At 47.4% G+C, this 72089-nt stretch overlaps 1 protein-coding gene across 1 annotated transcript; it reads left to right on the forward strand.

The window, feature by feature from the left end:
* Window positions 1-3700: 3700 nt before the first annotated feature.
* On the forward strand, window positions 3701-27087 carry LOC116942716 (uncharacterized). Its single transcript, XM_032954996.2, has 5 exons — window positions 3701-3963; window positions 6070-6571; window positions 11193-11261; window positions 11902-12018; window positions 13588-27087. Exons 2-5 carry the CDS (start codon window positions 6082-6084, stop codon window positions 14367-14369), a joined length of 1458 nt encoding a protein of 485 aa, XP_032810887.2. The 5' UTR covers window positions 3701-3963; window positions 6070-6081; the 3' UTR covers window positions 14370-27087.
* The last annotated feature ends 45002 nt before the right edge of the window (window positions 27088-72089 follow it).

Below are 72089 nucleotides of genomic sequence, written 5' to 3' on the forward strand. Positions count from 1 at the left end.
GCACCTCCATCTGGCGTTGCAGAATATTTACGCTGTGGATGGAATGCATCGATAAGTCTAACCCGACTTTTAGTATTGCATGTTTTTTTTGGCATGGTCGATGTGATGAGCATCATTGGAGAGACTTAGGCTGCCGGGCGTGGTGCTGGCCACCCACCCCCTCATGCGCCGTCCCGGCCTTCATAGGTGCTCGCTCACAGCACTTGCCCTAACAACCTGTTAAAATCTATACGGAGGATATTTGTCTTTGCGTGCAATTGTAAGTAAAAAAAAAAATCACATCTGTGCGCCACCATCGTGTTGTTTACCCACGCAAGTTTTAAACGTACAGGTGAAAAAAATGAGAATCAAAATGTTTATTTAGACTGGAGGAAGCTAATGAGCTGTCTTTTGCATAGATGCCCAGTATGGGCGCGTCAGCAAGTTTCAACAGCTAACAATGCAAAAAAAAGCCGACAAGTAAGCCAGCATCAGGACTCCAGGTGTTTTATTTTCTAAGCAGTATTTGTTACAGTACGGTATTCCATGCAAATGTACAATATTTCGTCATGTGAGTTTAACAATGCTTCCGTTTTTTGCTCAACCAGAACACACTTTATAACACTGACCATATGTATGTACAATTAAATATTGAGTTCCGAGATACCAACAAATAGAACGAGGCTCTGGAACGTAACCCGTTCGTGAGTCGAGGATTGGCCATACAGTATTTATTTCAAGGCTGAGTCGACCTAGCGGAGGGCGCAGGAGCCGTTCAAATATTACTTACCACTGACGTGAAGCCGTGGCTGGGAATTGAACTCAGATGACCAGGTTTATAGTGCATTGCACTAACCCCTTTTAAAATTGATCCTCGCACACAAATGTATTTGTCTTATACAGGCGTACAATACACGAATCCTGTGCCGTATTGACAAATGAAAATCATAAGAGAAGTTGGATAGAGAGATCTGCTTGCATGAAGACTTTGCACAGTGACATGACAAGGCATGTTTTTTTTTAACTGGGTCTCATAAATAAATGAATCAACGCAGATTTGAAGTTTTCGTGACTGCAGCGATCCATACTCTTTGGTTCTTTCGGTAAAGTCGCGTAGGTAGAAAATAAAATAAATTAAATCACGACGTTTCGGGCGCAACACAAGCGTCCGTCATCAGCAATATTGTTTCTTGCTGTGGTTGTCCCACCTGATGACGGACGCTTGTGGTGCGCCCGAAACGTCGTGATTTAATTTATTTTATACCTACGTGACTTTACCGAAAGAACCGAAGAGTATGAATAAACGTAATTGGGAGAACATATGAACCATCTAACCTGCTTGGAAGTGTCCACCTGGTTTCCAACCTGTACAAACAACGTCGCGTGATTGTTGATGGCTGTTCACCGACTTATATTCTTGGTTCTTTCAGTAAAGTCACGTAGAAGGGAAACAATAAAATAATAAAAAGTATTTAAAAAAATTAATTATCACGACGTTTCGACTGCAACACGAGCAATCATCATCAGGTGTGAAAACCACAGCAAGAAAATTTGAAAAAAAGTGGCAGTTTTTTAAACGTTAGCACCACGGAGAGCGTTTTGGCAGTTATTCAGGTGCCAAATTGCTCTCCGTGGTGCTAACGTTTAAAAAAAAACCGCCACTTTTTTCAAATTTTCTTGCTGTGGTTTTCACACCTGATGATGATTGCTTGTGTTGCAGTCGAACCGTCGTGAGAATTTTATTGTTTTATATTTTTATTATTTTGTTTCCCTTCTACGTGACTTTACCGAAAGAACCAAGAATATTGTGGGGAATAATCGCCATTTTCTGTACTTTTGAGGGATTCGCAATTAGGAAATGACGCTTATTACCCAGGAAAAATAATAATAAATTTGTTATACAGTTTTGTTTTAAAGCTTTCGTGACTGCAGTAATTCATATTCTTAGTTCTTTCAGTAAAGTCACGTTGAAGGGAAACAATAAAATAATAAAATATATATAAAACAATAAACATTCTCACGTTTCGTCACCTGATGACGACCGTTTGTGTTATGGTCGAAACGTCGTGAGAATTTTTATTGTTTTATATATATTTTGTTTCCCTTCAACGTGACTTTACCGAAAGAACTAAGATTATTTGTTATACAGTGTTATTAATGGAGTGGATTATTAAGTTTGCTTTTGTGTCGTGGTAATGGGAAATAATAATAGCCATTTTTTGTACTTTTGAGGCATAAGCAATGAGGAAATAACACTTACTACCCAGGAACAATTTATTTTGTTACAAACTATTATTAACACCGCAACCCCCCTCCCACCCTTCCCATAAAGTACCGTGCACGAACCATTTAATCATTTTCGCCCTGGATTTACAAAATGTGTATAAATGTAACACTTAATAACGTGATTAAAATTACACAAATGACTTAATAAGGAGTTTAATGATTGCGATAAATAAAGATTACCCACTGCGCTTCCGAAGATTACTGAAGATGGCAACGCCCAGCCCGTGACACTGGGCGCCGTTATCATGCGATGACGTCATCACATTGACATCTTAATTGGTTAACCTGTCAAATAGATATATATTTTTTTACGTTTAAACTCAACCATTTAACATTCTTCTTCATTTTGAAATGTTAAATCTTACTATGTCCCTCAAAGATGAATTGCTTAAGGGGCCATCCATAAATGACGTCACGCGATTTTTGACCCCTCCCCCTAGTTACACGGCGTCACAATAAGTCAGACCCCCCCTCAAATATGACGTCACAAAGCTCTGCCCCCCCCCAAAAAAAACATGCTTCAAATCGCTTTAAACTATTGTTATTGTAGTGCGTATTTAATGTGGCGCTGCACTCTGATGTTGTAGGAGAAAACGTTGATTAAAAATTATATTTAATTAAGTAGAACGTGTTGTCTATATTTATTTAAAGTTGCGAATTTTGATGTGACGTCACATTTCTCAAACACCCCCCTTCGTCACACATCGTCACAAATGTCTGCCCCCCCCCTGCCAGGTGCGTGACGTCATTTATGGACAGCCCCTAACTGCGAATTCGCGCTGTGGGGAGGGGGGAGGGTTACGCCTGTAAAGACAAAAATATCGATTTAGCGAGCTAAGAGCAGATAGCTAGAGGAAATAGAGATAGAGAATAATAATATTTATTTTTAAAAATATTAATTCGCGTTATGTGTTTCCGACAACTTGAGCCGATATTTCAGGCAACCCCCCCCCCCACCCCCTTTAGTTTATCACGAATGTGGGGTCCCCTTGAACCACTATGGAGGGGGAATGAGGGGGCGTACGCGTGGGACGCCAGTATTGCACCACCGGTTGGCTACGTACGGCACGAAAGAAGTTCAACATTCACGCAGAGACAACAAATAGCGGTTTAGCGAGATGAGAGCATACAGCGTCAGAAAAGCCATGTTACAGAGAATTTGTTTTTGTTATATTCATTAGCGTTACGTGTTTATTAAGATGACAATGGTTGCTGAGTTTTATGAACGTGGAGTCCCCTTGGGCCACTTGGGACCCCTTTGCTTCGACCCTGGAATTCACGGTGCGGGGCCCGCTTCTCTCATCCACGGTGCGGGGCCCCCCCCGCGCCCCTCATCCACGGTGCGGGGCCGCGCCCCTCATCCATGGTCCTGGGCCCGCGCCCCTCATCCACGGTGCGGGGCCACCCCCGCGCCCCTCATCCACGGTGCGGCCCCCTCCCGCGCCCCTCATCCACGGTCCTGGGCCCCTCCCGCGCCCCTCATCCACGGTCCTGGGCCCCCCCTCCCCGCGCTTCGCGGTTGTCGGTCGCGGCGCCTTCGTCACTCCGAGGGAGTCCGCGAGAGGGGAAATCCGGAGGTTGAAACGAAGACACGCAAGGGGCCCAGCCGTATCGCGTCTCGCAAACAACTCCGCAGCCTCCGCCGCCGCCGCCGCCTCCTCCTCCTCCTGCTGCTACTGCTGCCCGGGGCCTAGCGACGTGAGTGGGAGACGCGGGGCCAAGGGGGACGACGTCGCTCGCGACGTGACACCGCCGCTGTCCATGAACAACAATTCCCTGTTGCAAACACGCTTCAGGGTGTCGGTGAAACCGTAGATAAGCTGGGCCTCGCCTCCACCCCACTGCTGGATGGTGGGGTTCGGGGCGGTCACATCCCCCCACGTCGTGCAAATCGCGTAGTGGGTTGTTCGACCGTACTTCAAACCAGCGCGTGTTGGCGAAGGCGGGTGGAGTGTCGCTCCTAGCAGTGCGGTGTTTTCTGTTGCCGTCCGTGTTATCTCTGCAGCAGTGTGCTACTACAGCACCGATTGACACCCTCCACACTCAGAATCAACGTGCGCCTTAAGAGTGTTCGGCTGCTGTTAATGTCCACATGATGGGCCGCTTCATTGAGCTATCGTCTGTTGGCCAGGAGCGATGTGTGTATAGCTCAGTGGGCCCTACCTGGTCAAATATATATATTTTTTTAAAAAAACTCCATAGTTTAATCGTTTTATAGTGTGTGCGGTGGTTGCCCTTCCAAACCACTAGCCAGGCTTCACCCACTGCTTAGCTTTCCGAGATCGAGTCTCGGCTATTGTGAAATGCAAGCGTGTCGATCGGCCTGCACAACACAAATCCGATTCGATTCAAATTCCCAGTGCTTCTGCGCCGCGCCTTGAGGTGATGTGGCCACATTTGGACGCCACCAAGTCCAGCATATGCATACGGTTGTATTTAATCGTCATCTGCTAGGATCATTCCATTGCTAAATGAAAGCCTACCCAAGCCACTGCCACCCCCTCCGAGATCCAGCGATGTAATAATAATAATGCATCGATCAATCTTGATTTGAAGCTTTCGTGACCGCAGGAATCCATACTCTTTGCTTCTTTCGGTGAGGTCACGGAGGTAGAAAAATAAAATAAATGGCGACGTTTCGGGCGCAACACCTAAGCGTCCTGTCATCAGGTGGGAAAGCGTGGGTCTGCTGCTGAGGCAGACGGTTTTAAAAGGTTTAGAAATGGGTGTAGCCCAAAGGGTCATAAAGAAGTGGGCGGGGCTAGTTATGCTAATGTGAGAAATTAGCATGTGACTGTAAGATAGGAGGAGAGCGGCCTCCTAAACGAGGGCACGGAAGTGGCTATGGTTAATGTGAGAGATCAGCATGGTAATGTAAGAACGAATCCATCTATCACCTGCGCGTGATACATGGATTATATTATCTTTTAGGCGCGCTTCTGCGGCCGTCTGGGAATGCTGTTCCGATATTCGGAAGTCACTGGAGCCCTGCACTTTCAAGTCCAGATGGGAAACGGATTACTTCAGAACGGCTTTTCAGTGTTTCGTTCGTTGTCCTTCCCCCGCACCTCCGATTAGCACAGTTGGCAACGTACGGTGGGGAAAAAAGTTCGACATTTAATGGCACCGTCTCCTGCGTGGACGCTCTTTCGGGCCCATTCCATTCCCTTAGCTGCCACCGTGTTATTATTCTTGACCACCAGCCATCAGCTGTTCCAGCGATGTTTCCTGCCAAAGCCCATTTGGTTTTCTTCACAGTGTCAATTATGTATTTAACCTGCGTGTTGTCGAATACATTTTGTTTTCTCCTCGTGCATCTCTCCTTGCAGTGTATACTTTTTAATTTTCGGTCCATTTTCTTTTTTACGTTTCTGATCCAAACAGCAGGTAATCCGCATAATTTAAAACAAATATTTTTCTTTACGTTTTTAAGAGAATGTTTTGTCTTCTAAAAGCACTCCAATATTCCATAGATTTCATTATTTTGACTCTGATACAAGTTCAATAGCTGTACTAGTTACACGCACCAATATGTGTTATTATTGTTTCGCTCTGACAGATATTTCCCAGTTGTTGAGTTAACTTGTGCAGCATTCTCTATTAAGTTTTGCTTATATTTCCTGCAGTACATTGACAGACGTTATAATCGCTGTTGTCAGCAATCTAAGATGGATAATATTACTATTAATATTGATACCTCATCTTTGTATCTTATATAACTGTGAATAACTTTGGCGACAGCATCTCACATAAGGCATGCTTATATCCAACTTCAGTTGTATGATGTAAACCATCTCTCTGCAGCTGAATCGTAGCATGGCGTGCGTGGTGGCCACCCCAGCGCTGGAGCTGAGCGGGGACTTCCCAGCGTGGCTGGAAGCGCAGGGCGTGAACGCGGAGGTGGCCCGGGCCATGGACTCCGAGCTGGGCATCCGGGACTACGGGGTCCTGCGCGCCTGCGTCGGGGACGGCCTCGTGCGGGCCGAGCTGCTGGCCGCGGCGCGCGACCGCCTGCCCTTCGGCTTCTACGCCGTGCTGCGGCAGGTGGTGAAGGCCCTGCGGGGCGCCGAGCCTCACGACGCTGGGACGTCGCGCTGGGATGACGCCACCACCTCCCCTGGCGACGTGACGCTGGGAGGCCTGGTGGACGTGCTGCTCGCACTGTTCAGCGGCTTGAGCCGGGAGCTGCTGCTGTCCGTTCAGAGGTTGGGAGGTGGCGGTGGTGGTGGTAATGATGATGGTGATGGTGGCGATGGTGATGATGGTTCTGACAGCGGTGGTTGGGATGGTGAAGATTGTGGGGATGGTAAGTACTGTAGTGATGTCGTAAGTGGTGGTTGTATGGTAGTATAAGCTGCATTGTTGATTATGCTGGTTTTGAGAGCAGTGTTGGTGGCAATAGTACTGGTGTAATAGGAGGCAATTATGGGAAAACAACGGATGTAGTTTTAATTTCTATAAAACTCACCACACTCATCATTAACACTTGCTTACAACAGAAACATATATAAAGTAGGCTGACGTGGTAAATTGCTCATTTTGACTGCCATTCCATTGTTGTTAGCCTCAATCACTGGCCATCGTTTCTTCAGCTCGCAAACCTGTCTAGTCCAAATCTGAACTTTTCTTAACAGTTCATATGTTTTAATGCGTATGTATTTAAACTGCTGGAATATATGGATCATAAAAATATATATTGACAAAGAAAATGGTATAAAAGCTGAAAAGTGTACAAAGAAGCATAGAGTGGTAAATGTGTGGGGTTGCTCTAAGAGACAGAAAGAGGAATACATGGATCACAGAAAAAAATTAAATTAGAGACAGGATATTGACTCTTTGGTACTTTCGGTAAAGTCACATAGAAAGAAAATAAATTAAATAATAGAGTAACGACGTTTCAATTGCAACACAAGCAACCGTCATCAGGTCTAACTAAATATGAGAGCGAGACAAAACACAGACACGAAGACACACAGACAGACACACAAGCAGAGAGAAACAACATAGACACAGAGACCCAATGCCTCAGGCATTGTGTGTCTATGTTGTGTGTCTCTCTCTGTCTCTGTGTGTCTGTGTTGTCTCTCTCTGCTTGTGTGTCTCCGTGTCTGTGTTTTGTATCTCTCTCAAATTTAGTTCTACCTGATGACGGTTGCTTGTGTTGCAATCGAAACGTCGTATTCTATTATTTTATTTATTTTATTTCTATGTATGCCATCACCAGGGTCCCAAACATACAAATTACTTAATTTGGACCCCTTGGCACTATTCTCCCTCTGCTGAGAGGCTATACAGGAAGTCCCCAGGTATAAGAATAGGTTTTACCCTTTTCTGACAATAAAAACAGGTGTTATGATTTTAGATTTGAAGCTTTCATGACTGCAAGGATTCATACTCTGGTTTTTTCGGTAAAGTCACGTAGGTAAAAAAAAATATTTTATTGATTGTTTTCATTTATTTTATTGATTTTTTTACCTACGTGACTTTACCAAAAAAAACAGAGTACGTGTTAAGATGTTAAAACACCAAACTGAAACCTTTTGCAAGGAATCATGTCTGCATTAACCACAGATACTTGTGGTGAACATGAAAACAAAAAACATGCTCTGACAGTATATGCATTGTCTTTGAAACTTATTCGTCCACACCAGAGACAGCTTTCTTTAGAGTCGAGTCTCAAACAGTGTTAGACCAGAGGACCCCAAAAGGCGAACAGCACAAAGAGAATGCCACTATCACGACATTGAGAGCTCAGGGTGAGCAGCGACATCATGGGACCTCCCTTGCCAGTATCAGGTCACAGAAGACCTGACTCAGGGAAATCCGTTTTTACGGAAATGTTCCCATAAATCGTGTAAAAAAAAAATATGCGGAAATGTTTGCGTTAGTTGCCTAAGCGCAAATAGTGCATCGCGGAGAAGTTGCGGATGAATACTGCGGAGCGAGGCGTAAGCCCCGACTTACGCCTCGCTCCACAAAAACGGCACCAAGCCGGAGCTTCACGAGGATTAAGGGAAATTGATTTTTTAGTAGTGTTACATAATTCTTTCCTTTTGTAGAATTGCGTAATTCTTTGTTTTCTATACTTAGAACTCTTTTTTTGTCCTACTTGTTTCTATTGATAGTTTTCTTCATTTTAAGTTAATTTCATGACTTACTGTATTTACTGTGTCTATGTGTGCGTGTGTAGGGAATGCAGAGGTGTAGGGAATTCCAACAATACCTACATCTCTGCTTTATTGACCTGGTCAAGGCCTATGATACCATCAACAGGCCAGGGCTGTGGGCAGTTATTCGTGCTTGCGGAGTTTCTGTCTCTGCTCACAATCATTAAGGGCTTTCATGATGGTGGGCAGGCCCGGGTAAAGCTACGTGGCCAGGAGTCGGAGCCATTCCCTGTTCACCTTGGGGTGCGACAGCGATGTCCTCTGGCTCCCATATTATTGAACATCATCTTTGGCCACGTAGTTCGAGCTTTCCATGGCTGTACTGGAGGAATTTCCATCTGGTACAGATACAGTGGGAGGATGATCGATGCCCTGGTGCAGTCAAGGGATGACTGCCTATTGGTCAACCATTGGTGATGGAGCAGTAGTTGAGAGAGTGGAGATTTTCCCATACCTGGGCAGTGTGCTTATGACTAGTGCCGGTTTGACAGCAGAGGTCTCACTCTGAATCAGTTTGGCAGCAATATATTTTCATAGGCTGCATAATGCTGTGTGGAAGCTACCTGGTCTGTCGCTCCGCAGGAGCTTCAGGTCTTCTCGGCCGCAGTCATGCCCTCCTTTCTCTATGCTTGTGAAACGTTGACCCCTGTAATGGAACATCTGCGCCGGTTAGAAACATTAAGGCTGGCCTGCCTACAATCCATCCTGGGTTTAATTAAGCTGGATTGTGTGAGGAGCTCACAAATCCTTGAAAGATCTGGACACATTCCCATGAGAGCTCTGGCAGACTAGGCTGCATTGGATAGATCTCCCGCATGCCCAGCCACCGCATGTCCAAGCAGCTTCTGTTTGGCCGCATAGAGGGGGCTAAACAGGCACGACATGGGCTGGAGAAGAGATGGACTGATGCGGTACGAGAGGATGTGGAGCACTTGCCGATGACTGGTACCAGTGGTGTCAACATTGGCCTCTATGGAGGAGGCTCGTGAAGGATGCTTCTGGGCAGTCACCCTCCAGCAACAACAGAGGGCAGAGGAGCGATGCCCAAGACAACGAGCGGAGCGCCCGGCGGCTAAAATACAGCAAGTTGGCACAGTAGGGGGTATAGCTGGTTCATCTACCAGTTATCTCAGTCATCCCATGGCACCTGGGTCTGTCCCGTGACCTCCTGTCAGAGAGCCTTCGACACTTCACGTTGCCTCAGTGCAACTGGCCTGGCACAGGCGACATGGTGACATCACCATCACTGAGTGGCGAATAGCGGGTATTGGTGTGTGTAATATGTGTGTGTAGACGAGCCTACTCCACCTTCATGTGCGCGTGTATGTGAAGTCTAGGCCTAGCCGAATGCACGGTAGACATTCGGAAGTGACTGCTTTCTGTTAACAATTAATATTAAAATAAACAATTGGATACAGTATGTTCCCTTAGTTTAATAATGGGTAGTGTTAGGGTAGATATTCGATTAAATGAAATAATCATTGGAAGTGAAGAGTGTACGTACAGCTATACGATACAGGTAGTGATAGAAAATGGACGACAGTGCGATACAGTACTGTGAGAACTTGGTAGGGGAGGCACAACTATTTCCGGCTTTGGGATTTTATCTTGATTTTGGGGGGGAATTGATCAGTTTCCGACATACATAACATTCGGGTTATGGATCGTTGTCGGGAATCTAACCTTTCCGTAACTCGGGGACTGCCTATACTTATCTGTGAAACATGTCGCCTTTGTGATAGCTTTGTGCTGTAAGAATAATGCGAATGTGACATATTGCAGGGCATATAGGAAGGTGATACCACCTAGTGTGGCTATGAAAGGACTTCAGAAGTAATTCTGTAATATCATCTCACACAGATATTCTCTGCACAGGGTGCTACTAAAACTAAGTTTTTTTTATATGACCAGGTAAGGCCACTGAGCGACCTGGCCACAAATTATAGCTCAAAAAAGTGGCTTATGTAGTAATTTATGTCAGCCAAGTACTCTAAACGCACGTTGTTTATAAATGTGGAGGAAAAAAACGGAGGAACCCGGGTAAAAAATCCAGACGACCACGGGAAGAGAACATCCAAACTCCAAAAATACAGGCGTGAGGCTCAGGATAGAACCCACGACCTCCGGTATACCAGGCAAAGTAGTTAACATCTCACTACTGTGGCACCCCGAAACAGATGTGCTGCTTACCATGGTGAGGGTCCCTCGTGTTTAATTGCATGACTTGATGCTAATGGCACAATTTTTACCTGATTGGTATAAAAAAGCCAAAGAATATGAAACGTGAGTAAAAGTTGTATGTAGTTAAGCAAATTAACCATTGACTCATACCTACTATAATCACCCAGTTTCATTTATTTGGAATAACCCTGTGAGCCATTCGGCTCTTGAATAATTAGTGGCTGACGTCACCCCACATGGGGGGCCGAGGCGCCTCCTCCCCCCTCCTCGGCGTCAACTCACAACCCTCACTACAAAGGCAGAACCCTCGCGTCACGCGATCTCCGTAACGCTGTTGAGACATCAAACTAAAAAGGACATCGTGATGAACAAGGGATTATAACCTTAAAATGAAAAAGGTCCGCGTCACCGCGCCCTTACAAACTGCACACGAATTGATGCAATGAATTTATCACGTCGCGGTCTGCTTTTCGCTTGCAAGTTTCAGATTTACTGCAATACACCCTGTCCTCGGACGGGCAAAAGGCTCATAAATAAGAGGTTTATGTTTTTTGTCATCTCTTCGTGTTTGTTGTACAGGTCAGGCTGAAGAGGATCTGGTCGAGGCCTGGGATGAGATCAAAACTGAACATAAGGACTCGGATGAAGGTAAGTGTTCATTTTATAAATTCACTTTGTTATATTAGTCTACAGTTGACTGTAATACATACATACATACATGATATTATATCGCACTGCACTGCAAAAGTAGTAAATGTATACAAATTATTTACAGCCCTTTATCAATCCACTTAGCTTGTTTGCCCGTCCAAGGACGAGTGTATCTTGCAGTAAATCTGAAATATTAAATAGAAAAATTGTTCAACTCATTATTATTAATGAGGGGGGCTGGTCGACGTGCAGTGACGTCACGCACGTTACACACAGACATTCTTGGCTCATTATATTAAGTATTTGCTGGGTGAAGGCCTCCCCATGTCATGCCGGCCATGCTGGTTATTTGTCCATATTTCACCACGCTGGCTAGTGCGGGTTGGTGAAGGGGACACCCAGGATGGGATCAGATAACACTCATCACACGACCCTACCGCCCCCTAACGCCCTAAACGAACCTAGGGCGCCTCAACGCTCTTCTTTCTTCGCGCCTTTTTAAAATTTCCGCTCCATCACCAATCAATGAGACTCACTTTGGAACCTTGACCCTGACTATAATCCTGAGCCTGGGCTCAGCGTTCAACTTCTCGGCGCTCCCAGTTGAGCTCACGGCCGCATTCGTTTCTGCCCCTAGGAGTGACCGAAGTGTCGGAGCAGCACGGAGCGAGACCCGGCTTCTCTGGGGCCCAGCTGAAAGGGGTGACGATGACGACCACAATGATGGACGTTCCTGACGATGAGCAGCTCACTTGTGAGTGTGGCTGATGGTTTTTTATTGTTATCTTTTCGCCATGATTGTATCCAGGTTGTGCTATAGACGTCATCTCATGAGATAGATGAATCTGTATGGTTCCCTCGCAGAACAGCAGTACATACCCTTCTTGTCAGAGAACGGCACACAAAACTAGATACCAGCATTTTTTTATATTTGGTTCAGGTACACTCGCAACATTTTGGACAGAAATACTGGTATATTTTTTATTATTTTCCTCCATTCATCAAGGTAATAGAAATTATAATTATGCTGATGGCAGAACCTTTAAATACAAAGTAGCGCATGAAAAATAGGCTCAGTGCTTAATGTGATTGAGAATTTAGTAAAACTCTTATCCGGGACGAAATGGGGGGCGAACTTCACAAATCCTGTCCGTAACCTAACCAGTAACCACCGGGAACTATTCACTAGAAGGGCACCCCAACTTCCAAAGTACAGCTGCACTCTTGTCACAAAGCTACCTCTGCAATCGCAATAGAGACAGCACTTTAGTCGTAGTAGAGGGCAGCACTTTCCCACAAAGGGTAATGTTCGTCACATGACAGTAAAACCGATATGTTTCATTCTTAGAGATGGAATTTGGTAATACCGCAGTTTTTATAGTGCAAGGCTTTCACGAAGGTGTTGTATTTTATTAGACCATGTGCAATAGTTTTGCAGTAGGAGGCGATAGTGCTATGTGTTTCTCAAGTATTGGGTTTTTTAATTTTTATTTGAAAACATTTGAACCATAACGCCAGTGCACTTGATGACTTGCCATTTTTAAATCGCGTCACGAAATATTTTTGCGTCCACTGCAGTATTACAAAATCCGGCCTGTATTTTACAGTTAATACACTAGCAGTATTAACCAGCGCGGCCGGCCAGATTTTAATCGTGAAGCTCAACAAGTGGCAAATATGCTACCCCTGCGCAATTTCTCCGCCTAAATGCATTGTTATTGGATTTCATGTGACACTTTGCAGTTAAACTCCACACCGTGATCAACCCCATGCGATAATGTTGTTTTTTACCTCTGTTGAGCTTGCATTTGCTGTTTTCTTATTGTTCTGCCAACATATTGCCCTCATTGTATTTCCTGTTAAAGCACACAGCTTTCACTTCCACTTATTATTGATAATACAACGCCCCCTTAAGTCCAGACTTGAGTGGTCTGAGAGCCATTTGGTTGTGAATCTGATTGCTGAGGTGTTGATGTGCTGGATTGTCAGTTATGGGGTTTGTTTAACCATATCCTCACCACGCTAATCAATGGGGTTGGTGAAAGGGGGGTGGGTTGGGGGCAGGACCACTCAGATATCACTTGCCACTGATTTTAACTATGGCTGGAAATCCAGGTGTGTTAACCATTCACTACTCCACACGATCTTCTCTGAGACCTAGTTTAAATATCGGTCACCTTTCAGACTCAGCTGCCAGAGATTGGATTCTAGGATCATTGTCATCGTTAGGCTCATCTCTTGGTGAAACTTTCTCTCAGTTATCAGCCATGTCAAACGTGCCCATCAAGACAGTCAAAATCCCTTCTGTGCTTTGCATCATCAGCTGAGAACGCGGAAGGAGAAGAAGGAAGCGGCGGAGACGACCTGGAGCTGAGCGTCAACGACAGAGAAAACCTTAACCTCCCAGACGACCATTACAACGATGACGACAACAATTACAACAACGACGCTTACAACAATGACGACACTTACATCAACGACAACACTTACAACAATGAACATTTCAACGACGAAGACAATTACATCGACAAAAACACAGCCACCGCCGAAACGAGCAACTCGCAACCCACTCTGTGCAGCGGTGGCCGCGATGGTGATGGGTCCAGCGACAGTCCGTCGCAGTCCCAGGCTCCCGAGAAATCTACGGCAATCGCGCCGGCTTCAGCTGAGAAGGCGCGTCCACACCAGTGCCTGCACTGCGACAGCCGCTTCTTCAAGACTGACGACCTGAAGCGGCACATGCGCACGCACACGGGCGAGCGACCCTACTGCTGCGAGGTGTGCGGGCGCGCCTTTTCACAGCTGTGCAACCTCAAGAAGCACTGGATCACGCACACCGGCGAGCGGCAGTACCGTTGTGCGCTGTGCGGCCGCGCCTTCAAGCACTTCTCGGGGCTGCGGCTGCACGAGCGTACGCATACGGGCGAGCGGCCGTACGGCTGCGACGTCTGCGGCCGCGCCTTTGCACACTACTCCAACATGAAGGCACACCGCCGCACGCACACGGGCGAGAAGCCCTACACGTGCGATGTGTGCGGCCGCGCGTTCTCGCAGGTCGGAAACATGAAAATGCACCTGCGCATGCACCACGGCGGGCAGGTGTGACCTGAGCTCACGGGGAGTCGAGTCGCCGGTACCGCAAAGGGAGATTTGCGTTTTGGTATCAGCACGTGTCTTGAAATACTTAGTATTCTCCAGCTGCTAAAGAGATAGCGCAGGTGTGAGGAGTCTTTGCCGCATTGAGGGTTGCATAGATCTTTCGAATACAATTTGGAGGGAGTTGCCAGCGCTGAGACGCCATTGGGAAAGGAGGAAGGGAATTTTGATTTTCGGGATCTGTGTGTGTCGAGACACTTGGTTGGGATGAGCTGCCGTGGAGATGTAGTACAAGGGTGGGGAAGCTGTTCCTTACTCGGGGCCAAATAGGACCTGCAAATACCTTCACAGGTGGGCCACACACGATCACACACGCCTCGGTCACGTTTGGCTCTTCAGGAGGCCAGTTGTAGTTACAGAAGCGACTTGAGTGCATTTGAAATTATATCGAGTGTTTATGGGGGCCCAGGGCTGTTTTAGTTTTGTGGGGTGGCCATCTTTGTATATTCAATTCCTTCCCTTTACTGTTTTATTACCACCCCTGCCCAATGTTAAGCACTCTCTTGTTATTTATCTTGGTTTCTTCAGTTCTAGTGTTTAACTGTTATATATGCATTGCTAAGCTCAATCAAAAGTTAATTAAAGCAAACAAAACTACATGTTTGCTCAGAGATGGCACAAATGGGCACAGTGTTGCTATGGTTTTATTTTGCAATTCACTACAGTATTTATCATAGTGCTTCAGTATATTGTGTTTCTACCATTATAAAGCAGTACAGGTGGTCCCCGTTATGTCGTCTCGATATACGTTGTGTCGCACTCACGTCGCTGACTTTTTGAGGAACCCAACGTAAAATTTCCCCGCACACACAGTCGTTACGGCTTTTCCGACTCATTTCACCCGAGTCGAAAACACTGTACAACTCGTATTTCGCGCATGCGCTGCCACCTTTCTCAGTCCCATCTTGTTCTCCAACTAATGTAGCGAGTGCTCCTTGTAATCGGCGTGGACTTTATTGCAAAACATCGTCGCAAACCTTCAACAATGAGTAGCACGCGTAGTGCTAGTGACAGTGCAGGTGACGGTGCAGGTTGTGAGCATAAAGAGAAAGCGCAGTAGTATTACGCTCGATGTTAAAATGGAAGTGATAACGTGTCGTAGGAAATGTCAACGGTGCGATTGATATTGGGCGCCATTTGAATCTTCCTCCCAACGAGTGTATGTACGATAGTAAAGAATTCTGATGAAATAGAAAGTAAAGCTAAGCATGTTTTTAAAACATTCGGAGGTTAAAATTACACGGCAAAGAAGTGCTATCGTGGGAAAAAATGACACGATTGCTGGCCTTGTGGATCGAGGATCTGCACAACGAGAATACGCCGATCAGCTTAGCCCTCGTTCAGGCGAAGGCCCTAAGCTTGTATGAGGACTTGAGAAAGCGGTTGGGAGAGGAAAAGGCAACGAAAAAGAAACCATTCAAGGCCGCCCGTGGATGGTTTTGCAGATTTCAGGCACGATATCGTTCAAGAACGAAAAAATACGGGGAGTCAGCCAGTGCCAAAGCAGATGCTGCTGTGCTGATACGTTTCCAGAAAAAAGGTGGTTATGAAAAAAGGTGGTTATGATCGTAGATAGGTGTTTAATCCTCTCCCAACACAACTCATCCACTCAAGGTAACAAAAACTATAGGTTAAGGTAAAATCTTGTTACAATACTGCTTAATATTGTGCTTTATGCAACAAAATGTGTTTCTGTTTAATTATTTGCTTTACAATGTCAAATACGTTTTCTATATATATAAAAAAAGGATTCGTTACAAATATGTGTACGTTGTACCGTACAGGTTATTCTGTACATGTCAAGTACGTATTTTGGTTGCTAGGTATGAAACAATATTTGCCTAAGTTACGGTCCCTATCTCTACCTTATTCCATTGTTTCTTATTGGAGAAATTGCCCTGCTTTGCATCACATGGTCAATGTTTACGCTCTTACGGTCCCTATCCCCCCCCGCCCCCCCATTAACATGTATTTCTATGGGGGGGGGGGGGGGGGGGAAGTTCACTATATGATTTCGTTAGCGGTCGCAACTTTCTGGTCCCTAACCCCGACGTGCATTGGGGACACCCTATATATTTAGAAATCCCCTGCTTTCATTGGTTCAACCCCAACAGGCACCCTGGTTATTGCTGGTGGAGTATTAACCATATACACTGTGCGCTGTGTGTTTCACAGCATATGTTAAGAGATCCTGTGACGTTCAAAAGGAGTAGGCAATATGTGCCGGCAATTTGCCATACATTTGGAAATATTACTTGCAGATTACGAAATTGGAAAATAAACACGGCAACATCGCCCCCTACTTCCAGGCTAATTCCCAATTTGCAGGTCGGTGCTACTTAACACCTTGTGCCACACAGAGACAGCTGCTACTGGGTGGTGCCCTTGGCTAAACTATCAGGGCACTTAAATGGTTGCGATAAGATATGATTTAAGGTGCTTTGAATTGCTGAGACATTTCAGTGCCCTGTAAGTGCAAATCCGTATGCTTACAATTCCATTTAAGATGCAATAATTGTGTTTTGTCTTTTTTTAAATTCTTTTTGTCCGAAGTCACAATGCCAAGCGGCCAGCAACAAACAGCACTATCAATGTTAAATATACGTCAACGATTTTTTTCATTGAACAAGGCTATAAGAGCTTGGGAAAAGAGATGGGGGAGGGGTTTGGAAGAGAATTCCAGAGTGGAGCAGTGCAAGGAAAGAAACAGAAGTGTTGTTACCTGATACTTAAACACTACAGATAAGATGAACATTCTAGCATCACTGCACCACAGGTACGTAGGTGCGGGAAGTTCAAGTTCACAGGAAAAGTCACCATAGTAGTGATAAGGAGGTGACTGATCGCTGGTGAGCGAATCGGTGAGTTCTGGATCATCAATAAACCTGTTTGCTTTCCTCGAAATTCTGTAACAATTGCATTGAGGTAGGGACTGGGTACTTCACCCCACGTGATGGTATTCTAAGTGAGGTCGAATACGAGTTTGTGTTGTAGTAATTGTTTAGAGTTAAGGATTTGGTGAAGAAGAGAAAATCACACCTCTGGTCTTTCATCCATGTAATTTTCTGTGACTCACCTAAAGGAAATATGCATACAGTAATTTGAAAATAATCAATCCTAACATGCACATTTTGATGTTCCTGATAAGCTGCATATTGGGCGTTTTACGTGTGACATCGATTATTGACGTTTAAATGTGTCAATTACCGTATTTAGTAATTATTATTGAAGAAGGAACTGTGTCATAATTACTTATTTAATCTTCATTATTGATGCAACAATCAATATGGCTTGAGCCTCCAGCTGAGAGATGCCACTTGCTGGCATCTAGGGTTCCCGACAGGAGGCCTTCCAGCAGTGGGTGTTGACCATGGCTCATAATGATGGTTCCCTGAAACACATTCCTGCGGAGGGAGCTGGTAGGAACGTTGGGTTGCTCGGGCAATGGCCAGGGTTCAACGGCGGCGTGGTGTATTCTGCATAAATGCCCGACTGTGAGGGCGGGCACAAGCCGGCGTGAGTAGGTTAAACGTTGAGTTTTATAAGGGCACCACGGGGTGACCAGCCCCTCCCCACCCAGCCCCACCCCCCACCCAGCCCCACCCTCCCCACCCAGCCCCTCCCTCCCCACCCACCCCTCTCCACCCAGCCCCACCCCTCCCATTTTTGGATGCACGACGGACGGACACAATAATTCCCTGTGGGCTGGTGTTATCAGGAGGTTCCTACCAGTATTATACTCCTACAACAGTTACGCCAAGCACATGAGCTAATTTTCAGGAGCCTCACTGAGCGCCCAGGTGAACACAATTCCGGTTATCTTTAATAATTGAATAAAGAATCGCACACAATTACAATGTCGTCATCGTCATTACCCATGGTCAAATCCACTGCTGGATGAAGGCGCCTCCCCATGCCGCCATCTCGCGATCCTGCGATGTCACCGAGCACCTGCAAACAAGCTGATTCCATTGCTCATTAGTGGATGTTCTCTTGGATAGTTCAATTCCTTGGCTTCCACTCCATTATAATACTTGCCCGTTGACTGGTATTTATTATAGCCTACTTTTCTTCACAGGTTGAATGATGTCATAACCTGGGTATGTTCTCTACATCGTGTTTTCCTCTTTCTGTCTCAAGGAGATTCCAAGCATCTCTCCATGCTTTGTACAATTTTCAAGTTTTCTATACCTTGTTAGTGACCATGGTGTCTCCCAACCATTTGTCATAGCAGGCAGTATTAGCTGTTTACGCATATGTTTTAATGAGTGCGAACTTTAAGCACATTGCTATGTTACTTTGCATAATCAAGTTCATCTTGACAAAATCACGTGAACCATGGGCTTTATTATTACGCGTGTTAACTCAGAAGATCCTGAGTCTCGTAAATATTTTTTGCAGGTTTGTTTTCCAAAGTTTTCACAGGCGCGGTTGGTGATTGCTACCTATATTACAATTGAGTAATCTGTGGGTAATTTTTCGAATTTGCACCGTGACGCCAGCACACTTGCCAATGATCTCCCGAGATCTTTAACGTTCAATGTGAAGCAGAAGGAGCGTAGTATTTATGGTTAATACCGCAGTATTAATGATGGCGGCCGTTGGAATCGAACCGTGAACCTCTGCATCAAGCGGCGAACATGCTACCGCTATGCGAAGCTGAAAATGTATGTACGTATGTTGAACTTATGAAGGCTGAGCAATTTACTTCTACAAATCTCATAGGACATTTATTTTAGTTATTTGAAAAAAACTGCTTCGTTTATTCCTCACTCCTATTCTTAGAGCTACATGATGTACATTATGACACGCATAGCATGTTTCCTGCACTGCTGAAATTTACATTACATTTTTTTTAATGAAGGTGCGGTCACGTGGCGCCTGGGGCCCATGACAGCGCGTTTGGTAATATGTGCCGCCAAACGACGAGTGCGCAGTTTTTTTTCTTTTGCTATAAAACTGAAAGTCGTTTCGTCTGAAATGATTCCGACCAGGAAACTTTTTTCTCGTGTTTTGTACGACAGTTATCGTGCGGTCGTTCTGTGTAACGTTGCAGTTAAGTGGTGAGGCTCTAGTTGGGTGATTTTTTTCCAACCTGTGGTCTGCAGGGACACCGGTGGTCAGCAATAATGTGGGAAGTGCTCCGGCGGATCCGTTACGGGTACGATTTTGTTCACGAAGTGCCATGCGTTTTTTTTTTCTACATTGTTGTTCGCGAACATTTTTTTTTAGGTTTGACTTTTGTCTGCGGGTACACAAATGTTGGGAAGCACCGCTCTGTGTAATCCTCACCCTATTAAGTTTTGATTAATAATTGCGAAGTATTTACGAACATTACCGCGCTCGTTGCTTAACGAAAATGTGGCATTTTACCCTCTTGAAAGCACATTTTACTTGCATGGTGTCAATGTTGGAGAGCAAATCGCTCAACCTTATCTGGAGCGCTGATCTCTAGTTTGAAGGTAAATGTAACAGTGCATCCCTGCAATTGCTTGCCCGTGCCACCACTGATGGAAAGATCTCCAACTAGGGGAAGCTCGTGGAGAGCCCCACTAAGCTGGTATTTGGCTTACTCTTCCACATTGGCTCACGCTTTCCCCGCACGACACGTGACCTGCCGATCGACCAACTGGTGTACCCATTTATACTCATTCATCCACTCACCCCACACACGCACCCGCCCATTCGCCCACGTATTCAACCACACAAACATTCGTGGATTTTAGAATATTGTACCGTTGTTTTAACGGCAGGTCTCTGGATTGCAAGTCCAATGTGCTAACCATCATGACATCGCAGCAGCGTGCCATGTGTTGAAATGTAAACAGTACTGTACTCTGATGGGTGAATTGCTACATGGTTCTTGCCCATGCAGACTACTGTCACGCTGGCTCTGAGAGCAGGGTCTTGAGATCCGAAACGAATTCTCTCGATTCACAGTCGCTGACACCACCGGCCATTGTGTCGTGAGCTGCTCGATTATTACGGTTTCCGCCTCTGAGGTACAAAAAAATATGATCAGAAGAGTGGAGAACTATGCATGGTAAATACAGTGTCCTCTGTGGTGTATTTTTAGGAATCTTGACAAAAGCCGGGACGGAGCCGTGGTGGCGAGAAGCAGGAGGTCGTGGGTTCGATCGCGACTCTGACGCCTGTATATTTGAAGTTTGCGGTGGCCCTCTGCCCGTGGTCGCATGGATTTTTCTCCGGGTCCTCCGGGTTTTCCCTCCATATTTAGAAACATGCATTGAAGTGTACTTGGCTGCTATAAATTATTTCCGCGTGATAAGTCACTGCGTCGAACTATCGCGTGTTGCCGTGTCGCTTATGAAAAAGAGCTGTGTAGCTCAGTGGGCCATACCTGGTCAAATGAACATAGTTTACAGGTTAGTTTTAGAAAAAAAACTCCCGCATTGTTTCAACTGCCGCGCCTGGAGAGGTGAAACCGGCGACCTCTGGATTGCAAGTCGGCTGTTCCAACCGTTACACCACGACAGTGTCACTTATGTAATTACTATAATAAATTAAAAGCTCATCAGGGCCAGCGTTTTCCCAGTGGTGGCGCTAGACATAATCAAATTAAGCAAAAGCACACGGCCATAAATAGCTCAAGGCGCCCCGCATTCATATATCCTGCATAGGGATGCACCAAATATCAGCTCGGATTCAGGTCCTTCTAAACAGTACAAAAAGAAGCCCATTAATATCTCATTCTCGTCATTTCACCACATCTTACATTTCTCTCCGATCTGCATCGCTATTTTACATCTCAACTCGCCACGTCTATGTCTTGGTGGGTACATTGCCTAGCGGCAGCGCTTGTTGCAGATATTCACGGTTGGAATCTAATGGCTGCCCTGCTTAGTGCTGCAGGTGCATTCACCGTAAAGATACGCTCCATCCACTTCACGGTGGACATCAAAGATCCGCTGGCGTCATTCGCAAGAGTAGGCCAATGTAAGGTTCCACATTTGAAAATTACCCGTAAATGTTTCGATTTAAAGCTTTCGTGACTACAGGGATTCATCTTCTTGGTTCATTCGGTAAAGTCACGTAGAAGGGAAATAAAATAAAACATAAAATAAAATTCTCACGACGTTTCGGCCACAACGCAAGCAGCCGTCCTCAGGTGAAGAAACAGAGCTGTCGGAAAGACAGCGCTCCAATGAACACTGCTAAGCTTGGCAGCATATTTTAAGCTGGGTGGGAGCAGAAGAGAGCCTTAACAAAGGAGTTTACATATCAACAGAGGAATTTAGCATATTGATGACGAATGCAAATATGGGGTTAGTGACTCCTAGCGGAATGTGTAGGCAGTGGGGGGTCTCAAAGTCATATTATGCTAGTGTATTATGTAGGATTAGCAGTAATAAAGGGAGGGAAATTTTAATAATAAAGAACTGCAGCAGCCAAACCACCGCGTATCAAGCTAGTGTATGATGTGGAAAACAGAAAAGGAGTTTCTAAAGAACTACAAATACCCTACTACCATACAATAAACCGATGGAAAAAACACTAAATATAAATTACATCAATATAATCAATGTACTCAATATACTCTCCAATAAGCTGAGCTATTAACATAAAGTAACTGGGTATACACTACACTATATAATGACGGCCATATAGTAAACTGATAAAAAACTAAAATATTAAGTGACTTTACCGAATAGAACCAAAGAGTATGGATCCTTGCAGTCACGAAAGCTTCAAATCTAGAATCAATATTATCAATAAACTCGATATACTCTCCAGTCAGCTGAACTACTAACAATAAGTCACTTTACATTACAATTCTATGTAATGTGTAGTGGTTCTATTTTATTATTTCCCTTCTACGTGACTTTACCGAAAGAACCAAGAAGATGCATCCGTAAATTATTAAATAGCAATTATACATAGCAGTTATGGTCCCCTATTGGGAGACTGAATCCCCAGTTCACTCTTGCAAATGACTCAAACTGGTCATTTCCTACCTGGTTTGCCAAAATAAAGTTGAACTCTTGTCTGTACCCCTTTTGTCATCTCACTCTCAGAGCTGAAATGAAGATCGCCAAACACAGGGTACCGATGGGCTGAGAGTGCAGTGGAGTGGGGGAGGGCAGTGCCCCCCCCCCCCCCCCCCAATATTCACAACACCCAGGCCAGGGGACCGGAAACCTGCGGCTCTTTAAGAACGGCTTCACGACGTTATGAATTAAGGACCGTATCGCATTCGCGTGTATTGTGGCTCTTTAAATAGTTTTTTTATATTTTTACCGATTTTTTTTAATTGCTTTTTTATATTTTGGTCTCCGACTTGACCCCGGCGATGCCCCCACGGTTGATCTCATCGACACCTCTCGTCATCTCACGTGGCGTTTATAATTCACAGTGGTGGTGGTGGGGTGGGGGCAATTAGTTTCTACTTAGGATCCCCCAGCGGACCAGTACCACCATGCGCTTCGTATTACTGTGAATACTGGTAATACACAGGTTACATCAGTTTTCATGCCGGTAGCTTTTACACACGAAGGCACTTGGCGAGCCGTATTCCTGTACACAATAGGGCCAAGCAGTGTGAGCGAGCTCCTATTAAGTATTATACTTAAGTACTGTACTCCGGCTGGGAATGGCGTTCATGTATGAAGGCGGTGATGTTGTGGCCAGCATCTCACATCCAGCACCGTCCTGCTTCTCGTTACGGCTGAGTTCACGTCGATGATTTAAAGCTTTCGTGACTGCAAGGATCCATACTCTTTGGTTCTATTGGGTAAAGTCACGTAGGTAAAAAAATAAAATAACAATTCACTAATTCAATAATAATTCACTCCAGCGCTGTCCTCCAGACAGTCTCGTCCCTTCACCTGATGAAGGCCGCTTGTGCTGTGGCCGAAAACGTCGTGATTTTTGTTATTTTATTTTTTTTACCTACGTGACTTTACCCAATAGAACCAAAGAGTATTCACGTCGATGAGTTCCAGACCCGGTTCATACATTGTCCGTCGACTGCTACAGTACAATCGCCCATTAAGCCATGTGTTTTTACATTATGAGACCTCCTTTGCCAGTAACAAGATATAGGAATAGGTTTTACCCTTTTAACTGGCACAAAAACTGACACCTTTATTCAAGGCATCATGTTTGCAATAACCACAACACAAGCAGTCAAAATGCAAACAAAAAGACAACTCTGATAATAATATTGGCACTGTCCTTGAATTTGATTGGTCCACACCCGAGACGGCTTTTCTTAGAGCCTAGTCTCCACTGGTGTTGGACCAGAAGATGCCAAAAGGCGTACAACTCAAAAACAGCGCACTATCAGAGTATTGAGGGCTCGGGGTGAGCATTTACATTGAGACCTCCTTTGCCAGTAACAAGATATAGGAATAGGTTTTACCCTTTTAACGAGCCCTCAATACTCAGTGACGATCATCTTGAACCAGGTCCTGGGCCTCCCCTAGGTCGGCTCGGCCTCCAATGAGTACCTGGTGCGGTGTGGTAGTAAACGTCGCCACTGGGGAGACAGAGGCGGTAGGGCGTGGTTCTGGCCACCCACCGCCTCGTGTGCGTTGCTGGCCTTCATAGGCGGTGTTCGCTAACAGCACTTGCACCTACGGTCTGTTACAGGCTATACGGGGGATCTTTGTCTTTGGAGCGGGTAGTGCAATGGTCAATGCGCTGTGCTACTAACCTGGCGACAAGAGTTAATTCCCCGCTCACGATCGGCACCGGTGACGATTATGCGAATGGGATCTGGCCCTCCACTAGGTCGACTCGGCCTCAAATGAGTACCTGGTGCGGTGTGTAGTAAACATCGCCACTGGGGAGACAAAGGCGGCCGGGCGTGGCGCTGGCCACTCACCCCCTCGTGTGCCCTTGCGACCTTCATAGGGTGCTCACCGACAGAACTTTCCCTAACAGTCTGTTAAAGACTGTACAGGGTGGGGGGGGGGGGGTCTTTGTTGTTAGTGATGGTGGTGATTTGTGGTGGTGGTGGTAGAGGTGGTACTAGTGCTAGTGGTGATAGTTAATGGTTGGTGGTGGTGCTGTGAACACGAACATCACCCTAGATTTAAAGTTTTCGTGACTGCAGGGATCCATAATACTCTTTGGTTCTTTCGGTAAAGTCACGTAGGTAGAAAATAAAATAAAACGAAATCACGACGTTCCGGGCGCAACACAAGCGTCCGTCATCAGGTGGGACAACCACAGCAAGAAACAATATTGCTGAAGTGGGCCCACTTCAGCAATTGTCCCACCTGATGACGGACGAAACGTGATTTAATTTATTTTATACCTACGTGACTTTACCGAAAGAACCAAAGAGTACGGACATCACCATAAGAGATACAAAGGCGGCCGGCCGTGTGCGTTACCGAACACGCCACCACCAATATCGCTCACACCACACGCGTGGCTACTCAATAAAAGACAACGATCCCCTCGTGCAGTTTGTTAGGGCAAGTGCTGTGAACCAATGGCCTGAACAGCGCACCAAGGGGTCGGTGGCCAGCACCACGCCCGGCCGCCTTTGTCTCCCTCGTGGTGATATTTACACGCCACGCTAGTTACTAATTTTGAGGCTGCGTCGACCGAGGGGAGGCCCATGACCGGTTCAGATAATCGTCAGTGGTGACCGTGAGCGGGAATCGAACTCGGGTCACCACCACTATCACCAACACAACTATCTCTAAACAAATATCGCCACGAGGGAGACAAAGGCGGCCGGGCGTGGTGCTGGCCACCCACCCCTTGGCGTGACGTTCGGGCATTGGTTCACAGCACTTGCCCTAACAAACTACACGAGGGATCGTTGTCTTTGATTTAGTATCCACACGTGTGATGTGAGCGATATTGGTGGTGGCGTGTTTGGTAACGCACACGGCCGGCCGCCTTTGTATCTCTTATGGTGATGTCCGTGTTCACAGCACCATCACCAACTACTCACTACGACCACCAGCACTACCACCCCCAATACCACCACCACTACTACATTAAATCGATCACCGATAATTTTTGCTGTGCCGGGATCTTTTTCTTCATCTGGTTACTGGTCGATACTAAACGATGTTGGTAACACTTGTTGCAATACTCATTTACACCAATTTGGATTTCATGAACACGTCTGAGCTTATGTAACTTCATACGTAATGGAATTGAAAAGCCACGGCACTCGCCATCATTGTCAGCCGCGGTCAATTCACCGATGGCTGAAGGCCTCCCCCATTCTGCCATCTCTCACGCTCCTGCTATATCATAAATCCACCTCGCACCTGCGCATCAGCCGATTTCATCGCTCCATCCATTCGGTGGACGAAAGATTAAGCTTGCTAAAGATGTGAATGCCGGATTGTACGGTGGTGTATAAAGCACGCGCGGTTTTTTTGTTGTTGTTGGTAAACGTGCATTTGATGCGCTGTACGAAATGTTCGTTTGAACAGGTGGCAACATGCGCTGTGTGGAAGGATTCCTATAAAACGCGTGCCACATTCCATTAATTGGAATGTGGCACGCATTTGATGAACCACCCGTGCGAGAATGAGCGTTACACCCAGACCCAGGACTTGAACAAAAGATCCCATTCGGCAGCTGACTTAGTGACCTTGGGACAGCCATTATGAACCTGGTGAGAGACAGACACCCAAAACCAGTGCTAGAAGTTAGCAGTTACTACCGGCTGAGCAACTGGGCAGAGCCATTATGATTCTCCCAAGAGAATGAGAGAGAGAGTGAGTGAGAGACACCCCGACACGGGGCTTGAACTCAGGCTTTCAGAGGTGCCGGTCATTTGCCCTGACCCAGCCATTATGAATCTCCTGAGAGAGACAGAGAGAGAGAGAGAGTGATAGACACACCCCAGAACCCAGGGCTTGAACTGGGGTTCTCAAGAGGTGCCAGCTAATTGCTCTCGCGCGGCCATTATGAACCCCTTAGGAGCTGCGTCGCCGGCTTTGCAGTTGATTAAGCGTGCCGTGGATGAGACCCCGCAGCCCTTCAATGTCTCTCTGACGATTGTTTGCCACCATATGGCCCCGTGGTAATGAAGCACGGGTGAACTTTGAAAAGCAAACAGCAACACAGATTGATAAATGTTCATTAAACACAAACATCTGCTGCCTGCCAAGAGGAATGCAGGATTCGTTGCAGGGAATACATCACAGGCTGCGTGACCCCACGGGATGGTAATTTTCCGTGCATTTTTCTTTTTTATTTATTTGAGCAAATTAATGTTTTTGGCAGCCCCCAGAATTAATTGACAGCAAGCCGAAATTGCGTCCCTCCCCCTTATCTTATACGATGTTATGTTGAAATGCGTTGTATGAAAACATGAGAATGAGTTTCAGATTTTAAAAAACATGTTATTTCAGACTGTTAAGGTCAATTTCTGATTTATTTTTGTTCTCCGATTTTTTTGGATATACTCAAATCTATTATATTGTTTAACTGTTTCATGCGTGTTCATGCCAACAAAATTGACATCGCCTCATGCCAAAAAGATGCCAAGTGGCAGGAAAAGCACGGATTTGATGTCATGTTAGTGATGTCACTTACTGTGACGTCATATTTTCGGATCATTCCAAAATGAAATATATGTTGTTTTCGGATAATCATCAGTTTCATATTTTGGCTACATTTTTTCCAAAAAATTTCGGATTAATAAACAAAAAACATCGTAAATTCAGCCCTAGTGTGTGTTTTTGTTTTTGCGCATTTCTATATTGAAACCAGGGGTCGGTAACCTGCGGCTCCAGAGCCTGACCATGGAAGTCCAGTTCACCATGGAAGTCCAATTCACCACGGAAGTCCAGCTCACCACGGAAGTCCAGTTCACCACGGAAGTACAGCTCACCATGGAAGTCCAGTTCACCATGGAAGTCCAGTTCACCACGGAAGTCCAGTTCACCACGGAAGTCCAGTTCACCATGGATGTCCAGTTCACCATGGAAGTCCAGTTCACCATCGATGTCCAGTTCACCATGGAAGTCCAGTTCACCACGGAAGTCCAGTTCACCACGGAAGTCCAGTTCACCACGGAAGTCCAGTTCACCACGGAAGTCCAGTTCACCACGGAAGTCCAGTTCACCACGGAAGTCCAGTTCACCATGGATGTCCAGTTCACCATGGAAGTCCAGTTCACCATGGATGTCCAGTTCACCATGGAAGTCCAGTTCACCACGGAAGTCCAGTTCACCACGGAAGTTCAGTTCACCACGGAAGTTCAGTTCACCATGGAAGTCCAGTTCACCATGGATGTCCAGTTCACCATGGAAGTCCATTTCACCACGGAAGTCCAGTTCACCACGGAAGTTCAGTTCACCATGGAAGTCCAGTTCACCACGGAAGTCCAGTTCACCACGGAAGTCCAGTTCACCATGGAAGTCCAGTTCACCACGGAAGTCCAGTTCACCATGGAAGTCCAGTTCACCATGGAAGTTCAGTTCACCATGGAAGTCCAGTTCACCACGGAAGTCCAGTTCACCATGGAAGTCCAGTTCACCATGGAAGTCCAATTCACCACAGAAGTCCAGTTCACCACGGAAAGTCCAGCTCACCACGGAAGTCCAGTTCACCACGGAAGTCCAGTTCACCACGGAAAGTCCAGTTCACCACGGAAGTCCAGTTCACCACGGAAGTTCAGTTCACCACGGAAGTTCAGTTCACCATGGAAGTCCAGTTCACCATGGATGTCCAGTTCACCATGGAAGTCCATTTCACCACGGAAGTCCAGTTCACCACGGAAGTTCAGTTCACCATGGAAGTCCAGTTCACCACGGAAGTCCAGTTCACCACGGAAGTCCAGTTCACCATGGAAGTCCAGTTCACCACGGAAGTCCAGTTCACCATGGAAGTCCAGTTCACCATGGAAGTTCAGTTCACCATGGAAGTCCAGTTCACCACGGAAGTCCAGTTCACCATGGAAGTCCAGTTCACCATGGAAGTCCAATTCACCACAGAAGTCCAGTTCACCACGGAAAGTCCAGCTCACCACGGAAGTCCAGTTCACCACGGAAGTCCAGTTCACCACGGAAAGTCCAGTTCACCACGGAAGTCCAGTTCACCACGGAAGTCCAGTTCACCACGGAAGTCCAGTTCACCATGGAAGTCCAGTTCACCACGGAAGTCCAGTTCACCACGGAAGTCCAGTTCACCACGGAAGTCCAGTTCACCATGGATGTCCAGTTCACCATGGAAGTCCAGTTCACCACGGAAGTCCAGTTCACCACGGAAGTCCAGTTCACCACGGAAGTCCAGTTCACCACGGAAGTCCAGTTCACCATGGGCAGGGGTCAGCAGCCTGCGGCTCCGGAACCGCTTGCGGCTCATTAAGGACTCTTTTACGATGTTATTTTACTAAGGACCGTCTCGTATTCACATGCATTGCAGCTCTTCAAATATTGTGTGTTTTTTTGTGTTTGTTACCGAATTCGAAAATAATGGCTCTTCTTGTTGTTGTTGTTTCGGTTACCGACCCTTGATTTCGACCAATGATTGAAGGTCTATTGTTATCACAGTTTACTTTCTCAAGAATTTCCACAATGCCGATAGGCCGATTTGCAGTTGCAATTATCGGTGTGTGGCACGACGACACGAGAGTACACCATGCGCGAATTGTCCTAGATAATAATTGTACCCTATTTTCCCTCTAATCCCATGAACAGTTATGGGACAAAATGACCACGAGATGGATCTGGCGTCAAGGCCTGTTTTCCGCCCGATTGTGATCAAAACTATGAATAATTACAGATCGCAAAGAGAGGCCCAGGGTAAGAAGGAGTACTTCTGAGGACAACTGAACATTCAAGCAGCAGAGGGAGCTCTCCCTATTCGATGTAAAACTCGAGCATTGTGACAACGTCATCGTACAGTATAACCTGACTGTTTCCCGCTCTGGAGGAATGCCCTCGGTGGGCCGAGGCGTTAATTTGACGACTACGAAAAGCACACGCGGGCAATCATCATCGTTCGTGTCGATGTTTTTGAGAGAATGATGACTGAACAAATAAGCGGACAACAGTCAATGCATGGTATCTCCTTCACATATATCTGTCCCTTGACATAAAAAAAAACAATTTAAAAAAAAACATGCATTTCCTGTCAACCGCAAGGCGTTCTGGAAGTGCTGCTTTATTTAATGTACATATACAGCACTGTATGTTTGTGAGGCGGAGTGGTGCAGTGGTCTCACAGCAAGAAGGGCCTGGATTTTCATCCCGGAATCGGAATCGCGTGCCTTTCTGTGTGGAGTTTGTATTCCCCCCCCGCCCCCCCCACCTATTTCGCACGCACTTCCTCCGAATTCTCCCGTTTCCTGCCATAGGCTAAAAAAAATAAGAAACGCACAATATAACTTCCATGAGCAAAACATCCAAAATCACCTGCAAATTACTCAATTGGGATTTTATACATGGCAAAATCACCCCCCCCCCACACACACACACCCCACCTCTACGACAAAAAACTTGGCAGGGCCCTCCTGAAAGAGACTCGTGAGACTGAAGCCGTCTTGGCTAAACAATCGGAATAACAATACAGCAATTACACTCGTACAGAACACTCACTTTCACCATTTCGGGGTTCCCACAAATGTTCTTGGGCCGACTCCTACCGACGCGGAACGCCGCCGCCAGAACGCTCATTCAAACCTCACCCCGTGAGCACATGACCACCCCTGTTGATAACAGCTCTGCATTGGCTTCCAATGAAATTTCGGGAACAAAAATGTTTAAGTAATGCCGCTTCCATACAGGGGGGCCTTAAACGGCCTTGGAACCGTTTTACATTCAACAACTCATAGACCTCCAACACACCGTCACGACCTCTCCCATCCACTGTTTTACATCTGCTCCATGTGCCGAGAACGACCTATAGAAGTCCCTGCCACTCGTGATTAGACAGGCGAGGTCGCTCGCCCTGTTTAGGTCTTCCCTAAAGGGCTCATCTATTTTCTTCTGGGGACCGCCCATAAATGACGTCACGCACCTGGGGGGGGGGTTTCAGACATTTGTGACGATGTGTGACAAATGGGGGAGGGGAGGGGGTTTGAGAAATGTGACGTCACGTCAAAATGCGCAACTTTAAATAAATATGGGCAACACGTTCTACTTATATTCATATTCTTGGTTCTTTCGGTAAAGTCACGTAGAAGGGAAACAATAAAATAATAAAAATATGAAACAATAAAATTCTCACGACGTTTCGACTGCAACACAAGCAATCATCAATAATCAAATAGACTTTTTGATTTAAAAAAAATTATCCTACAACATCAGAGTGCAGCGCCACATTAAATACCCACTACAATGACAATAGTTTAAAGCGATTTAAAGTATGTTTTTTTTTTTGGGGGGGGGGGGGGCAGAGCTTTGTGACGTAATATTTGAGGGGGGGGTCTGACTTTTTGTGACAATGTGTGACGAGGGAGGGGGGGGCGGTCAAAAATCGTCCATAATCGCGTGACGTCATTTATGGACGGCTCCCTGGCCGTCACTTCCCGTGTACAACCAGTGGGCACTCTGGACTTTATGCATGGCGCACTAAGATCCCTGGATGAAATGCGCCTTATCAATGTAAGTCTTAATTTCCACTCACAATCATCATCCGTTACCAAGCATAACCGTGCTTGATATCCAGCAACGCGTCACACACTCTTCTCTATTGCAACTTCGATAACGGTGCTGTTCGTCGCTGGCCGCTTGACGTTTCGGTCCTTTGGGTCTGTGCTCGGCAAAATGTAAACAAACCAAAAATCGCACACACGCGAAAATAACTCAAAAGCGAGAGTGATTTCCCTGCTGACGTAAGCAGCTCGTATGGCCAAACGCCGTCCTTTATTTGTTTCGCCAATTCCCAGGGCTCGTACTCAAGAGGGCCTTAGCGTTGGGCCGCTTGGCCCAATTCCCCGGCGGGTGTTTGTGATGTGTGCAGCTGGCACATTTGCTGTGGGGTTGTCACGCTACGTGGGCTTCACGCGCTTCCTCCCCGTGATGAATTTCCTTTCTTCGCCGCATAATTGGCCCGGTGGCATTTAGAATAATGTTGTCCCACGGAACTGAGAGACGGGTGATAGGTTTTTATTAAGCATGCGGCAATACTGCCGCTGCTGTAATGTATGCGTGTGTGTGTGTTTGTGTGTGTGTGTGTGCGCGTGGAGTTGTTTGGGGGAGCGGTGGTGGTGTAGTGGTTAGCGCGCTGCGCTATGAACCTGGCTACCGGGTTCGATCCCCGCTCACAAGCCAACACCGGTGACGATTATCTGACCCGGTACTGGGCTTCCCCTAGGTCGACTCAGCCTCAAATGAGTCACCTGGTGCGGTGTGTAAACATCGCCACTGGGGAGGCAAAGGCGGTCGTGCGTGGCGCTGGCCACCCACCCCCTCGTGTGCCGTTCCGGCCTTCATCGGTGCTCGCTTTAACAGCACTTGCCCCTACAGTCTGTTAAGGCTATACGGGGGATCTTTGCCTTCGTGGAGTTGTTTGGGGGAGCGGTGGCACGGTGGGTTAGCGCGCTGCGCAACGAACCCGGCGACCCGATCTCAATTCCCACTCACGGCGAAGAACGGCGGCGAATATTTGAATAAGCGATCTCGGGGTCTCCCCGAGGTCAATTCAACCTTAAATGTGTACTTGGTGCGGTGGGTAAACATCAGCATTGCGGAGACAAAGGTGGCCGGGTATGGTCCTGGCCATCCATCCCCTCGTGCGCCGTACATGCCTTATTAGTTGCTCGCTAATAGCACTTGCCCCAACAGTGAAGAAGGCTAATCAGGGGATTTTTTTTGGCTTCACGTATAGACATTTTCAACAAAGCTTAACTTGAAAATGAGTACCTCTTTTTAACTGCCCCAAGGCAGGTCGTGATGGGCTGAGTCAAATCCGGCCCAGGATTATTTCGTTGGTTTGAATTTAAATTTGTGTGTGTGTGTGTTTTTTTCCCTCCACCAATTTCATCCTGCTTCTATTATCAGCATCACGTAATGAGACGAAATAGTCATTCGCATCTCTCACAGACCAGCGCAACACTCCGTGCTTAGATAACGCCCCGCAGAAGTGGATATCGCAGAGCTTTCTCTGAGACCCCTTCAAGTGACCTCTGTGCCACTTTCCCACCCGCTCTGCAACTGAGAGTAGTATTCATCGCATGACATTCAAACCCAATACATTTTTTTTTCATTCTCAGAGCTGCAATTTAGCCAAAGCAAATGCATAACCAAATTTAATGGTGAGATTTTTATGCAGCCATTGATTGGTGACCGGGTGGAGACTATCAACTCGCTACACTTAATACAACCGCATCGGCTTTTGCGGTTGTGCTGTACAGCTCTGCGATGTATTTTCGGGGCTGTTCTACTTATCATTCGGCATGGTGTCCGACGTTTCAATTATCACGCTTAGACCTTTAATATACATTTTTTTTTAATGAAGAGACAATTTGGTTCCGAAAGAACCTCCCAGCTCCTGAAGAAGCTATCAGCATATGAAGCGAAACGTCGGGGACATCGCACTCGAACAACACGCGACACGACCACGATAGCCAACGTTCGAGAGCCGACTTGATTTAACGTCGAGTGCCTGGAACCTGGATTCACATCCAGGCACTCATCGTTACCGGCTCAGTGCCTCCGACGCTTTAAGTCAAGATTCAGTATCGTATTATTATTATAATTTGTATCTCCCCGAGGCACCAGGTCACCTACGCTATTATATCATAATTCCTATCTTGCTTAAGCAACGCTTCTGCATTTATAAACATTTTGTTTTCATTACATTCGGACCGCTGTGTGTATCCCCATGGGGACATCTGCTGGAGAATCCTTAATGATAACGAATGAACGAATTTACAAAGCAGGAAAAAAAAAACCCCATTGGCGCCGCAGCATTAGCGCGGCGATAATAAGAAACGGACATTTGTCACATGACACTAAATTAGTTCTCTAATCGCCGAGGCTCGTGTATCTTGTCCAAATCTGTTAATTCACAATGGCGAGGAGGCTGCGGCAGAGCGGTGGCGCGGCGATTGGCGCACTGCACCACTGCTAACCGCCGCCCGGTCAACGTGGAACGTTCGGATCAGCGGTGGGCTAACGCTTCCAACCAGTTCCGAGTCTCGGCTCGCTGGGTACATGCCCAATTCTAGATTTTAAGCTTTCGTGACTGCAAGGATCCATACTCTTTGGTTCTATTCGGTAAAGTCACGTAGGTTAAAAAAATAAAATAACAAAAATCACGACGTTTCGGCCACGACACAAGCGGCCTTCATCCCTGATGAAGGCCGCTACAAAAAAATCATGATGAAGGCCGCTACAAAAATCACAACAAAAATCACGACGTTTCGGCCAAAACACACCGCTACCTACGTGACTTTACCGAATGGAACCGACGAGTACATGCCCAATGAACGCGTGCCAACGTTCGGCAGGTTTATTTGGTGTGCCGACATTGATTCCCTGCCACGGCTTAAGATGCAACGGTCACAGCGAGAGAACATTGCCCCATGAGCCGGGTTGTTGTTAGAAATTGCGGTGTTTTTTTTGCATTTTCGATAACAGCAAACAAAATCGAAAGAACGTCTACCGGTTTACCCGTACGCACAGAAATGTCGAGAGCAATAACCACGACTTATTTTGCTTTTTTAAACTGATAAACGAACGGTAGATGTCACAGTGGTGTAATGGTTGGCTTGCAAATGTAGAATGTCGCTGGTTCGATTCCATCTAACGGATCATCTGAAACGCTTTTCCTTGCCATATTTGGAAGCCACTGGAGCTATGAACTTTTTTTTAATAACTAAATTGAAAACTCGTTTCTTTGTCACTACTTTTTGTGCTTAGTTTTTTTTTTAAGCCCTTCCCCGCACCTCCTATTAACACGTTTGGCTAAGTATGGCGCGAAATAAGTTCAACACACATACAGTGAGAAAAAAAGTATTTGATCCCCTGCTGATTTTGTACGTTTGCCCACTGACAAAGAAATGATCAGTCTATAATTTTAATGGTAGGTTTATTTGAACAGTGAGAGACAGAATAACAACAACAAAATCCAGAAAAACGCATGTCAAAAATGTTATAAATTGATTTGCATTTTAATGAGGGAAATAAGCATTTCACCCCTCTGCAAAACATGACTTAGTACTTGGTGGCAGTACCCTTGTTGGCAATCACAGAGGTCAGACGTTTCTTGTAGTTGGCCACCAGGTTTGCACACATCTCAGGAGGGATTTTGTCCCACTCCTCTTTGCAGATCTTCTCCAAGTCATTAAGGTTTCGAGGCTGACGTTTGGCAACTCGAACTTTCAGCTCCCTCCACAGATTTTCTATGAGATTAAGGTCTGGAGACTAGCTAGGCCACTCCAGGACCTTAATGTGCTTCTTCGTGAGCCACTCCTTTGTTGCCTTGGCCGTGTGTTTTGGGTCATTGTCATGCTGGAATACCCATCCACGATCCATTTTCAATGCCCTGGCTGAGGGAAGGAGGTTCTCACCCAAGATTTGACGGTACATGGCCCCGTCCATCGTCCCTTTGATGCGGTGAAGTTGTCCTGTCCCCTGAGCAGAAAAACACCCCCAAAGCATAATGTTTCCACCTCCATATTTGGCGGTGGGGATGGTGTTCTTGGGGTCATAGGCAGCATTCCTCCTCCAAACACGGCGAGTTGAGTTGATGCCAAAGAGCTCCATTTCGATCTCATCTGACCACAACACTTTCACCCAGTTGTCCTCTGAATCATTCAGATGCTCATTGGCAAACTTCAGATGGGCATGTATACGTGCTTTCTTGAGCAGGGGGACCTTGCGGGCACTGCAGGATTTCAGTCCTTCACGGCGTAGTGTGTTACCAATTGTTTTCTTCGTGACTATGGTCCCAGCTGCCTTGAGATCATTGACAATATCCTCCCGTGTAGTTCTAGGCTGATTCCTCACCGTTCTCATGATCAATGCAACTCCACGAGGTGAGATCTTACATGTTGCCCCAGGCCGAGGGAGATTGACAGTTATTTTGTGTTTCTTCCATTTGCGATTAATCGCACCAACTGTTGTCACCTTCTCACCAAGCTGCTTGGCAATGGTCTTGTAGCCCATTCCAGCCTTGTGTAGGTCTACAATCTTGTCCCTGGCATCCTTGGAGAGCTCTTTGGTCTTGGCCATGGTGAAGAGTTTGGAATCTGATTTATTGATTGCTTCTGTGGACAGGTGTCTACTATACAGGTAACAAGCTGAGATTAGAAGCACTCCCTTTAAGAGTGTGCTCCTAATCTCAGCTCGTTACCTGTATAAAAGACACCTGGGAGCCAGAAATCTTTCTGATTGAGAGGGGGTCAAATACTTATTTCCCTCATTAAAATGCACATCAATTTATAACATTTTCGACATGCGTTTTTTTCTGGATTGTGTTGTTGTTATTCTGTCTCTCACCGTTCAAATAAAGCTACCATTAGACTGATAATTTCTTTGTCAGTGGGCAAACGTACAAAATCAGCAGGGGACCAAATACTTTTTTTTTCCCTCACTGTACACGTGGTGATGAGCAGTGGTGCAGTGGTCAGAGCACCTCGCGACGAACCCAGCGACCCAGGTACAATTCCCGCTCAAGGCCATCATGGGTGACAAATATCTCAAGTGGTCCTGGATCCTCCCTAGATCAAATTGGCTTCATTAAAACTACTACCTGGTGTGGTGTGTAAACGTTATTATTGGGGAGACAAAGGTGGCCGGGCGTGGTGCTGACCACTTACCCCGTCACGTGCCATGTTGGTTTTTTACACAGGTGCTCGCTGACAGCACTTGCCCTAACGGTCTGTTTAAAAAAAAATCCGTACGGGGGATCTTTGTCTTTGTTTGAATGTGCAAGTGAATGCGCGCGTGTGTATATGCGTGTGTGTACACGCATGCATGTGTGTGTATATATATAGCTGCAGTGGCGTCATTTTGCGGTGATTTATAATTGATGCGCTCCTTAATGGAAGGAAAAATGGGGTCTGTGTCAGGCCCCACTGAGGGTTGTCCTCGCCTGACTCTAGCCCAGCGCACACACTGACACGGGCCTCTCCACAAGCGTATCATCATCAGCAGTAGCACCATCATCATCAGCAGCAGCAGCACCATCAGCAGCACAGGAGTAGTGGCACCATCAGCAGTCGCGGCAACAGCAGTGCCAGCAACATTGGTGCCAATGTCAGAATCAGCATCAAAGTCAGCATCATCGGCATCATCAGCGTAAGCATCGGCAGCACCATCATTTATGCCAACGTCAGAACCAGCAGCAGAAATAGCAGCATCATCATGAATGTCAATGTGAGAATCATATGATGGGCTTTGTAAGAACTTTTCTTACGTCTAGAGAATGATATGTGAAGGAGACATTGCTTATCTATTTCGCCATTTCCCGTCACGTCACTTCTAGTTTTCAGATCACTCTTAAACGAAACAAAAAAATATTTGAATCATCTTAAATTTCGTAACAAGATAAGCGGACGATCCATCTCTACACGTAATTTTTCTAAAAGAGTATTCCTTACACATCCCATGTGCCCCACGGCCTGCCGGTAGATGCATCATTTCATCAGCAATGATTCGGTACCAGTAAAACTCTGCACCGGTGTTGACATACAGTGTCTCATCAGCAAAGCCAGGTGTTTGTGCGTCTTCCATTTTTATATCCTTAGCTCTTTCGGTAAACTCACGTTGAAGGGAAACAATAAAATAATAATATATATATAACAATAAAAACAATAAAAAAAATAAAAAAGTCTTCCATTTTGTATGCAAGTCTGCGTTTTGGATTTCTCTGGATTACCATGAAAACAATCTGGCACACATCCTTAATGCAAATCGACAGACAACACTGGGGAGACATTGGCGGACGGGCGTGGCACTGGCCACTCCACCACGCCGTGTGGGTCCCGTACCAGCCTCGCTGAATAGGCGCTCGCTAACAGTCACAACACTTGGTCCCTTTAACAGTCCCTCTGGCTATTATGCAGCAGGCCTTTGTGAGTCTATGCATACTCACACGTGCATGCGTAATTGGACAGGGAAGGCAAGCAATTGTTTTGACCATTAGGTAATTTAATTGGCTTGCAGTTGGTGGAGACATACATTTTAATTAAGGTCTTGGGAAGAAGAAGAAGAAGAAGAAGAAAAAATCTTAATAAGAATCGGGATGTATCAGTCAAGGTGAGGGCGGCGATGAGTGTGGTGTGAATATTAAGCCACTGATAGTACAAGGGCATCCGCTTCCTCCCCACCCCCCGCACATTGCAGTATCACTGTTGACTACCCCACAAAGTGGTACCTGCTTTATCCACCGCTGAGGATCATTCATCATCAAAAAATCCTCTTTCATCGTGTGTATGACTGACGATGCTACGCACCTCACAACGTCTTTGACTTCCAGTTGCCGAACGAATGCATGATTGAAGTCGCGACTCATTATACACAAAGCGCTTGCCACAAATGGACCACAACAGGGCCTTGTTGATCTCCTCAAGGAGCATGAAACCATCATCACGCGAAGTCCGGCCATCCTCGCAGCGGCTTTTGGCTGCTGCCATCGAACAAAGGACGGTCACCTGAATCGCGCGGCGCTTTCGGATGCGCTTCTGCCGCCGTCTGGAACGCTCTTCCTTCCGATATTAGGAACCCACCGGAGCTGTGCGCCTTAAAATCGTCCAGATTGAAAACGAATTTCTTTAGAGCTGCTTTTTTTTTTCCTGTTTAGTTTGTTGTCCTTAGCGCGGTTGGTCACGTACGGCGCAGAAGAAGTTCAACATGCACACACGTACACGTACATACAATTGCGCCTCCCAGACAGTGGATGCGGGCAACATCTCATCGTCGTCGTGATGAGATGTTGTCTGCATTCGCAGCTGCTGAGCACAGGGACGTGAGGCCCTGATCGCCGAGCGGCCAGCCACAAACAGGACTATCAGGGAGGCATTGTACGAGTCGACCACGTCGCTCGCGTTGAGCAACGATATCGATGAGAGCTTTTGTCAAAGGGGACGGCCTGCATAGGTGCGGCTCACCATACAGCACTTGCCCCCAACAGTCTGGTTAAGGCTTTACGGGGGATCTTTGTACGAGTGAGTGATTGAGTGGGTGAGTGTGTGTGTGTGATAGTTGATTGCCAGAATGTTCTCTGACCACAGTGAATTGTATATAATTTACCATCATCATCATCGTCGTCGTCGTAGTGCTGTGGGATATAATCTCGGTGTATTGCACACCACTTTTGTTGGTCTACTGCTGGATGAGGGCCTCCCCATGCCGTGTGGGTCGCGGCGGCGGCGGGGGGGGGGGGAGGGGTTATTTGACCATACTTCACCACGCCCGTCAGTGCGAATTGGTGAAGGCGGGGAATGATGTAACTAGCCCCTGTGAACGGACACCACCTGGCCGTGCATGGTGGTCGCTTTCAATCCGAGTGCAGCACAGCAAAACCCTTGCCATATCGCGGGTCTGGTTACGTCCCTGCAAGTAGCCGCAATCGGTAAAATCCGCAATCCGCAAACTCAAAGGCAAATGGGGAAAACTAGGGGGGTAGGGGAGGGGTTCGCGGTTCGTAATACGAAACCCACCCCCCTCCTTTTGATTTATGTAACCCTGCATCAAACCAGCGGTTAAGCAGGAAGTATTATAACATGGGACCTTTCTTGGCCGTATCAAAGTATAAGAATAGGTTTCACCCTTTCTGGTATTAAGATCTTCAAACACCAAATAGAAACCTTTTTCGCAAGCGTATCATGTGCTGCATTAACCACGCACGATACTTGTCGTGAACATGCAAACAAACATGCTCCGATTATATATGAATTTTTTTTTTAAGATTATTGGTCCACACCAGAGACAGCCTTCTTGAGGGCCGAGTCTCAATCAGTGTTAGATCAGAGAACGCCAACAGGCAAACAGCTCTCATAGGAAGTATTTTGAATGCAATATGTGATGAATATTTATCGTGTTAACTGTAACTTGCACCGTAAATGTACAGACTGAAATAAATAAATAGAGTGTACAATACTGTACAGGCATCCATGGGACGACATTCTAAGTTACGACTTTAATTCATTTATCTGTTATGTACGGACAATCCTGTTTAGCCAGTTACCCAGCTAGTTTGCAAGGGAGACTAGGGCTGAACGATTTGGGGAAAATATCTAATTGCGATTTTTCTGACAGATATTGCGATTGCGATTTGATTTGCGGTTAAAAATTTTAAGTCAAGCTTCAGTTCAATATTCACTATGTAGTAGATTTAAAACAGGTGATGGAGCATTATCACATGATACCATCAAAATATGAGCTGCTCTAAATATTCTAATGCAAGGATGAGAACTTAAAAGATATGAATTGCTTCCAACATGTATTTATGAAAAAAAATGTTCATTGAAGTAGAACAATCAGACATGGAACAATTGTGAAGTAAAAATAAATAAAGTCATAATAATAAGGAATAAAACAATTCCAATAAAAAAGTAATCGCACTTTTCAATTTGCTCATCGGATTGTTTCAAATTGCGATTAATCGATTCGAAATTGATTTGAAATCGATTAATCGTTCAGCCCTAAGGGAGACCTGTGCTGCATCAGCGCAGGAGAACACCGTCTAAGAGTGATCCGCACGGAGGAACGGGCAAACGTGGGAGCACGCAAAATATATGAAGCGTGAAGAACCCACGTTCACAACGCTGACAACATAAACAAGAGGGACATTCTTCTTTGGTTCTTTCGGTAAAGTCACGTAGAATGAGAATAAAATAATAAATTAATAAAATAACACAATAAAATTCTCACGACGTTTCGGCCACAACACAAGTGGCCCTTCATCCGGTGAAGGGACGAGACTGTCTGGAGGACAGCGCTGGAGCGAACACAGCCAAGCTCAGAGGGACATTGCAGCCTAAAATACTGACAATTGTATTTAATGGTTGAAGAGGAGATTAACGCGTTCACTAATGGAGCGAACGAGGATGGAGGCGGAGCGATTAAAATCCACCCGTGTGCAGGTGCCGGATGGAATGTTTTTGATGGCAGCGGGTTGGGGAGAGGGGGGCGGAGGCCTTAATCCAGCAGTGGATTGGTCATGCCTGGCAGAGATGATGATCGTGATGATGAGCGTACCACGCTTCATGCGCGTCATCAGATGGAACGCGTAGTCAGCTTAAGAAATGAATCGATGAATCAACTCTTTTCTTTATAAGTGGGAAGGCAGTTGGGGGTGGGGTAAAACTCCAAAGCATTATTTGGATCTTGTGTTTAAAAAAATAAAAACCCTACCATGGTATGTTTTAGCCGACAGGAAATGAACGAGAGGGAGGGTGACGCATGCCAGAAAGGAATGCGATATATTCTTTTTTTCATCCGCTTAATGAACATTTGTGGGGCAAAAAAAAAATTGATGTCGTAAAGATGTTTTTTTAATCCCCTTGCCTCGATGTTCAGGAGCAACCTGGAGATCAAAAATGAGAACACGCGAACACGTCCACCGAATTCTCTGCAGATTATGAGACGCTCCCATAATAAGTAATATTTAAAAAAATATATATATATTTTTAAAAACACGCTTTAATGAAATGTAGCGTACTCGTAATGGCAAAACTCCACGACTCTAGGAAGTGGCCCCGAAGCTTGCCATAACGTAAGGGGACCGTGGTGATTTACAGCCAATGTCAGTTGAGCGTGGACAATTAGACCCAAGCCGAAACATAACATATAAAAAAAAGATGGATAAATTTAGTTTTTAATGTTAGAATATAGTATTGTCATCAGTATGACATAAGTATACCGAGTTTGCAGTCGACAGCACATTGGGAAGTGGTTTAAAATTGAGTTTCAAGATTTGAGGATACGACAACAACAACAGACAGAGTGAGTTAATAGAAAGCGTGTAATAAAACATAAGGGCACCACGGTGGCGAGATGTTAACTACCTCGTCTGGTATACAGGAGATCGTGGGTTCAGTCCCGGTCCTGACGATGCCTCTATATTTGGAGTTTGCATGTCTCTCTCAACGTGGTTGCATGGATTTTTCTTCGGGTCCTTTGTTTTTTTTTGTCCCCTCCACATTTAGAATCAACATCACGCGTTATTTGGCTGCTATACATTTCCACATTACAAGCCACTTCGTTGAGCTATCATTTGTGGCCAGGATTGATTTTGAAAACGAGCTATATAGCTCAGTGGGCCTTGCTTGGTAAAATAAAACATTGTTTAGTTTTAGTAAGGCACAAGTGTCAATAAAGTTCACACAGATCTCAACAACGAAAACAGCCGCCATTTTACCATTAACTGGTGGTGACATCACCAAGGGCCTTTGGCCGTGCTAGGTGCACTTTGAGGCCATGTGGAGTGTTGAAAGCTGGCAGCTGGCAGGGGGTCACGGGACGGACCCTAGTGCCGCGGGTTCAGTAACCCACTGACTGAGATGACTGGCAGATGTACCATCTGTGCCCCCTACTGTGCCAACTTTATCCCACGCGCTCGCGCGCAGCAGCTACCGGATTATAATACGAATATCCCAAGCTTCATTAAAAAAAAATACGTACAAGGAAATGAGTGTACGCCTTCATAATCACTCAATCGTTTTTTTGCATTTTTTTTGTGTAGCTTGCTGACCTGCCCATACAATTTCAAAAAGAACATTCGCAGCGAATCGGATTCCTCCAGTCTAAAGAAAGATTCCGATTCTGATCCGAAGAATACAGGAGTGCTCCTATACAGTTGCAACCGAGCGAATTACTGAGCGACTGACGTCAAATTCCAATGATGTTTGAGAAGGGCTCGCGAGATGGAAGTCTCGCCCGAATACGGTTATCATTGTCATCATTATTGTCACGTGCATTTCTAATGCCGTCATCATTGCCAAGCATTGTTATCGTCATCAACGCCAGCATCAGTGTCGTGTGCATTATCATCAATGTCGTATGCATTATCATCAATGACAAATGCATTATCATCAATGTCACATGCGTTATCATCAATGTCATGCGCGTTTCATCAACGTCATATCCATTTTCATCAATGTAATATGCATTATCATCAACGTCATCAGCGTCACATACATTGCCATTTCACAATTTATATTTAAAAAAAGATCACCAATCATCCATCTACATGAACAATCGTACATCCTGTTGTTCTAACCCATCTGCTTAGAGTTCCCAATTTTTTTTTTCCCCCCCACAGTCAAACACCGCCCGTCTGTCTATCTTCAGTCTCTGTGTTTGTGTGTGTTGCTGTGGCGAGCGGCCAACACCAGTGACGATCATCTGAACCGGTCCTGGGCCTCCCCTATGTCGGCTTAGCCTCAAATTGGTACCTAGTGTGCTGTCTAAACATCGCCGCTGGGGAGACAAATGTAGCCGGGCATGGTGCTGGCACCACCCACCCCCTCGTGTGCCGCGCGTGCCGGCCTTCGCGTTGCTGTTAAAGTCTATTGCGGGGCGGGGGGAGATCTCTGCCCGTGTCTGTGTGTGTGTGGCCAATTCCGTGAAACATTTCTTTTGTTTAATCTCACGACACGAAGCGTGGCAGCTCCGCGGAATGCCTGACACCGGTCAAACTTTTTCAGCTCGCTCGGCACACATCTGCCAAACAAACTTGGCCGAAGAGTGTAGCAGGTTGGCCGAACGGTGCCTTTGCTTGGCCGTGCTCAGGAATGCGGCCCCTGTGTCTCGGCAGAGTTAATTCTCCGAGGGGCTCTCACGTTCTCGCTTCGAGTAGCCTGCGGCACGATAGACATCTCTGGCTAAGTGTGTTTGTTGGGGAATCGAACCCGAGCCGTTTGAGCTCTCAAGGGTACTCGTGCGTATTGTTTCCTACCTCCCCCGCTACTCGATCAAATTTTGAGGAGCACATCCTTGTAAGCGTGCATGCTATTGCGAAGCCGCTATTGTTCACAGGACGGTGTGTCATCTTGCGGAGTGATTGAAAAGAAATCTATTTCGATTTGACCAAATGGTAATTTGGCAACAACAAAAAATGGTGTCGTCAAACCCTCAGCCAACCCAACATAGCTGAACGAATGGAACCGTCACGTGCGCAGGCGTTTAACATGGCAATTATTACACCAGATGGTGGTGGGGACTCCACACGTGGCTTGTAGTCCAGCACTGTGGACGCAAGGGTTGGCGGATCACACACAGATGGGGTGTGAAACTCCCTTCCCGTGGGCGTCAAGGACGTGCCATACCTTGGCTCGGCAGGAGAAGGCGGCACAGCAAGTGGACTAATGACCATCTGTTTACATCTGTACGGGGTTAGAGCATTGGCCCCTCTCACGCAAAGCGTTGGTTTTCTCCGGGTGCTCTGGCTTCCTCACACTTGTGTGATAAACGCAACTCGACATGAATTGGCTGAACACATCTTAAAATAAAATAAAACGAATGTAGGATCCTCCTGAAAGAGCTCGGTGTGGCTATCCTGGATAAATAAATACGTAACTAATACAATCTGGTAGAATTCATGAATAATGATAATGTACGAGTCACAATTTGATTTGTTTGGCTAGGTCAGGTTGGCAGAGGGCTCCATGACAGAAATGTGGCCAGATAATCACGTGGCCCATAACTCAAAAATCAAAGCGCAAATCGTTTGAGTTGGTGCACAAGAACCCACCACGGCTCAAGTCATTCTTCCGGTAGTTTGGCAGGAGGCGCGGTGATTGTTACATGTTTTGCAACTGAGTGGAGTAATTTTTGCCGGTAAGTTTTGCCAATTTTGGGCCGTGACGTCGGGATGCTTGGCCTACTCTTCTGCGAGCAGCGTCTCGGGATCTTGATTGTTCACTCCGAGGCGGGCGGCGCGTCTCTGCGGTTGACACACGCACAGTCCTCAACGAGCCACCTACTTCTGTGTCCAGGAAACGTTCATGTCATCTCGCCATCCATTCCTTCGTCTCTTCCAAGGATACGTGTAAAATGTTTTTTTACAACGTTAACAAACCCACCTAAAGGATTCGCTATGGAAATGACCACACAGCTCAGCCCGATGTGTACGGATTTTTTTTGTAAGTCTTTTTGTTTACAATGAAATCAGCCTCATGCTGCATACAGCATTATGTGTGGGTGTAAGTAAGAGCGTGTGTGCCGTGTGGAGCGGAGGCTCGCTTAATGGATTGGGTTGTCAGTTTGTACTTTCTCGTCAAGTTGTAGCCAAAATAGTTTTTTTTGGCACCTTCGGGTTTCCCTTTCACACCGCGTCTGTGATTTCTCAAATTCAGTTTACATTACCCTGCCTCCTCCTCCTTCCTCATCCTCCTCCATTTCTGTCTGTCCCTCCTCCTCCTAATCTCTCATTCCTCCTCATCCCCGCATCTCCCTCCCTCCACATCCACGGTCTCCATCTTTCCATCCACCCTCCTCCTCCTCACTGCTCTGCCTCCTACCTCTTCATCCCCAAAACGTCTCCCTCTCCCATTCACCGTGACACTTCCTACAATGATCTCATACCCCTGGTGCTGTTTTGGTATGGCCAACAAATATATTTATCATTAATTAATGGTCTGTGGTGCTGGAAAAAAACCGGGTGTGAATTTATGCACGTGTGAATTAATTGCAGCTTGCATACTGTTATTTTTGCGGCGTTATTAAATATCCTCCTTCCTCATTTTTCCTTATTTCTCATCCCCTTCCCTCCCCTCTCCTGATCCTTCCGATCCTCCCGTCTCCTCCTCCCTTCCTCCCTCCTTCTGCTTCTCGTGTATCCCTCCTCCTCTGTCCCTGACCCTCTCTCCTTCCCTTCTCCTCCCTCCCACCTCTTTGTCCCTCTCCCCTCCGTCTCTTGTCCTCATCTCTCCCTCCCGTATCCTTCCCCCTTTCTACCACCTCCGAGATGTGAGCTACCTCGCCTGGTATACAGGAGGTTGTGGGCTCGATTCCGACCCTGACGCCTTCACATTTGGAGTTTGCATATCTCTCTCCCCGTGGTCGCGTGAGGTTTTTTTTGTCCAGGTCCTCCGATTTTTCCCTCCACATTTAGAATCAGCACGCTTTTAGAGTATCTGGCTGCGATGCATGTCCACGTGATAAGCCACTTCGCTGAGCGATCATCTGTGGTGGCCAGGTCGCTTCTGAAAAAGAGCTACATAGCTCAGTGGGCCTTACCTGGTAAAATAAAAATAAAATAGTGTAGATTTCGATTTAAAGCTTTCGTGACTGCAAGGATTCATCTTCTTTGGTTATTTCAGCCACAACACGAGGCCACTTATGTTGTGGCCGAAACGTCGTGAGAATTTGATTGTTTTATTTTATTATTTTATTCTCATTCTGCGTGAGTTTACCGAAAGAACCAAAGAAAATAGTGTAGACTTTAGTCCTTCACCTCTCTTCCTCCTCCTCCTCCCACCTTTCCTCCTCCTGCTCTGCCTCCTCCTTCGTCTACTCGTGCTGCTCCTCTTTCGTTTTTGGGCCCAGGGACATAATGTCTGGAGCAACAAAAGACATCGAATTTCTTTTTTTAAACATCGTCTAGTCAGTTTGGCTTTCGGATGTTTGAGCAGCATCACCACGACACAATCGTTGACACAACGTCACGGAGAGCAATGGCAGACACCAGCCATGACAACGATGCTAAGAATAATAATAATAACACTTCTGACGGCCTATGCACTGCTGGATGATAGCATCTCTGAGCCGTCGCTATTTCTCACGAGCCTGCGATGCGGTAATGTATCCAGTACCCTGCGCGCGCACACACACACACGCACGTGTAGAGCTCATTGCTGCAGCTCAGAGGATGAGACCAAAGAAAGATGCAATTAAAGGACTCCTCCGAAGGAATGGGTGAAAGGGAGAGTTGATTTATTTACTTCAATAGAGCAGCCAGGGAGAGAGAGAGGGGGGGGGGGGGACCAGGGCAGACTTGCCGGGAGAGGGAATTCAAGATGCGGGCGGGCAGGTATGGGGCGCGGTTGCACAAGTGGCTAAGGTGCCGTCCATAAATGACGTCACGCGATGTTCGACGATTTTTGACCCCCCCCCCCCCCGCTCTTCGTCACACGGCGTCACAAAAAGTCAGACCCCCCCCTGCCCTCAAATATGACGTCACAAAGCTCTGCCCCCCCCCCACCCCCACAAAAAATAAAACGTGTTTCAAATCGCTTTAAACTATTGTCATTGTAGTGCGTATTTAATGCGGCGCTGCACTCTGATGTTGTAGGAGAAAACATTTATTAAAAAGTCTATTTAATTAAGTAGAACGTGTTGTCTATATTTATTTAAAGTTGCGCATTTTGATGTGACGTCACGTTTCTCAACACCCCCTCCCACCCACTCGTCACACATCGTCACAAATGTCTGACCCCCCCCCCCCCCCCCGGTGCGTGACGTCATTTATGGACGGCCCCTAAGAGAATGATCACTTAATCCACAGGGACCCATCATAGACTACCGTATAGACCCATAGGCCTACATAGAGACCCATCGACTCACATAGAGACCCATAGACTGACTTATATACACATAATGTGCATAGAGATCCATTGACTCAATTAGAAACCCACATACATAGAGAACCATATACGAAGAAAAAGACCCACAGACTCACATAGACACCCGTAGACTCAAGTTGATACTCATAGGCTAACATAGGGACCCATCATAGTATGCTGCACACGTTTAGAAATAACAACGTTACATTTAAATTTTGATTTAAAGCTTTCGTGACTGCAGTAATTCATATTCTTAGTTTTTTTGGTAAAGTCACGTTGAAGAGAAACAACAAAATAACAAAATATATATAAAACAATAAAAAATTCTCACGACGTTTCGACCATAACTCAAACGGTCATCATCAGGTGTGTCGGTTTGCATAAATTTATTTTGAAAACGGCATATTTATTTATTTTTATATATATATATAAAAATAACGTTTGCGTCACGCGCAACGATTGGCAGTTTGCCCAGGACTAGTCCATCTATTTTTTGAAAAGAGGAGGGGGGAGACGAAATTTGTTTTTATGTATCTGGCTTCCATGAGAGATTCGTTCATGAGGCTATCCACATATACAAGCACAGAGACAATTTCAACCGAGAAGATGGATTCTATCTTAGCAATCATTGGAAAGATTTGATAAATCATTTCAGTTCTTGATTGATTGTTCACGCTTACAGTGGCTTTCAGACAGCATACATAAAAACAAATTTCGTCTCCCCCCTCCTCTTTTCAAAAAATAGATGGACTAGTCCTGGGCAAACTGCCAATCGTTGCGCGTGACGCAAACGTTATATTTATATATATATATAAATAAATAAATATGCCGTTTTCAAAATACATTTATGCAAACCGACACACCTGATGATGACCGTTTGAGTTATGGTCGAAACGTCGTGAGAATTTTTTATTGTTTTATATATATTTTGTTATTTTGTTGTTTCTCTTCAACGTGACTTTACCGAAAAAAACTAAGAATAACGTTACATTTGTAACGCGGACAGATTTCGTTTACTTCCCAGAGAAAGAAAATAATTCGTAAGCGTGGAAAGCCGCAATGTCCAACTGCAATGGTGAATGAGTGCTAACACACGTGGGGGGAAAACCGGAGTAAACCCCATGTGTGCTAGGGGAGGGGGTGAACACTCAATCCCCGTACCGATGGAATATAGATGGGAATTAATCCCCTACGTTTTACTGCCATTGCCTCGCAAGCCAGGAGGTGGCGACTTCGATGTCCCTGGTGAGGGAGTTTTAGGATTTTGTGTTCAATCCACCAACCCTCGCTGATGCCTCCAACACTGCTGGGATTACAGGCCACGTGCATAGCAACCAGCGCCCGGCCAGGTCGACCTACAGGCTGAACTATTTTCCCAATTGTGCTTCACAGCAAAAAAAAGTCCCTGGGTTCGATTCCTGACTCGGGCACGTCTCTGTGTGGAGTTTGTGTTCTCTCCCTGTTCTGCAGAGCGTGAGTGAGTGAGTGTGAGAGTGTGCATCACATGTGTGAATTCATAGTAGCGGCCAAATGTTCTAAATGCGTGTTTCTAAACGCGGAGGATGGAAAAAGCGGAGGAATCCACGCGACCACGGGGAGCGAACTCTCACACTCATCGGGGTACGGGATCGAACTCATTATCCTCCTGCGTACCATGCGAGGGAGATCACACCTGCTTGCCACTGCGTTGCCCCCTTCACACAAAAAAAACATGTTCATTGTTTTGGCCAAAACATCACAATTCTTTAAAAAAATATATAACAATTCCCTCAAATAACTCAATTGGGATAACACAGCAGCAGCAGCAGCAACATCGTTTTCTTATTCTGTGGGTCTTTCGGTAAAGTCACGAAGATAGGTTCAAAGAAAATAACAAAAAAATTACGACGTTTCGATCGCTTGTGTTGTGATCGAAACGTCGTAGTTTTTCTTGTTATTTTCTTTGAACTTATCTACGTGACTTTACCGAAATAATTTTTCGATTTAAAGCTTTCGTGACTGCAAGGATTCATCTTCTTTGGTTCTTTCAGTAAAGTCACGTGAAGGCCGCTTGTGTTGTGGCCGAAACGTCGTGAGAATTTTATTGTGTTATTTTTATTTTATTAATGTATTATTTTATTCTCATTCTACGCGACTTTACCGAAAGAACCAAAGAAGATTCACCGAAAGACCCAAAGAATATGAATTCCTGCAGTCACGAAAGCTTTAGGTCAAGATTGAACATCGTTTTCTCTTTACGAACACTTGGCGGGACCTCCCTAGAATTGAGTTTTGAGACTCGGCGATGCTCTGCTGGGCAAAACAATTTGTGAAAAAAAAAATAATACCAACAAACAACAAACAAACAACGCGTCTGCTGTGCCAAAGTTAAAGGCTGCAGTGGTCGGACTGGACAGACGATTGGTTCGCGGGTGCGCGCGACGCGATTCGCGTTACGCGCCTCGCCGCACCGCAGTCACAACGGCCCAGCACAGGCGCCTTGACGCGTCACGCAGTCACGCGGCCAACGCGTCACAACACACGCAGCTCCACCCCCCCACCCCCCCCCCCCCCCTATCATCATCACCATCACCCTGTGTGGATACGTACGCGCGCGCGTGTGTCTGTGTGTACGTGTGTTTGACCGGCTCCAGTTTAACAGCAGAGGTCTCACTCCGAATCAGTCGAGCGGCAATATCTTTTCATCGGTTGCGTAACGCTGCGTGGAAGCTACCTGGGTCTGTCGCTCCGCACTAAGCTTCAGGTCTTCTCGGCCACGGTCATTCCCTCCATTCTCTACGCTTGCGAAACGTGGACCCCCCTAATGGAACATCTTCGCCGGTTAGAAACATTTAGGCTAGCCTGCCTACGATCCATCCTGGGTTTAACCAGGCTGGATTTAACCAGGCTGGATTGTGTGAGGAGCTCACAAATCTTTGAAAAATCTGGGCAAGGTCCCATCGGTGAGCTCCTCCGGCAGGCAAGGCTGCGTTGGCTGGGTCATGTAGCCCGCATGCCCAGCCACCGCATGCCGAAACAGCTTTTGAACGGCCGGATCGAGGGGGCTAAACGGACGCGGCACGGGCTAGAGAAGAGATGGAGTGATGTGGTACAGGAGGGCGAGTAGCTGAGTGGACTTGCCGATGACTGGTACCAGCAGTGTCAAGATCGGCCTCTGTGGAGGAGGCTTGTGAGTTGGAGGCAGTCGCCCTCCAACAACAACGGAGGGCGGAGGAGCGACGCTCACAACGAGCGGAGCGCCGGGTGGCTAAAGCACAGCAGATTGGCACAGTAGGGGGCACAGGTGGTGCATCAGCCAGTCGTCTCAGTCAGTCGACCCGTGTGGCACCTGCTGGGTCTGCCCCGTGACCTCCTCCTGCCAGCGGGCGTTCGACACTTCACGTGGCCTCAAGGTGCACTTAGCCTGGCACAAGCGTCGTGGTGACGTCACCGCCACTTAGTGGCGAATGGCAGTTGTTGGGATGGGGAGCGGTCGTGTCAGCGGTTAGCGCTACGCTGCGCTATGAACCTGGCGACCCGGGTTCGATTCCCGCTCACGGCCAACAGTGACGATTATCTAAACCGGTTCCTGGGCCTCCTCTAGGTCGACTCAGCCTCAAATGAGTACCCGGTGCGGTGTAAACATCGTCACTAGGGAGGCAAAGGCGGCCGGGCGTGGTGCTGGCCATCCATCCCCTCGTTTGCCGTACCGGCCTTTGTAGGTGCTCGCTAACTTGCCCCTACAGTCTGTTAAGGCTACACGGGGGATCTTTTTCTTTGTGTGTTGGGAGTGGTGGTGTAGCGGTTTAGAGAGAGAGAGAGCGCGCTTGCGATACAAACCCGGCGACCCCAGTTCGATTCCCGCTCACGGCCAACACCAGTGACGATTATCTCAACAGGTCTTGTGGCCTCTCCTAGGTCGACTCAGCCTCAAATAGGTCCCTGGCGCGATGTGTAAAAACATCGCCACTAGGGAGACAAAGGCGGCCGGGCGTGGTGCTGGCCACCAACCCCCTCGTGTGCCATTCCGGTCTTTATAGGTGCTCACCAACAGCACTTGCCCCAAAAGTCTGTTGAGGCTATATGGGGGATCTTTGTCTTTGTGTGGCTGTCATAACACATGAATCTCACACTGGCCCCCTCTGTGGGCGTATCTGTGTGCGTCTGCAGTGTGTAAACATCGCCGCTGGGAAGACAAAGGCGATCGGGCGTGGTGCTGGCCACCCACCCCCTCGTGTACCAAGCCGGCCTTAATAGGTGCTCGCTAACAGCACTTGTCCCCCAAAAAAAATATTTAGGCTATATGGGGGTACTTTGACTTTGTTCTTTCTCTATGTGTGTGTGTGGATATCTCTGTGTACCCGTGTGTATATGTGTGTGTCTTTGTCGTATCTGTGTATGCGTGTGTGTGTGTATGTGTGTACGTGTGTGTGTGTATGTGTGTGTATGTGTGTACGTGTGCGTGTGTATGTGTGTGCATGTGTGTGTCTTTGTCTTATCTGTGTGTGCGTCCTGCTGTATCTGAGCAATCTGTGTTTATTTTTATTTCAATTATTCAGTTATGCAAATGAAAGCAAACCCGTGCAATAAGGCAAAATCCATGTTTAAAATATACATTAACAGTCAAGTGTTCACAAGCCAAGGATATTTCACATTCGCCTGTGTGTGTGTACGTGTTTGCGTGTTGGGATGTCGAGAGCGGTTGAGGCGTGGTTAGCGCGTGTCTCTGAAATTTGGTAAACCTGAATTCGAATCCCGCTCACAGTCAACATCGGCGACAATATGTGAACCGATTCCGGGCCTCCCCTAGGTCGACTCAGCCTCAAATGAGTACCTGGTGCGATGTGTAGTAAACATCGCCACTGGGGAGGCAAAGGCGGCCGGGCGTGGATGCTGGCCACCCACCCCACCTCGTGTGCCGTGCCGGCCTTTATAGGTGCTGCTCGCTAACAGCACTTGCCCCTCCAGTCTGTGAAGGCTACACGGGGGGATCTCCGTCTTCGTCGTGTGTGTATATATATGCGCATATACACGTGCAGCCCTTTGTCAATCCACTGCTGCATGAGGGCCGCTCCCAGGCTGCGTTTGACCATACTTCACCACGTCGGTCCTCGCAGGGTGACGAAGGCGGGCAGCATAGATGCGGGGAGCGCAGCGCAACAATCCATTGCGTTGCTCTGCCACCCGTGACCACCTTTCACGGATCCGAAGCAACCCCGATGCCAACTTGACGCGCGTGGCTATTCAAAACCCGTGCCCTGCTGTTGCTCGCTCACGCCACTGCTGCCAGAAGGGCCTCGTCGAGAGGGCATTTGCAGTGCCGGATTACCCCAGTTGCAAAAGTAGCTGCATACGCTACGGGCCCCGCACTTTCAAGGCCCCCCCCCCCCGTGCTAAACGCTTTCAAGCTATCAATTCCGGTTCAGTGATTCTGCACTTGCTCTGTTACCATAGTACTATAAGGGTGTTTAAGGTTAGCCAAATGTCGTATTATCTGGCTGCATAGCAAATGGAAAGATACAATTACTTTACTGTGCAAGTAAAAAATTCGTGTTTTAATATTTCTGTGTTTTTTTTTTTAAATATTTAGGGCACCCTTTATAACATAAGCTACAGGTCCCGCACCAACTTAATCCGGCACTGCGTATTTGGTCGTGTCTGTGTTCGCACGTCATTTTGAGCTTCCGTCTCACCGTACGTAGTCAACCGCGCTAAGCGCAGGTTGGGGGGAGGGAGGGACACAAACAAAACTCCGCACAAAAAAGAGCAGTTCTCAAGAAATTAGTTTTCAATCTAGGTGTATAAGTTGCATAGCTCCAGCGGTTTCCCATAATATCGGAATAGAACAGCGTTCCAGACGGCCGCTTTGTGTGCGATGACAGCGACCTTGTAATGTATTCGTTCGGCAGCCGGAAGCCGATGCAGCTCGGCGAGCACTGAACAGACACACTCTTCCACGCCTGCCACCAATGCCGAAATAAGTGAGCTTACCCACACTTTACTTCACCCCGCCCCCCCCCCCCAATCGTACGCGACCTGCCGATGAAATAACCACGATGTGCCCATTCGTACTGATGCTGGGTTATGAAACTTGCCCAGTTGTTTTTCACTGCCGCCGCGCCGGGAGATGGCATCGATCCGGCGGCGACATCTGGACTGCAAGTCCAGCCTGCTGCTGAACGTTACATCACCGTTTGCCCGCTCTCTAAGTTTCACTGGCGGAGCCATTGGGGGGGGTGGGGGTGGCACGTGCCCCCCCCCCCCCCCAATGATCCGATCGAAATCCCTCATTTCGATCGGATCATTGGGGTTTATTAGTAATAAATCGGTATTTTGCGACCCCCCACTGCCACTGTGTAGCATATTCTCACGTGCCAGGGACTCTACGAGATGATAGGACAATAGTCTGAGTCCACAACTGGCAATATGTAACGGCAAAGCGGTTATAAGCGACTCACATCATTGTGCGCAGTTGCGTCTACAGAGTCCACGACTTCCCTGAAGGCATTCACCTTCAGCGAGCGCGATGCCGATCACACAATAACGCGGTTCGGATTCTACCCTCGATTTATGGCTGCGCCATCTCCGCACACGCGTCAAATAAAAAGCAAGGGACAAGTCTTTACTAACAACTCCTTACTTACAACTCCTTACTTACTAACAACTCCTTACTTACTAACAACTCCTTACTTACTAACAACTTTTTTACTAACAACTCCTTACTAACAACTCCTTACTTACTAACAACTCCTTACTTACTAACAACTTTTTACTAACTCCTTACTTACTAACAACTCCTTACTTACTAACAACTCCTTACTTACTAACAACTCCTTACTCACTAACAACTCCTTACTTACTAACAACTCCTTACTTACTAACAACTCCTTACTAACAACTCCTTACTAACAACTCCTTACTTACTAACAACTCCTTACTTACTAACAACTCCTTACTTACTAACAACTCCTTACTTACTAACAACTCCTTACTTACTAACAACCCCTTACTTACTAACAACTCCTTACTAACAACTCCTTACTTACTAACAACTCCTTACTTACTAACAACTCCTTACTTACTAACAACTCTTTACTAACAACTCCTTACTTACTAACAACTCCTTACTTACTAACAACTCCTTACTTACTAGCAACTTTTTACTTACTAACAACTCCTTACTTACTAACAACTCCTTACTTACTAACAACTCCTTACTAACAACTCCTTACTTACTAACAACTCCTTACTAACAACTCCTTACTTACTAACAACTCCTTACTTACCAACAACTCCTTACTTACTAACAACTCCTTACTCACTAACAACTCCTTACTAACAACTCCTTACTTACTAACAACTCCTTACTTAGATGAGCTCTAAAGCTCTTTTTCACTCTGTTTATTGTTCGAGACATTTCGATGTGTGCAGCACTTTCATGCAGTGAGCGGTGATGCAAACACACACACACAGACACACAAAAACACAACTTCAGCAAAATCCAATTTTCTCATCGTTTTTTTTTATTACTTTCCAACAGAAGAGTGTTGGATTTGGATGTCAGCGGTGCCCGAGTTCTGAGCTCTGAGCTCGAAGCCGCGTGGCCACCTCCGTGACCGGCCGCTGCCAGTGGCAGAGTCTGCGGGATCCGACCTGAAACCTCGAAACACAGAGATCTTGCGGTGAAACAACAAAAAAAACAACAACTCCAGAATCTTCATGCCTCGTCGCAGTACCAAACCCGCCACCGGTGGGCTTCACCGGTGGACATTCAACGATTCGGGGCTACGAACGGCCAGAACAGAATGCGAGTGAGAGGAGAGCACTTGCGACTCATTTAAGGCCGAGTCAAATTTCGAGGAGGCCACAACAACCGGCTTCGAATCATCGCCACTGTCATCGGCATTGGCTCCAAATCGAACTCGGGTCGCCGGGTTTGTAGGGCGGTGCGCGCTAACCATTGCCCCACTGCCCCACCCGCACAAAGACAAGAGATCCTCCCCGTGTTACCTTAACAGGCGTTCGAGGCGAGTGCTCTTAGCGAGCACTTATGAAGGCTAGCAAGAGCACACGAGGGGGTGAATGGCCAGCAACATGCCCGGCCGCCTTAGTCTCCCCTGTGGTGATGTTTACACACCGCACCATTGTGCTTATTTTAGGCTGAGTTGACCTAGGGGAAACCCAGGACCAATTAAGATCATAGCCACTGGCATTACAATCGCGCGTTTGCGCCCGATCTCATCAGATCTCAAAACGCTGAGCAGATTTTTGACCCCGGATAGTGCTTCTGATGGGAGTCCACTGTGCTGTGCACAAAACATGTATGTTTGTTATAGGGGCCGTCCATAAATGACGTCACAAAGCTCTGACCCCTCCCCCCCCCCCCCAAAACCATAATTCCATTCTGAAAATAAAACATGCTTCAAATCGCTTTAAACTATTGCCATTGTAGTGCGTATTTAATGTGGCGCTGCACTCTGATGTTATAGGAGAAAACATTTATTAAAAAGTCAATTGAATTAAGTAGAACGTTCTAGATTTGAAGCTTTCGTGACTGCAAGGATTCATACTCTTTGGTTTTATTATGGTAAAGTCACGTAGGTAAAATAAAACAATTATTTCACCTACGTGACTTTACCGAATAAAACCAAAGAGTATAAGTAGAACGTGTTGTCTATATTTATTTAAAAGTTGCGCATTTTGATGTGACGTCACATTTCTCAACACCCCCCCCCCCCACCCCACCTCGTCACACATCGTCACAAATATCTGACCCCCCCCCCCCTCTCCAGGTGCGTGACGTCATTTATGGACGGCCCCTTAGGCTGCTGCTGCTGCTGCGGCGGCGGCGGCGGCGTGGGCAGTGCTGCGTCGCACCGTGCCCCTATGCTCCGATATTGAAAGCTCTCCCCCCCCCCCGGCGACCCACACGAGTCCGCGGAGGGGTCCTCATCCAGCGGCGGCGGATTGACAGAAGGAGCCCATTGCGTGGGCGGTTACGAGTTGCGTGCTCACACACTCACACAGTCGTGGCCTGACGGGAGAGACAGGCTGCCCGAGGCCGTCGCGGGAATGTGGAATTTCCACCGCTGGCTCGGAGATGAATGTCGCAACGTTGCGCTTCGTCGTCACAGAAATTACTTTAGAATATATAGATTTTAATTCCCTTAAAAAAAAAATATGTATTACGTGGGTAGAGTGGTGGCGCAGTGGTTAACGCAGTGCCATCACCAATCTCTTCACCAACCCCGCAGTGCGGTCAGGTTGGTGAAGTACGGTCAAACAACCCCCATGACTGAAGATGTTGTCGGGGGGGGGGGGGGGGGGTGGGGGGAGATGCCATAATCCAGCATGGGATCGAGAGAGAGGCCGTGCATTATTTTTTTGTATTTATTCATCTTTGTTTAAATGTTCTCGCGGGTCTCCATGCGGCGGCAGATGTGCATTTGCGATGGCAACAATTTGGCATGAATTTTTTATCGCCGGGTTTCCTCCACCCCCCCCCCCTCTCTCTCATCCCAAAAAAATTATATTCCCATTCACGTACGAGGCTGTTCTGCTAACGAAGTTCATCATTAATTCATTACGAATCAACTTCGCTTTCCCTGCCGCGCTTGTTACGTGTTCATAAGGCTCGCAAAGGCGGCCGCATTCTCTCGATTATAAGACGCGCCGGAAAGTAAGACGCACCCCCCCCCTCCCCTCCCCGAATGGCTTGGGCCCCCCGGTGCTAATCGGGGTCAAAGGTGAGATCTTGCTGAAAAGAGCATTGAGGCATTGTCGATCATCTCCCGTTTCACAGCCCTGCAGAGGCAGTGGTAGAAATTCGACATTGCTATGGCAAGGGCGAGTCGACTTCGTAGGATTAACCATTACTTGTTGACTTCCAAACAAAGTGGCGATCTCTCTGTGTGTGTCTCTCTCTCTCTCTCTTGGGAGCGTTTCCTTCGGCAGCGTCACGTGTGAGATATTGCAGCTATTCCTTTGAATCTAATAATATTGAGTCGTTCGATGCAACTTCACCGCACGACGCCCGCACAATCGGCAAACGCGGAGGGCGCGCGTACACGAGCGCGAACGAAAGGCGGACATTTTGCGCAGAGAATTGCACAGCGACAGAAGGGGGGGAGCGAGAGACGTTTCGAGACACCAGAACGACCGCTGAGAAGGGTAATTGAGCCTGGAGACGACGCGACGCGTCGCGGCGGCGGTGACGATGGCCGACGGTCACGAATGATAACGCGAGTGGCATCCATGGAAAATGCACGTCCCCCCCTGGGGAGATGGAGCAGTTGAAGTCCGCTCGTGTCCAGGCACTCGGTGGATCGTTACGTCGCAGCATCGAGAGGGGTGGCGGTGGCAGCACCGGCGGCTTGGGGAGGGCTTCATCCAACAGTGGATCGACGATGGTGATGATGCTGATTGCTTAATTATCTGCCGTACGGGGCTCACGATGGCGTGGCAGGCCATTCCAGCGTGCGCCCGGGAGGACGTTTGGCCCGGGAGACGGAGCGATGAAATCGGCTCATGTGCAGGAGCGAGGTGGATTTTTTTTTTTGGCGTTGGGGGACCGTCGTGAGGGATAGCCGTGGCACGGGGAGGCCTGCATCCAGCTCGTGGATAGACCACGGCTGATGAAGAAGATGACAAGGCCTTGATATTGCGATTTTTTTTTTGTACTGCAAAGTGCAAGTGTCCGGCAATCCAGAACTTTGGAGGTGTGGGTTGGTGGATCAATAAAATTTCGGTTTGCGTGCAGTGATGCGTACGGGGAGATTGCAGGAACTGGGAGCATAGAAGTACGGTACAACCTCGATTTTACCGCACTCCCCTCTGCTGCCCCACCATGTAGCACCGGCCGCGCAGCCGCCTATGGCGACCTGACATGCATGGGGGACACCCATTCAACACTATCCAGGCTCTAAGCCTGCTTAGCTTCAGAAAATCGGGCATATTCCGGGTGATTTGGTCATGGGCTTGATTGCAATTTAACAAACAAACAAAAATCGCACCTCCTGGCTTCGACATTCCTCCTCGAAGACACTGGTGGAACCATCAACTTCGTCAGAACATCATCAGGAGGCCGATGTGCACTCATTCGTCATGAATGGAAAATTAAAGACACACGGGACAGTAGCGTGATTTGTGGCGATGCAATTGAAACTGTCAACCATAAAGGAGACCCACAGAGACACAAAGAGATACGTAGCGACACATAAGAGACCCATAGAGTCTCATGGAGACACATGGAGATACATTAAAGGCAAGTCGCAGGATTGTGATTCTGGCCATGCAACCCAAACTATGGACCGTATAAGTAAACCCACTGTCGCCTGCAACTCATTCAACGGAGGAGGAGGAGGAACAGCAGAGCTCCACCAATTGTCACTTGAAGCCCTCATCATGGCCAGCAGCAAGACCTCCATATCGGGATTGAACTCCTGAACGCATCACTGCTGCCGCAATGCGCGAGCGTAGAATAGAAACAACAAAAAACGTTTAACAAAAAATGAAAAATCATGCACGCGCATGGATTAAGCAGGAGCTTCCCAAGCACGCGTTTTCTCCCCGCAAGTGTTTGGCGACAATAGCGGAAGCGCTCGCAGCAGACGCACCGGAAAGTGGGACATCAGTAGGCCGCGATGAGACAGACCACGTGGGCCGAGATTCCGAGATGAGTCATTTTACCACCCGTGTTTTCTTGTCTCCAAATTTATTGGACTAAACCTTTTGACCAACGTGGCCGGTTTGCGCCAGGGAACGTCCCCTAATAGCGGCGCAACTCTGCGCAAAAGTTCGGCTCGCATCGGATCATCTTAACGCGAGTTATCGTGACCGCCCACGTCGTTACAGACGGACGGAGCTAATTCATAAACGGCTTTCAACGTCGGTTTATTGGTCGCCATCAGCCAGCGATGGTGGAAATTCCACAGTCCTGTGGCAGGGGCCAGCCTTAAAAAAAAACAATCACACTCTTGTTGAGATCTCGCGAATTTAGAAAACTGTGCAAACCAAACACGTATGCATATATATTTTAATCCATTAATTTAAAATATATCCCGACTTGCTGACGCTGTGTGTGAGCGAGCCACTGGCTGAATGTTAATCCGGGGCCGCGTTTTATTTATGCATGTCTTTGTGTTAAATTTTAATTTATTTTTTTACATTTTAATCCATGCGGTATTTTTTTAATGCTCACATCACCCTCGCCCGTGAATATTTTAACGATTTCCGTGGTGTGTGTGTGTGCGCGAGCGTTCATCGCGAGCGAGTGCGTAATTTTCAAACACAATGAACATTCGTACAATGCGCACTTTCTCCGCTGCACTTAAGTGTAAATCGAATTACCCGCGCGGTTCAACCAGGTCACGGCCGTTTATGCGACCACTGCGTCACTGTGCTATCGCCTCCTTCCTCCTGCCAGGGTTAGGGTTGAGACTGTGAGCCTACGCTGATGCTGTGGGTCAGGGTTGAGGCTATGAATCAGTGTTCAGGCTATGGATTATGCTGAGAGTTAGTGTTCAGGATTTGGATTTGTATTGAGGCTCTGAGTCGGTGTTGAGGCTCTGGATCAGTGTTGAGACTCGGGGTCAGTGGTGAGGCATTGACTTAAAACTTTCGTGACTGCAGGAATTCATATTTTTGGTTCTTTCGGTAAAATCACGTAGCTAAAAAAAACATTAAAATAATTAAAGGGAAAACAAGAAAAATTATGAAAATGTTATATATTTTTTTCTACGTGACTTTACCGAAAGAACCAATAATATAGTGGTGAGGCTTTGTTTAATTAGGGTGCTGCCATATTTTCGCAGCAGGGGTACAATGTTTTCTGTCATCCTAATCGAGTAATTTACAGGTAATGTTTCAGCATCGGGATGTTGGCCAATGCCAGTTGCATTGGAGTTTTTTTTTTTTGCGTGTGTTAGTAGCTATGAGCTCGAGGCCTGATACACCCGGAGGAGAACCATGCAGAGCACGGGGGGAGCCGTACAAACTCCCCCCCACGCAGAAAGGCACCCGAGTCGGGAATCGAACACAGGCGCCTTTTCTGCTGTGACGCAACAAAGTGTTACCAACCGCGCCACCACCCAGCCGCCCAGGCTATGCTGCACCCCAGCAGGCCACGTGGCCGCTCCGGAAGGAGTCTGGGGTCTCCCGCGTTGGTGGTCTCGACAAGGCTGAGAACGTTGCTGTAGATGCGCTGTTAACAAACAAAAAAGGCCAAATGGCGCGACAAGTTCGACAACAGCGCGTGTGGCATTTAAATATATAAATTGAGACGTTTCGGGCAATGGTCCTTCTTCATAGTCGTGGGTTCGATCCCGACCCTGATATTAATCGTTAGAGACTGCACATAGAATGAAATTGCACGTTTAAAAATGAGAGCGAGAGAGAGAGAGAGAGAAAAAAAACAGTAAAAATATATATTTACGCAACGTGATGGAGTTGCGGCGCCTCGCCGTTTGTCAGCAGCACGCCGTTGCGTTGTTGTTGAATCTCATCGCGTGCATCCTGCACGCATCCTCCTCCAGTGACGATGACGACGGCGAGGGCGAGGGTAAACAATCAAAAGTACGCAAGCGGGTTTTTTTCCGTTCGGCTCCGTCAGCGTAACGTGGAAAGTCGGAGCGATTCCGGCTCGCGACAGGCCCAGCTGCCGGCGTGCGTTGCGGACGATTTAGTTGGCGAAATTGTGAAAGGTGGGGGCGGCGGTGGTGAATAGATTTCTGTTGCGTCCCATTTCTTAGAGCCCTAGATAATGTCCTAATTCATCCGAGGAAAAAAAAACCACAATAAAAAAATGCAAATGCGTTTGCACACTTGCATTCAGATACGCGCAACGCACACGCGCGGCCGCAAAGACAAAAGGATCACACCCCCCCCCCCCCGCCGCATTTAGCCCACATGGCCTGCTGGGGAATGTGCTGTTAGCGAGCGCCTATTAAGTTCGGAACGGCGCCAACGTCAGCCGAGCCACACCGCCTTTGTCTCACCACTGTGCGACGGTGTAGATCTCACACACGCGCACGCGCACGCGCGCCACAGCAGGTAATCATTGAAGGTTGAGTAGATCGAGTACCCGTGCTGATATCACTTGTCGCTGATGTGCAGTGCGCAATGTGCCACCACGTCAAGACTTTGACGTGCATGCACGTGAGCACACACGAAGACAAATATCCCCCACGCAGTCTACACGGGCTGTTGGGGCAAGTGCTGTTAGCGAGCCCCTTTTGAGGCCGCCAAGGTACACGAGGGGGTGGGGTGTCCAGCACCGCGCCCGGCCGCCTTTGTATCCCCCGTTGGCGATGTTGACACACCGCACCGGGTGCTCATTTGAGGCCGGGTCGACCTAGGGGAGGCCCCAGGACCCATTGAGATGATCCGTCACAGGTGTTGGACGTGAGCGGGAATCGAACTCGGGTCGCCGGGTTTCGTAGTGCAGCGTAGCGCTGACCTGCTACACTACCGCTTCCCACATGTGCGCGCGCACACACACACACACACACGTGTAGAACACACACACACGCTCGTTCACACAACCCCTGTCTGCCCTGATAAATAGTGCCAGGATCATTTATCAAATAAGAAGAATGAAAGCAAAGACAAACAACAAAAGCTTCTGTAAATAAATAATCGAGGAGCGCCCACTAAATAAATAAATATCCACTCCCACAGAGAGACAAAGAGATCCCCCGTTCAGCCTATAGACTATCGGGGCGGCAGGGTAATGTTCCTGAGCGCCTATTAAGGCTGCAACACGCATTGGCATACGCGCACACGGGCGCACATCAACGCACGCGGCAAAACACATTCGCGCATTAAACATGCACATTTACACCGAGCCAGCGCGACGGCGATTGTCACCGCAGCGCTTCGTGCCAGGCTAGGTGCGCACTGAGGCCACGCGAACCGTCAGAAGGCTCGCTGCCGCCAGGAGGTCGGGGGATTAGACTTAGGCGTTGCGGTTGAATGGCCGAGACGACCGCCAGATGCGCTCCCCAATGTGCCACCTTGTCGCGTTCGGAGCCGCTCGGGCGCTCCTCCGCCTGAAGTCGCTGTCGCCGTTTCGAGGGCGACTGCCTCCACACTGCCCAGTAGCAGCGTCCTTCACGAGCCCCCTCCACAGAGGTCGATCTTGACACCGCTGGTACCGGTCTCACACGCGCGCGCGCGTGCACGCACGCACCGCGGGTGTCATCCTTCTGTCCTAACAAAGACAAAGACCCCCCGCCCCCCCCCCCCCAGTGTAGCCTTAACAGACTGTGTCAGAGCAAGTGCTGTTAGCGAGCACCTATGAAGGCCAGCACCACGCCTGGCCGCCTTTGTCTCCCTCGTGGCGATGTTTACACACCCGCACCATGGTACTCAATTTGAGGCTGAGTGGACCTAGGGAAGTGCCATGATCGGTTCAGATAATCGTCACTGGGTGTTGGCCGTGGAGCGGGAAGCGAACCCGGGTCGCCAGGTTCGTAGCGCAGCGTAGCGCTACCGCGACACCACCGCTCCCTACACGCGCGCACACACACACAAACACGTGCACACACCGCCACACACACACACACACGTGCACACACCGCCACACACACACACACGTGCACACACCAACACACACACGTGCATACACCGCCACACACACGTGCACACACCGCCACACACACGTGCACACACCGCCACACACCGCCACACACACGTGCATACACCGCCACACACACACGTGCACACGCCGCCACACACACACGTGCACACACCGCCACACACACACACGTGCACACACCGCCACACACACACACACGTGCATACACCGCCACACACACACACGTGCACACACCGCCAGACACACGTGCACACACCGCCACACACACACACACACGTGCACACACCAACACACACCGCCACACACACGTGCACACACCGCCACACACACACGTGCACACACCAACACACACACACACGTGCATACACCGCCACACACACGTGCACACATCGCCACACACACACACCGCCACACACACACACCGCCACACACACACACGTGCACACACCGCCACACACACGTGCACACACCGCCACACAAACACACACACGTGCACACACCAACACACACACACACGTGCACACACCAACACACACACACACACGTGCACACACCAACACACACACACACACGTGCACACACCAACACACACACACACCGCCACACACACACACACGTGCACACACCGCCACACACACACACGGACACGCGCGCGCGCCGCGACTGTCACCGCCGTGCCCACAATGGCATTCCGGGGGCAGTCCGGCTTGTGCCACCGCGAGGCAGGACGCGGGGATCTCCTCGCCTGCCCTCGTTCGTCTGCGTCTCTCTCTCTCTCTGATCGTTGTCCGCGGCGTCACGCGAACAATGGACCCATCCACTGCCGACACCTTTTTGTCCGACAGGCGTCTTTGTGTCCCTGTCAATCACGCAAATTGCCGAGAAGGGGGTGGGGGGGAGAGGGCGATGCGGTAGGGGCACGATTGGGCATTGGGGGGAGAAGGGTGGGGGGGGGGGTATTGGATGGGGAGGGGGTGGTGCCCTTTGGTGATGGGACGGGGTCAGTGTGAATGATGGGAAGTCACACAAGCCTCGGAGGGGGTGGTGGTCTGGAGAGGGTGAAGGGGGGGAGGGTGTGTGGATTGTTTAATAGCAGATGTACAGCTGAGAGCGTAAGCAGGAATAATACAACAATACAGAGAGTAAACAACGAGCCAAGCAAGCCCCGGCCCGTTAAGGGAGCCTCGGCTACGGACAGACGGGCGGACGGATGCAAGTGTGCGTTTAACTCGCGCTCTCCGACTCAGTATCAAAGCGGTCGCAGTACAAGTTGCGTCCGCAGTTGTCTGTCTGCGTGTCCCGTAGTCTCTCTGTAACATGGGACCGCGGTAAACTCTCGGCAACTCGATGCAATTTTGAACGAAAAGGAAAGCGCAATGGCGCGCAGATGACTTTAACAGGTCCCTGCAGGGTGGGCTGGCGGGAACATTGGAATGTTTCGCTTCGTTAAAGTATTGAAAGGGGACGGACGGACGGACACATTAATCTATTGCAGGCTGGTACACTCAGTTTACAACTTCGTTCCTACCAGTATTACCCTGTAAAACAAAAAAAAACCGGTGGATAATGTATGAAAGGGTGGTCAAAACACCTGGAGGGACCACAGTCATAGCTTCAAGGGATATTTGCAAGAACGGAAATGCGTATTGGTGTGACAGCTACCGGACGACTATCCCCATCACGCTAATTAAACACTTCCGAGGACAATCGCATGCTGGAAAACTCAACTTTTTTTATTTTACCAGGTAAGGCAAACTGAGCTATATGGCTCTTTTTTTAGGAGCGATCTGGCCACAAATGATAGCTCAACGAAGTGGCTTTTCACGTGAATATGTATAGCAGCCAAATACCCCAAGACCACGGGGAGGACATGCAAACTCCAAATACGGTATACAGGTGTCAGGGTCGGGCTCGAACCCACGACATCCTGCATATCAAGCGAGGGAGTCAACATCTTGTCACCTATTGATATTGCGAGTGTAGTCACCATTATTGTTATTCATTAACGGGTTTTTACTGCATTTCGATCGTATGTGTACTTGTGTGGGTAGCCACCGTGGCGCCCCGATGGAAAGCTATCGGTAAGTTACAGTGTATATTTCAGATATATTCCCCCCACTTTTATCCCAATTGTGTGTGACCGGGTTCGTGCCAAGAGCCGAAGGCGTCTCGTTCAGATTTGTGTTAAAGGCACGGCCCGCAGAGAGCGGACGTCACAGAGCCGTACCTCTGAGATCCCGTGTGGGTCGGTAAATCCAAGCTTAAATTTCGATTTAAAGCTTTCGTGACTGCAAGGATTCATCTTCTTTGGTCCTTTCGGTAAAGTCACCACCACCACGTAGAATGAGAATAAAATAATAAATTGATAAAATAATACAACGCAATAATATTCTCACGACGTTTCGGCCACAACACAAGCGGCCTTCATCAGGTGAAGGGGACGAGACTGTCTGGAGGACAGCTTGTCTGCGGGTGCCCGGTGGCATTTTAATCACATCGCTGGATTGTGAGAGGCGGCGGCAACTTGAAGAGGCCTTCATCCATCAGTGGATTGACCATGGCTGATGACAATAATGATGATGATGATGTTACATACATCATGGGACCTCCTTTGCCAGTACCAAAATATGAGAAGAGGTTTTCCCCTTTTTTATGGCAACAAAACAGCTGTGCTGAGACGTTAAAACACCAAACTGAAACCTTTAAACAAGGAATCACGTCACTGCATTAACCACAATACTTGTGGTCAGAATGCAAACAAAAAAAACATACTCTGATAATATACCATGCATTGTCTTTGAACCTAGTCTCAAAAGAAAGCTGTTTCTGGTGTGGACCAATCAGTTTCAAAGACAATGCATATATTATCAGAGTATGTTTTTTTGTTTGACATGTACCACCACAACCACAATGCACGTACCACCACCATCACAACGCACGTACCACCACCATCTACCACCACTATGCTCCTGCCACCACCGACACCACCACCATGGCTGTATCGCCACCACGACCACGACACCACCACCGTTCCAACTAGTTTTCGCACACGCTCTCTCTCTCCTCTCTCTCTCGTCTCGTACGAAATGGAAAATGACAGAATTAGGCTGGGTGCAGAGCGCTGTGCGCATGTGTGAGTATGCGTGCGTGCGAGTAAGTGGAGCGGTGGCGCAGTGGTTAGCGCACTGCGTGCGTGCGAGTAAGTGGAGCGGTGGCGCAGTGGTTAGCGCACTGCGCTCCGAAACCAGGAGACCCGAGATCGATTCCCGCTCACGGCCAACATCGGTGACGAATATTTAAATCGGTCCTGGGCTTCCCTTAGATCTGCTCAGCCTTAAATGTGCACCTGGTGCGGTGTGTAAAACATCAGCGCTGGGAAGATAAAGGCGGCCGTGGGTGGCGCTAGCCACCCAGCCCCGTCGCTAACAGCACCTGCCTCAGCAGTCTGCTAAAAGCCATACGGGGGGGGGGGGAGGGGTGATAATATCTCTGTGATGATGATAATGATGTATATGTTGATGATGTGTTTGTGTGTGCGTCTCTGTGTGTGCGTGCGTGTGTTTTCTTGTGTATCTGTGTGTGCGCGCGCATGCACGTGTGCGTGTGTGTCTGTGTGTGCAAACACGCACGCGTGTGTGTAGTGCGAGCGAGTGTATTGGGCTTTGAGCTCGCAGAAGATGCCTCAATTGGGATTCTCTTTGAAACAGAGAAAGGGGGGGGGGGGGGAAACAAATTTCGTGCACCGATAGAATCGGACGCAAAAAGTGAACGTATGCGAGCACTGGGACAAAGCGCGCCTCCATCCTTGCACTAATAATCGCCGCAGCCAATAGCAGTGGAATCCTGGGTTCGACCCCTGGGTCTGGGTGCTTCTGTCATCTTAGAGGAGTGGTCCTTAACATGGTGTGCGCTGCACTCCCTCGGGGTGCGAGATACCCTTTCAGAGGCTGTGAGACGTGGCCAGATTTGTTTTAGAAGGTAAATCATCGAAAGACAAATTAAGCACGTAAGCACAACTACTTTGTATCGTTACACATTTTGATTTAAAGCTTTCGTGACCGCAGTGATTCATATTCTTAGCTCTTTCGGTAAAGTCACGTTGCAGGGAAGCAATGAAATAATAAAATATATATATAAAACAATAAAAAAATTCTCACGACGTTTCGACCGTAACACAAACGGTCGTCATCAGGTGTGAAGAAAAAAACTTCTTTCAAATGTTTCTTGCCGTTGGTTTTTTTCACACCTGATGACGACCGTTTGTGTTATGGTCGAAACGTCGTGAGAATTTTTATTGTTTTATATATATTTTATTATTTTATTGTTTCCCTTCAACGTGACAATACCGAAAGAGCTAAGAATATCGTTGCACATGTTTGGACGATTGAGAACCAAAGGTGTGCAAGGCTGCATTCAAAGTTAAGAACCGCTGTGACTTAGAGGGTTAATCGTGGCCGGGCCAGAGACGTAAAGTCAGGGTCGTTGAAATCTTGGGTTTGAGTCCTGGTTTCGAGCCCTGGGTCCAGGTGTCTCTCATGGAGAGTTCATAATGGATATGTCAAAGATGCGGAGCCAGTACCTACGACACGCTGGGTTTGAGCCCCAGATCTGGATATCCGTCTTAGAGAGTTCATAATGGCAATGTCAAAGACACTGAGCCAGTACTTACGAAATGTTGGCTTTGAGCCCCAGATCCGGATATCCGTCTTAGAGAGTTCATAATAGATGTGTTAAAGACACTGAGCCAGTACCTATAAAATGTTGGGTTTGAGCCCCAGATCTGGATATCTGTCTTAGAGAGTTCATAATGGATGTGTTAAAGACACTGAGCCAGTACCTATAAAATGCTGGGTTTGAGCCCCAGATCCGGATATCCGTCTTAGAGAGTTCATAATGGATGTGTTAAAGACACTGAGCCCGTACCTACGACATGCTGGGTTTGAGCCCCAGATCTGGATATCTGTCTATCTTCGAGGGGACATAATGAGCTGTACTTAAATTAAAAATGGTGCCACGGTGGCGAGATGTTAACTACCTCGCCTGCTATGCATGAAGTCGTGGGTTCGATCCCGACCCTGACGCCTGTATATTTGGAGTTTGCATGTCTCTCTCCCCGTGGTCGTGTCGATTTTTTTCTCCGGCTCCTCCGGTTTTTCCCTTCACATTGAGAATCCACGCGCGTTTAGAGTGTTTGGCTGCTATACATTTCCACATGATAATCCAATTCGTTTAGCTATCATTTGTAACCAGGTTCTTTCTGAAACAGAGCTACATAGATCAGTGGGCCTTAGCTGGTAAGATAAAAAAAAACAAGTTTCAGCTTAGTTTAGAAATGTGTCAATATTTACAAAGTAGAACCCCTTCTTAACGACCACCCATGTTAATGACTAATCCCTTAACGACGGGTCTCCATAGAGCCCAATGTGTAGTGTATAGGGTAGTGTATAGTAGTGTAGTGTATAGTGTAGTGTATAGTGTAGTGTATAGTGTAGTGTATAGTGTAGTGTATAGTAGTGTAGTGTATAGTGTAGTGTATAGTGTAGTGTATAGTAGTGTAGTGTATAGTGTAGTGTATAGTGTAGTGTATAGTAGTGTAGTGTATAGTGTAGTGTATAGTGTAGTGTATAGTAGTGTAGTGTATAGTGTAGTGTATAGTGTAGTGTATAGTGTAGTGTAGTGTATAGTGTAGTGTATAGTGTAGTGTATAGTGTAGTGTATAGTGTAGTGTATAGTGTAGTGTATAGTGTAGTGCTTCGTAGTGTAGTGCCTCCATAGAGCCCAATATATTTGCTTACCGACCATTCCCATGCTAACGACGGGTTCTAGGTACAGTAAATATTAACTAATGCATTGATCAACCATGTTTATTTTAATATTATGTGTTCACAATGTGTTCAGTATCTTTATGTAGTGTTGTCCATTGTTTAAATTTGATAAAGTACGCTTTTGGGTGGAAAGGAGTAACTTTAAACGCTATCGTAACGAATTAAGCCTTTTTAACATGTATTTCCTATCCTCGCTTAACGACCAAATAACCGAACGACCGGTTTCGTGGAACAAATCACCATCGTTGAGAGGGGTTCAACTGTACAACTATATATATATTTTATTTTCACCTACGTGACTTTACCCAATAGAACCAAAGAGTATGAATCCTAGCAGTCACGAAAGCTTTAAATCTAGAATATATACATCATCTTTCATGGGATTCATAATGGCCATGTCAGAGACGCTGAGCCGAATACAGAGACACCTGCGCCAAAACAGCTGAAAACCGAGCTCCAGGCCCTGGGCCTGAGATGTCTCTTGCAGCAAGTTGACAGTGGCCGCGTCACTGAGCCAGCACTACTGAGGAGGGCCCAGACCGACACGGCGCGGCGAGGCTTTCGTCCAGCAGTGCGTGGTGAGCGTTAATGAATTCATGATCAGATATGTGTCCTGTCCTGCCCGAGCCGAAGGTACAATATTTGCTTTTCACTTGGGGTCACTGTCATGCCTCCGACTCCTCTAATTCGCGTGTCCATCTTCCCGTCTGCGTAATTCAGAGCGTGCGCGCCTCTTCTACGCTTTCCCTGTACACTTTTCAGCTGCCGTTCCACCTTATTTTGACATTATCCTCCCTTTTTAAAAAAAAGCGATTTCTTTAGAACCGCTTTTTTTGTGTGCTCAGCTTGTCGTCCTTCCGCTCGCGCCTTCGATTAGCACGGTTGGATACGTACGGCGCGAAAGAAGTTCAACATTCATCCGTGCATGCGTACGGCTCTCATCCGAACGTCACAGCTGGCAGTGCGCACTGATTGAACATTTTTCCTCTGCCAAATCGCTTTTCAGAATACGCGTAAGAGCATCATAGAGTTCTACATCCTGGCTACGGCTAGCCCCAGTGAGGAGTGGGTATCCAAACAATTCTCGGTCTGCCACCTTCACCAACGCACACTGACCAGCATGGTGAAGTATGGTCAAACACCACCCCCCCCCCCCCCATGAATGACGCGGTGTGAAGAGGCATTCAAACAGCAGTGGATTCTCAAAAAGAATTTACGTTATTATATATTGGGCAATTAGTGTAGCTGTATTGCTTTCAAGTCTTAATGTCTCACTCGATATTTGCCGAAACGCTGCAAGGCTGGCTTGGAGCAGGTTTTATTGGCATAAGGCACTACCACTGGAGTGCAAGGTAGGTCTATCAATATTAATCCTATCTTATTGTATCCTATATTCCTATAACCCTGCGGTCAGGCTTAGGACAATATTCGGACAATGGCGCTCAAAACTAATTTCTGGAGCATCGCAGGATGGTAAGAGGTGGTGCCAGTGGCCTGGCGAGACCATCATCCAGCAGTGGATTGGAAAAGGCGGTAAATTATTCTTATTCTTCTTATTATTAATTTGTTGCCACACCACCATAGTGATGCGTTTGTTTTCCATAAGCAATAGGTAATCGGAAAGGTCTGAATGTCATTATTAAACGACACGCGTGCCTCGACAGGTATGCCTTAATCTCTTGGCCCTGTGAATGACATCACAAGCAGCAGCAGCAGCAGCAGCCAATGCCAAGCCTGTGACGCCCGGAGAAGTCTGATTGACAAATCTGTGGCTTCGCTTGTGGAGCGGTGGGTGACCTTGATGGGGGCGCGCTATTTCTACACGGTCATGTTGAAGTGCGGTCCACATTGAAACCCTGGAGTTCTCACGTGGCTGCTGAGCACAGGACGCAAAGGTCCGAAACACCAAGGGGTCAGCCAACGGTAAATTCTGGTGACCTCCAGGTCACTCTTGCAAATGGGACTCTGTCCTGGTCTCTTGAGTTCTCGCCTGGTAAAAAAAACAAAATATATAAAAAAAGAATCAAGGATGACAAAGGGTAAGAATTGACTCGCTTCTTGTATGTATGTTGAACTTCTTTGGCACCGTACGTAGCCAGCCGTGCTAATCGGAGGTGAGAGAGGGTATTACAAGCCGGGTGGTTGTGGTGGTGGCTACGCCGCTGCACGTGGCTGCTGCCTCTAATCCAGTGCTGTGGGGAGACAGCAGAGAGGGTTAGTGGATCACTTCGCGGATTATGTGAAACTCCCTTCCCGTGGGCGCCGAGGGGGTGCAGCCAGTACCCTGGCTCGCCAGAAGGCAGTCCGGCAGGTGGAGTAACTGCCATCTCTTGACTTAAAGCTTTCGTGACTGCAGGAATTAATATTCTTGGGTCTTTCGGTCAAGTCACGTAGATATCAGTGACGTGCGGTGAGGTCAATGGCTGGGGAGGCACTGGCTAGTGTCAGAGCCAGATTCACACACTGAGGGGGGGGGGGGCGTGGCCTCACGGAGGGGGGCGTGGCCTCACTGAGGGGGCGTGGCCTCACTGAGGGGGCGTGCCCTCGCTGAAGGGGGCGTGTTAGACACGTCCCACTCAGTGAGGCAGATGTGATAGCTGCCTCCCCTGGTGCTATTTCATTGCAGTTTCATGACGAGACCGGCGAGCCTAAATATCTGTATAAAAATACGTGAAATAAGTTACCTGGAGTATGGGAGGCGAGGACATGAAATGAAGGGGTCTACAAACATTACATTGGTGACGTACAAACATTACATTGGTGACGTACAGAGATAGGCACGCACTTATTGCCCGCGCTCCATCCAATTACTGAGGGGTTGCGCAATCAGAGGGGAGGCTGAGCTCATCGCTGCCTCACCTCTCGTCTCTTCCTATATTTGCAGCGGAGCTCTGCAAATTTGGCGATTTTGACTCTAAAAATGATTGGAATCGTACAGAAGTGACATTTATAAGACAGATCAGTAGAAAAATCTTAATATTTATTTTCTTTGATTATTATTTTCTTTTACTTTTCGTATCAGCTATTTTCATTGGAGTATGATAGGCGAGGCTCTGCCTCCCCTGACCGCACGTCCCTGGTAGATAGGTTCAAAGAAAATAACAAAAAATAATTTTAAAAAAACTACGACGTTTCGATCGCAACACAGTTAATCGTCATCAAGAGAAAAAATGACGATTGCTTGTGTTGCGATCGAAACGGTAGTTTTTTTGCTATTTTTTGTTATTTTCTTTGAACCTATCTACATGACTTTACCGAAAGACCCAAAAAATATGATTAACTACCATCGCTTTTCATCTCTACGGGGATCCAGTGTTGCCCCCTCACGCACGTGGGTTTTGGCTGAAGACATCTTAAAATATAAACCCTATATGGCAGGCCCCTCCCGAAAAAGAGTCAAACGACTCAGCGCGACCCTCCTGGATAAACATTTACGAATTTTAGTTGTGTGCCCGCTATAGGTGCTACCAAGCAGCACTTGCCCCAAACAGCCTCTGTAGGTAGTACGGGGGAGCTTTATCTCAGTGTTGTGTATATATGGTGAACTTCTTTCGCACAGTACGTAGGCAACTGTGCTAATCAGGAAGGACGACGAACTAAACACAGCAAGCAGTTCTAAAGGAATGCGGTTTTCAATCGAGATTTCAAAGTGCACAGCTCCAGTGGCTTCCAAATATCGGAAGGAAGAGCGTTCCAGACGGCCACAGCAGCGCATCTGAAAGTGCGAGATGCGGTGACCACCGGCTTTCGTCGATGGCTCGCCAAAAGCCGCTGCTGCGAGGATGACCGGAGTTCGCATGATGATGGTTTATTCTCCTTGACGAGATCGGAAAGGTATTGTGGTTCATTTAAAAGTGTGTATG

This window comes from Petromyzon marinus, chromosome 1 (genome assembly GCF_048934315.1).
Source record: "Petromyzon marinus isolate PM22_M1 ecotype Great Lakes invasive population chromosome 1, UKy_Petmar_22M1.pri1.0, whole genome shotgun sequence".
Classification (NCBI taxonomy): domain Eukaryota; kingdom Metazoa; phylum Chordata; class Hyperoartia; order Petromyzontiformes; family Petromyzontidae; genus Petromyzon; species Petromyzon marinus.

Coding starts and splice junctions, on each gene's coding strand:
- LOC116942716 (XM_032954996.2), top strand. CDS start 6,082: ATGGCGTGCGTGGTGGCCACCCCAGCGCTGGAGCTGAGCGGGGACTTC. Junction 6,572..11,192: donor TGGTGAAGATTGTGGGGATG/GTAAGTACTGTA, acceptor TTTGTTGTACAG/GTCAGGCTGAAGAGGATCTG. Junction 11,262..11,901: donor ACATAAGGACTCGGATGAAG/GTAAGTGTTCAT, acceptor TTCTGCCCCTAG/GAGTGACCGAAGTGTCGGAG.